This window comes from Rattus norvegicus, chromosome X (assembly GCF_036323735.1).
Source record: "Rattus norvegicus strain BN/NHsdMcwi chromosome X, GRCr8, whole genome shotgun sequence".
Lineage (NCBI taxonomy): Eukaryota > Metazoa > Chordata > Mammalia > Rodentia > Muridae > Rattus > Rattus norvegicus.
The window spans coordinates 115,055,448-115,127,536 of NC_086039.1; the positions used below are offsets into that span (position 1 = coordinate 115,055,448).

The 72,089-nt window shown below is 36.9% G+C and overlaps 2 pseudogenes; one reads left to right on the forward strand and one right to left on the reverse strand.

Moving 5' to 3' along the window:
* Window positions 1–42,646: 42,646 nt before the first annotated feature.
* Window positions 42,647–49,891, reverse strand: Ppih-ps1 (peptidylprolyl isomerase H, pseudogene 1; annotated as a pseudogene).
* Mrpl15-ps2 (mitochondrial ribosomal protein L15, pseudogene 2) lies at window positions 49,328–54,468 on the forward strand (annotated as a pseudogene).
* The last annotated feature ends 17,621 nt before the right edge of the window (window positions 54,469–72,089 follow it).

Here is a 72,089-nt window from a genome sequence, read left to right on the forward strand (position 1 = left end):
GGGGAGATCAGTTACTACTGTACTTTAATGTGTTCAACCAAATCACCATGTTGCAAAAATAGCAAGCTGCCATAATAAAAAATAAGGCTCCTCTATCCAGCACCAGATAGCATCATTTTACTTTCAAGCCTAGAAATTGCACACTTGTATATAAACCAATCGAAGATGAGGATTGAGAGTTCATCTTGGTGGATTTTTCCTTTGATGAATATGAAGTGTCCTTCCTTATCTTTTTTGATGACTTTTAATTGAAAATTGATTTTATTTGATATTAGAATGGCTACTCCAGCTTGCTTCTTCTGACCATTTGCTTGGAAAGTTGTTTTCCAGCCTTTCACTCTGAGGTAGTGTCTGTCTTTGTCTCTGAGGTGTGTTTCCTGTAGGCAGCAGAATGCAGGGTCCTCCTTGCGTATCCAGTTTGTTAATCTATGTCTTTTTATTGGGGAGTTTAGGCCATTGATGTTGAGAGATATTAAGGAATAGTGATTATTGCTTCCTGTTATATTCATATTTGGATGTGAGGTTATGTTTGTGTGCTTTCATTCTCTTTGTTTTGTTGCCAAGACGATTAGTTTCTTGCTTCTTCTAGGGTATAGCTTGCCTCCTTATGTTGGGCTTTACCCTTTATTATCCTTTGTAGTGCTGGATTTGTAGAAAGATATTGTGTAAATTTGGTTTTGTCATGGAATATCTTGGTTTCTCCATCTATGTTAATTGAGAGTTTTGCAGGATACAGTAACCTGGGCTGGCATTTGTGTTCTCTTAGGGTCTGTATGACATCTGTCCAGGATCTTCTGGCCTTCATAGTTTCTGGCGAGAAGTCTGGTGTGATTCTGATAGGTCTGCCTTTATATGTTACTTGACCTTTTTCCCTTACTGCTTTTAATATTCTTTCTTTATTTTGTGCATTTGGTGTTTTGACAATTATGTGACGGGAGGTGTTTCTTTTCTGGTCCAATCTATTTGGAGTTCTGTAGGCTTCTTGTATGTCTATGGGTATCTCTTTTTTTAGGTTAGGGAAGTTTTCTTCTATGATTTTGTTGAAGATATTTACTGGTCCTTTGAGCTGGGAGTCTTCACTCTCTTCTATACCTATTATCCTTAGGTTTGATCTTCTCATTGAGTCCTGGATTTCCTGTATGTAGCTTTTTCCGCTTTACATTATCTTTGACAGTTGAGTCAATGATTTCTATGGAATCTTCTGCTCCCGAGATTCTCTCTTCCATCTCTTGAATTTTGTTGGTGAAGCTTGTATCTACAGCTCCTTGTCTTTTCTTTTGATTTTCTATGTCCAGGGTTGTTTCCATGTGTTCTTTCTTGATTGCTTCTATTTCCATTTTTAATTCCTTCAACTGTTTGATTGTGTTTTCCTGGAATTCTTTCAGGGATTTTTGCGATTCCTCTCTGTAGGCTTCTACTTGTTCTCTAAGGGAGTTCTTTATGTCTTTCTTGAAGTCCTCCAGCATCATGATCAAATATGATTTTGAAACTAGGTCTTCCTTTTCTGGTGTGTTTGGATATTCCGTGTTTGCTTTGGTGGGAGAATTGGGCTCCGATGATGCCATGTAGTCTTGGTTTCTGTTGCTTGTGTTCCTGCGCTTGCCTCTTGCCATCAGATTATCTCTAGTGTTACTTTGTTCTGCTATTTCTGACCGTGGCTAGACTGTCCTATAAGCCTGTGTGTCAGGAGTGCTGTAGACCTGTTTTCCTGTTTTCTTTCAGCCAGTTATGGGGACAGAGTGTTCTGCTTTCGGGCGTGTAGTTTTTCCTCTCTACAGGTCTTCAGCTGTTCCTGTGGGCCTGTGTCTTGAGTTCACCAGGCAGGTTTCTTGCAGGGGAAAAGTTGGTCCTACCTGCGGTTCCAAGGCTCAAGTTTGCTCGTGGGGTACTGCCTAAGTCCTCTCTGCGGCGGCAGCAACTGGGAAGATCTGTGCCGCTCTTTCCAGGAGCCTCGGTGCACCAGGGTTCCAGATGGCGTTTGGTGTTTTCCTCTGGCGTCTGGATGTGCACAGAGTGCAGTCTCTTCTGGTTTCCCAGGCGTGTCTGCCTCTCTGAAGGTTTAGCTCTCCCTCCCACGGGATTTGGGTGCAGAGAACTGTTTATCCGGTCTGTTTCCTTCAGGTTCTGGCGGTGTCTCAGGCTCAGGGGTCCTGCCGCTCCTGGGCCCTCCCCTACGGGAACCCAGAGGCCTTATACAGTTGCCTCTTGGGCCAGGGATGTGGGCAGGGGTGGGCAGTGTTGGTGGTCTCCTCCGCTCTGCAGCCTCAGGAGTGCCCACCTGATCAGGCGGTGAGGTCTCTCTCCCACGGGGTTTGGGAGCTCATAATTTCATTGTTATAATTAATTATCAGCACTTGCCCTTCAAAGGCTAATAGATGGAAAGTCCAACACAAGGAGGAAAACTACACTAGAAAAAGCAAGAATGTAATCTTTCAACAAACCCAAAAGAAGAGAGCCACACAAACATAATTGCACCTCTAACAACAAAAGCAACAAGAACCAACAATCATTTTTCCTTAAAATCTCTTAATATCAATGAACTCAACTTTCTAATAAAATGACATAGACTGACTAGATATGTAAACAGGACCCAGCATTTTTCTGCATACAGGAAACGCACCTCAGTGACAAAGAGAGACAGTATCTCAGAGTAAGAGGGTGGAAAAAATTTGCCAAGCAAATTGCCCCAAGAAACAAGCTGGAGTAGCCATTTTAATATCGAATAGAATCAACTTTCAACCAAAAGTTATCAAAAGAGATAAGGAAAGACACTTCATACTCATCAAAGGAAAAATCTACTAAGATGAGCTCTCAGTTCTCAACATCCTATGCTTCGAATGAAAGGGCACCCACATTAATAAGGAAACTTTACTAAAGTTCAAAGCACACATTGTACCACACACAATAATAGTGGGAGATTTCAACACCCCACTCTCATCAATGGACAGATCATGGAAACAGAAACTAAACAGACACATAGTGAAACTAACAGAAGTTATGAACCAAATGGACTTAACAGATATCTATAGAACATATCATCCTAAAATAAAAGAATATGCCTCCTCCTCAGCACCTCATGGTACCTTCTCCAAAATTGACCATAGTCACAAAACAGGCCTCATGAGATACAAGAAGATAGAAATAGTCCCATGCATCTCATCAGATCACCACAGACTAAGACTGGTCTTCAATAAGGAGAATATTCATATTTAACCAGAATTAAGAATATTAAATACAATGTCAGTGAGATATTTCATGGATGAAGACACTTGCTACCAAGCTTGTTGACCCAAGTTCAGTTCCTTAAATCCATATGGTAGAGAGAACACATTCCCACAAGTTGTATTCTGACTTCCACACAAGCTATGGCATACAAGTGCCAATATACATACATACATACATACATACATACATACATACATACATACATGCATACATACATACATACATACATACAAACATGCATATACTCAATAAAAATAAATTATTATATATTGAGATAGTTTACTAAAGATATTTGAGAATATCCAGTAAGTTGTCTATTCTCATTAAGACAAAGTCACCTCATGGGAAGTTTATTAACATTTGAAATACTTTAAATTGGAATCAACAAAAGTATTAATTACATTTCAGATATTATTATCAAAATCCATATAAAAGCATTTAGAATTAGAATCAGAAAAGTGGTGGCAACTAAGATTCATGGCTGGTGAGAACGATAATGCAGGACTCACTAATATGTCAAGAATCAGATTCATTGGAATAATATTGGAATCCTAGATTTCCATGGCTCTTTCTGCATAGCTCATATTCAAAACTCTATATTTCATGTCATTCTTCACAGAAGATTCTTCCTTAAGAACTAATTTGTAGTTCCTTCTGCAGTGATACCGTAAGTCCAGACAAAGAATTTTCTTTTTTGTAAGGGATTAATAGTATGGGGAAAAGGGGATTTACCTCAAATTACCACAATTAGGAAGGATTTTAGACTTATAGACATTTGTGTACATGATAAATTTTTGCAAAAGACATGTGGTGGTGTTTGGTTACAAATATATTTATATATTGACCTCATTAAACAAGTAATATTAGCTCTTTATTGTAACAAAAGATCTGTTAATTGCTGGATAGTGAACTTGCTGAAAAGGCACTGCTGATTGCTGCTTATTGTATGCCAGTTCCTCTGCTAAGTAGATTGTTTACTTTCTCTTAACTTCTTAGCAATTTCTTAACCTTACTGTATTCTCATTTTTCTAAGGTCGATTGGGTAACCTGGGTAAGACTTCCCAATGAGTAAAATTAAAAATGAGATCATTATTTGGAGCACTCTGCTTTAAAAGTCTGAGCTCTTTTTTTTTGTGAAAAATGTTAAGAGTAAGGATTGGCGGTGTACATGGATTTGTCTATGTGATATGCAATCAGAGCTTTTAAGATTAATGACTTCACATTTTTCTTCATATTTTTTTTTTACTTTTCTAATTTCCCAATTAAAAAATGACATATCCCAGGCATTCTCTTTTACCTCATTGTACTTTATTTTGTTCTATGAAGTGACTATATCTAAAATTATATTTGCTCTCATGGCTTCCCCCTATCTCGTTCCAGTAGGATGTTAATGTAACCAGGTACCTTGAGTATAGGGGTATGTTCATAGTAAGAGTCAAGGAAGTATTCATTATGTGGGTGAATTAATGAATGAATTATTTTGAAGAATAACATCGAGTTTTATAGAAGTGAAAGTTTAAAAGCCTTTCATTGCTTGATAATAGTTCCTTTTAATAAAGCAGAAGCAGGTTTAGAGTATAGAAGGGGAGGGGGAGGGGTTAGGGGGATGTTGGCCCAGAAACCGGGAAGGGGAATAACAATCAAATGTAAATAAGAAATACTCAAGTTAATAAAGATAAAAAAGAATATTTGACTGAACAGAAAAATAAAATTAGAAATTATATCCACTCTTTATTCCAAGCAACATGACTATTTTCTTTTAAAGTAACATAATGGAAAATATTATTAGTGTGTTAAAACAAAACGTGATATAACTTAAGAGTTATATCTGGGATATGACTTAAAGGACATTTTAATATATAGAAGGAATTGTGTTTAAACCTTAATAAGTAAATAGGTATTGGGAACATATGCAATAAAGCTAAATATCATAGGTTAAATATTCTGTAGTATAGAAGTAAATAAAATGTGTTTTAAAAGAGAGTTCTATGAGGTTCTGAGAAGTAGGTATATGTTTTTTGTGTTTCGGAGAAATATTCTATAGATGTCTGTTAGGTTCATTTGATTTATAATGTTTGTTAGTTTCTTTATGTCTCTGTTTAGTTTTTGTCTGGATGACCTGTCAAATGGTGAGAATGAGATGTTGAAGTCTCACTATTAATGTGTGAGTTTCAATGTATGATTTAAGCTTTAGCAATGTTTCTTTCACAAGTCTGAGTGCCCTTGTATTTGGGGCATAGACGTTCAGAATTGACCTATCATCTTGGTAGACTTTTTCTATTAATGAATATGAGTTGTCCTTCTCTGTTCCATTTGATTGGTTTTGATTGAAAGTCTATATTGTTAGATATTAAAATGGCTACAGCAGCTTGCTTCTTGGGCCTATTTGCTTGGAAAATTTTTTCTAGCCCTTTACTCTGAGGTCATGTCTATGTTTATTGCTGCTGTGTGTTTCTTGTATGTAGCAGAATGATGGACTCTGATTTATGTCCATTCTTTTATGCTGTGTCTTTTTATTAGGCAATGGATTGCATTGATGTTGAGAGATGTTAATAACCATTGATTGTTAGTTCCTGTTATTTTGATGTTTGTGGTTCTCTCTCTCTCTCTCTCTCTGTCTGTCTGTCTGTGTGTGTGTGTGTGTGTGTGTGTGTGTTTCCATTATTTTGGGTGGTACAGAATTACTTATTTCCTTTATTTTATTTATGTAGTTATCCTCCTTGGGCTGAGTTTTTCTAGTAGTATTTTTGACCCAAAATTTATCCTGACTACAAGAAATACAGAGATGGTGGATGGAGAAGAGATTGAGGGAATGACCAACCAATAACGCTCAACTTGAGACACATCTCATAGGCAAGCACCAAACCCTGACAGTATTAATGATACTCTGTTATCTACAGAGACAGGAGTCTAGCATAGCTATCCTCTGTGAGGTTCCAACCAGCAGCGACTCAGACAGATGCAGACATCCACAGCCAAACACTGGATGGAGCTTGGGGACTCTTATGGAAGAGGAAGAGGAACAATTGCAGGAAGAACAATAGAGTCAACTCACCTGGACACTTGGAGGTCTCAGAGACTGAACTCTAAGATCATGCATGGGCTACACCTAGGCCTTCCTGAATATAGGTAGCAAATGTACAGCTTGGTATTTATGTGGGTCCCAAACAACTGGAGCGAGGGCTATCACTAAAGCTGATGCCTGTGCATGAGATATGTTCTTCTAGATGAGCTCCCTTATCTTGCCTCGGTAGGAGAGAATGTGCCTACCCCTGCAGGGGAGGGAGGATACACAGGGGTTCCACCCTCTCAGAGGAGAAGGGGGTAGTGGAGGGAGGAGAGTATTGTGACAGTGGGTAATCAGGGTGGGAGACAGTGAGCTGGATATAAAGTGAATAAGTAAGAAACAAAATAAAGTTCCATACTTTAGTTGAATATTGAGGAAGGCACCAACAGTGGCATAATTCTTAGTCTCAATCCAAATAGGAAAATAACATAGAATACTACTTTCAAAATGACTAGTATAATGCAGAGAAATTTTCATAAATGTAGACTTCACTCTGAGCTTGAGATGACAAAAAGTTAGCTTAATAGAAATGGGACTTAGTTGCAGTCTAAAAATATTAGATATCAGTTATCAATTGGAAGCATGCAGTGAGAAAAATAATAGACAGTGTCTTCTAGAAGATTCTTACCTTATGTAGTATCCTCTTGTAATGAGAACAATTCTAATCTAAGGGGGATAGATTTAAATTTATTATTCCCTATAAGTCTACAGAAAAGTAAAAACCAAATCAGAAGAATGACTAAATGTATCAGAGAAGAGATTTCAAATCAAGAATGCATTACTATAGGTGAGGGGTTTTAAGTTGATTACTTATATAGTAAGATGAACTAAGAGAAAATAGCAAACTAAGTTGAATGCAAACAGAAAATGAAGCCATCACGGTTCACCAGTAGGCTACAAAAGAAACTGGCTTGATTTATACAGGCAGATACAGATGGAAGATTAATATTGGAAAATAGTGGGAAATAGCTTTAAGTGGATAATGAGAGGTCAGACCTGAGTCACATCTACATTTATTAAGACATCATTGAAATGAATTCAATGAAGTCATAAATGCAGTATTAGCTGTGAATAAAATTATTATGCGTATGAAAAAAATAATCAGTTTCAAATCATAAAACTTTTAGTAGTATTTTAAAAGAGGAAAATAAACTAGGCACATTGCTGCATGCCTTAATGCCTGCACTTGGGAGGAAATGACATGTATTTATCTTTGAGTTCAAGGCCAGGCAGGTATGGTCTATATACTGAGTTAAACAGATTCTATTCCCCAAATATTAGAAAGCAATAACACAATAAATAATGGCTTGAAGACTTTTAATAATACTTTCACTCATATAGCAATTGTCTCATATGTATTGTTTCTTAATGAGATACCCTTTTGTCATATAAATATGTATGGAAAATTACAGAGATGATACAAAAAGTTATTTTTTTGCTTCCTAATTTAAAAACAATTCTATATAATTGGTAAGCCATTATCAATAACATCATGTCACTTTTCAAGTTTTTATATCATCAAATTTGGTAAAACTTCAATCAAACATTTATGTATGAGCTGGAAGATTTCTTAGCCTTTTCCATTTTCTTCTGCAGTCACTAATTTTAAACCCTCTCTGAATTGATGGCATTCATTAACAAATTGTCATACATGTCCTGAAAGCAATAGTTAATTCTGAGTTTTATATTATATTCTGCAGCATCAGATGACTTTCAGGCTTCCTGTCAGATGGATTACAAACAAATCCTGGGACTGTAACTCATTGACTTGTTCCACAAGGCAAAGCAGAACCAATTGACACAATGGTCTCAAAGTATATAGTAAACGTATAGCACTGGTATTGATAAAAAACAAAACAAAACAAAACTATACAACCCTTTGAACACATTGCTAAGGTTTGGTCAGCACATACAAGACATTGAGATTTAACAGAGGAAAGAAAATTGGTAAATATTTGACAATTGCTGACCCTTAGTAGCATGAATTGGACTTGATGAATTACAAAAATAAAATTGAAAAGTAGCAAATATATAAACATTAAAATATATAATGTTAATGGAATTTTGTTTATACATTGTGATTCCTTTTTTCACTTTTATAGCTTTTATTGCTTGTGTGTGCCTCTTTCTATCTCTGTCTTTGTCTCTCTCTGTCTCTCTGTTTCCTGAAATTTCTCTTTGTTACTTTTAATTCTTTTTAAAATTCCAGTTTGTTTTCCAAAAAACAAACAAAACAAAACAAAACAAAACAAAAAAACAGAAAGTTGATTTGGTTGAGTGGGGGGTGGATATCTGGAAGGAGATGAGATGAATTATTGTGGCTGTTTCTTAGCAAATTGGAAACAGTGCTGAGGACACAGCTACACCACTCCTGGGCATATACCCAAAAGTTGCTCCAACATATAACAAGGACACATACTCCACTATGTTCATAGCAGCCTTATTTATAACATCTGGAAGCCACAAAGAATCCAGATGTCCTTTAGCCAGATGAATGGATACAGAAAATGTGGGACATTTACACTGTGGAGTACTACTGACTCAGCTATTAAAAGCAATGACTTCATGAAATTCATAGGCAAATGTATGGAACTAGAAAATATCATCCTGAGTGAGGTAACCCAATCAGAAAAGGATATACATGCTATGCACTGATAAGTGGATATTAGCCAAAACAAAAACAACAACAACAAAAAAACTTGGAATACCTACAGTACAGGACCATATGAAACCCAAGAAGAAGGAAGACTAAAGTGTAGATGATTCAGTTATACTCAGAAAGGAGAAGAAAATAATCACACGAGGAAGAGAGGAGGCAGGGGAAAGGGGAAGGAAGGATCAAATCCAGAAAGAGACCAGGAAGAAGTACAGAGGGTCAGAAATTTGAACAGAGGTGTGTAGCAGTGGGGGATGGGGAACTGGGGGTAGCCACTAAAAAGTCCCAGATACCAGGAACACAAGAGGTTCCCAGGACCCAATAGGGATGACCTTAGCGGAAATACCCAACAAAAGGGGGATAAACCTGTAGAGACCATATCCAGTGGACAGGCATGGCTCCCATTTGAGGAATGGGACCACCCACCCATCTCAAAAATATTAATCCAGAATTGCTCCTGTCAAAGGGAAATGCAGGGACAAAGAGTGGAGCAGAGACTGAAGGAAAGACCATCTAGAGCCTGCCCCACCTAGGGATCCATCCCATATACAGCCACCAAACCCAGTCACTATTGCTGATTCCAAGAAGTGCTCGCTGACAGGAGCCTGATATCGATGTCTGCTGAGAAGCTCTGCCAGAGCCTTACTGATACAGATGAGGATGCTTGCAACTAACCATTGGGCGTAGCAGTGGGACCTCAATGGAGTTGTTAGAGAAAGGACTGAAGGACCTGAAGGTGTTTGTAACCCTGTAGGAAGAACAACATCAACCAACCAGACCCCCAAAGTTCCCAATGACTAAACCACCAACCAAAGAATACACATACAGGTACCTATGGCTCCAGCTGCACATGTAACAGAAGATGACTTTATCTCACATCAAAGGAAGGTGAGCCCCTTGGTCCTGTGGAGGCTAGATACCCTAGAGTTGGGGAATGCAGGAGAGAGTGCGTGGGTGGGGCAGCACTCTCATAGAAACATGGTGACGGGAGAGGTGATAGGTGGTTTATTTTTGAAGTTATAATCCAACATTTCTCCATTTTTATTTGTCTTAGGGTGTAGAGGGCTGCTTTACATTCGCCACCACAAGATGGCGCTGGCTTCCACTGCGCCCCACATGGAAGGCCAGGATAGCTTCCGCCATTACAAGCTGGCACTGGCTTCCGCTGCGCCAGCCGACTTCCTTTCAGGAAGTTAACTGTGTGCGCATGTGCAAGAGTGCCTTCGTGCCAGGTTTTTGCCCACTCCGGGGCGTGTCTAATGAGATCATGGGTAAGCGACCAATCAGGTGTGGATGCGCTGCGCTAGGGTGTATATAAGCCGCACCATGCGGGCGCGCGGGGCTTCTCCTTAAGATTAAATAAAAGTTTTGGCTGCAGCAAGGATTCGTATGTCCCCGCGTGTTTTCTTGCTGGCGAGACAGCACGGGACATTAGGGTTTTTATTGAAAAAGAAAAAAACACCATAACCAAAGAGCAGGTGGAGAGAAAAGGGTTTATTCAGCTTGCATTTCTACATTGTTCTTCACTGAAGAAAGTCAGGACAGGAACTAAAACAGAGAAAACCCTGGGAACAGAACCTACAGAGGAGTGTTTCATACTGGCTTGCTCCTTATGACTTTCTCAGGCTTGCTCAGCCTGCTTTTTTGTATAGAAGCCAGGACCACCATCTCAGAGATAAAACCATCCACAGTGGGCTGGGTCTATTGTCATTGATCACTAAATGAGAAAATGCCTAACAGCTGGATCTCATGGAGGCAGTTTCTCAACTGAGGTTTCTTGTCTGATGAATCTAGATTTTGTCTAATTGACAGGCAAATACAGCCCATAAGTTATTCTTCCTCCAAACCCTCAAATATGTCCATTCTCCTTTAAAGTTATGCTCTCCTTTTCCACTAATTTTAATGCATGCATATATGTATATAAATATGTGTTGCTAAATGTAACCCTAAGCAAAGCAACATGAGTCAGATGATTCCATGGCCTCCTTAATAAAATCTGTGTTTCAGATTTCAATTCCTTCATATAAGTGTACATATCAGGGGGAAATACGGTGTGAAAATATATTGCTTATCTTCATGGCCATAACCAGAAAATGAGCTGGCATATCTCACATGTTACCTCATTTCACACGAAATTTGTAAAGCCATTGTAACTGCTGATGTTTTTTCTATATTATAAAAAACAAACAAACAAACAAATAAAAACAAAAAACAGGGTGTCATTCTTTTCATTTTGGCCAGATCATATACCTGATACTTTAGATCATTCTACCCAAGATTGTCTCTGAAAATGTATCTTCTTAAAAGAAAAGAACACTACCTAGACATTAACAGAGGAATGATGTCTGCTAATCATAGCAATATATGTGAAACATTGACTACTCCTGTATAGGCTGCAGAAATGAATATCGGAAATGACACTTATAATAAATAGAGCTTAGAATCATTTATTTATTTATTCGATCTTCAGTTCTCTTTTTTGTATTTTTTTAATCTTTATTAACTTGAGTATTTCTTATTTACATTTAGATTGTTATTCCCCTTCCCGGTTTCCAGGCCAACTTCCCCCAACCCCTCCCCCTCCTCTTCTATGCTTCCCCTCCCCATCCTCCCCCCATTATCACCCTCCCCCCAACAATCACGTTCACTGGGGGTTCAGTCTTAGCAGGACCAAGGGCTTCCCCTTCCACTGGTGCTCTTACTAGGCTATTCATTTGATCTTCAGTTCTAAGATAGTCTTGAGTGAAGTAACATTTTAAGTCTCATGACTCATAACAACTTATTTGACACCATGAACAGAGTGAAAAGTGTTAAGGGGGAAAAGCAACTATTTGTTTCCAGTTATTTCAGTATTATAACAAGCATTAAGAGAATGTATTTTTTCTTCTTATTGCATTAAATGGATTAGTATTTGTTTCCCTCTAAAATAGTGTTTTTGACAACCAGGAAACCATCAATGTTTCTTTGAGAAGGAACATGGAGGACAGTAACAAAAGTACAGGGTGTTAGCTTGTTTCTAAATACAAAACATGATTCAACCTGACTTATTGTTTAAATGGGAACACAGACATATGTCACTTAAAGTTGGAACTTTATTCTGGGAAATATATGCAAGCATTTTATATGAATATTATAAAATCTATTTATATACATCTATATAGCAAGCCCAACTATATATAAAGGCTATCTTATGTAGCTTTTCACTCTTAGCTGCAAACCTATAGTATCTAACTATAGGTAATTATAACACAAAGTGAGTTTTGTATCAAAATATAAATAAACAGATATAACACAGTAACAGTACCATGAGAATGGAATTTTCTTTTTTAATTATGCAATTATATGGTACATTATCGACTTAAACCCCATGGAACGTGCAACTGTAGTCCTCCATGTTCCATTACACTGTAGGAAAAACTCAGTTTATAGCCAGACACCTAGTTATAAGGTCTTCTCTCTGTTTCTGCCTCTCTTTTGCCCCAACTATGGAATATCTTTATCTACTCTCCCCTTTTTGCAGACACAGGCATTATAAGAGGCTTGACTTTATATCTTGTTTATTTCCCTGAAAATCATCTGACAGTTCATTTTCTAGTTTTTGTTCTGTTTGCGATAAGACCTAGTTTCTTCAAAATGATTCACTTAGAACAGAACTTTTTTTCTATTTGCCTCTAATGGTCACTCACCTGAAGTTAATGAAAACTTTTATGATCATTCAGAGGCAGTTAGAGAGATATCACCTTGAACAGTATTTGTATCTCCTTAACAGTGATCACCAGAATGACACAACTCTCTACTTAATCAGTACATCCTGCAAAAATAAAAATTAATCATACCAAGACCATTTATTCCCTTGGTATGTATACCAAATATTAAAATTCTAGTGCTCTTAAAATATGGGCAATGTTGACTTATGGTACAGTTATGCAAATGTGCTGGTTAAAAAGTAGCACTTGGAAAGCAAGAAGAACTCACTAATAAGATTAGGAGAGATGCCAGGGATACAGTCCCTTTAGAAAGACGCTAGCCAAAACCAATTCTAAAGCATGAAGGGAGCATTTTGTCCTCCACAACTCAAGAAGTTCACTGTAAGTATCTTGAAATATGTTCGTGGCATTATTGAAGCATAGATAGAATTCAATTACCAAAATACATTTCTGTCCAGATTAATAAGTGGAGACAACGCATCTGCCAGCAACCTCTGTTTAGCTAACTTCCTCCAGACTTCTTGAAATAACAAAAAAGATACAGATGTCCTTGTTGTTGTCATTTTATAGTCATAAGCTGTGAGAGATGGGGGGTGTTAAAATCCTTTCTATTTTTCTTAATAACTATTAGTCCTTTTAATTAATGGGGCATATTTTTTAATCTAGCATATTGCTTTGAAACAGCCTCAAGTCGCTTTGTGTTGCCTTGGAAATGAGCTTGGCTCTCGAACTGGAATAACATTTTGATAAAAATCAGCTCCCTATTACCCTCAAAACTAATTACATGATGAGTATTTTGTCTCTTAAAATAATGAAAAGAAAGAAAACAGAGATTATTTGTCATTATATAAGAAAATGGCCTGCCCTATTGATTCCTACACTCTAGACAGTAGGTATACATGCATAAGTATTTGGTTACATATTGTCCCTTGTCCCTTTTACTCTGCATGATAATTAACATGCTCTCAATTTAAAGCCAGCATTACTACTACTAATGAAGGACGCAGTTTTTAAAAATAAGGAAGATCTTCCAAGTCTATAGCACAAACTATGCCAAGAAACATAAGGGCGTTTAGCAATGGAGGGAAAAAAATGAGAACTGCAATTTCTAAAATGGCCTCCTACATTGGAGAAAAGGGAAAGTTTTTGGTACCTGTTGAGAAGATAGCACAACTACTCAGAATAGATTTTCTTTACTGGCAGAGAATCTTAAGTGCAGGAAAAATGTTTTCGACACTGTTTCTCCTGTGAGTGTCAGCTGAGTGAAGCTCAATCTCCAGCTGCTGATGAGTCTCTATTACTGTCAGCGAAAGCCATTTATCACTGCCAAGTGCGGTACGGTTTCCTGAGCCTTCAGGAGAATTTTTTAACAGCCTCCATTGATGGAGAGTTCATACCTAAAGCACAGAGAGCTGATAATTCATCATTTTGACTTACAATATAGAAGGGTGGGAAAGGCCATATTTAACGGGTGCATATTTATGGGACTTTGATTACACACATTTGACTTTCTAGGACGCTGAGGAAAAACACAACATGCCACTTGTTTATTTTCAGTAGACTTTGCTCTTTTTTTAATTTTTTGAGTACCTGGAAAATTTGAACATAAAGCAAGACATACCTTCCCCTCCTTCCTGTCTCCCATAAAATATAGCACTAATTAAGAAAGATTAGGTGTGTGAACACGTGTGTATATTGTGGATGAAATGGAATCCAAAGATTTGTGCGTGAAAGATATGAATAGTATCAATGACTTTTTAAACTTTAGTTCTTCCCCACTTTATTTGTATATATTTATAGAGAAATTGATTTTAAGGTAGCTTTCTAATGATGTTGGAACAAATACCACTGATTTACATACTTCACCAGTTAAGGAAGGTTTTTAAGTTGTCACAAAGATCTATTTTCATTATATTGAACATTATATATGGAAGCAATAGATTTTGCAAACCAATATGAATATTGTTGACACTGAATTTGATATTCTCCCTCTTTCTCCATTTCTATTCCCACCTCCTCTCTCTCTGCATTTGGTGGCATGCAGTGATGCAGTGTTTTCTCCTTTTCCTTTATATTTCACTATAGGTTTTACAAAATTTTTCAAATATTTATAGTTTTAGTGGGTTTGAATGTACATTTTGCAAGTACTTTCTACCAATCTAAAGATCGATTTTTCATTGCTAGCAGGATTGATAAAATTATGATCACTTTAAATGTGGTAAAATCTAACTTTCAAATTCATTTGTATTTCATGCCTTTGACACCTTGCCTATGAGCCCTTCCTAATCTTGAATTATGAAGTCTCTCTTAATAGTTTCTAAGAGCTTTTTGTATTTTTCAATTTTTCATTTAAAACTATTATCCATTTGGGGTTAAATTTTACATGCGGTATGAAGCAATGCGCGGTCAGGCTATTATCGCATTAAAAGAAATGGAATCTACTTTAGTTCCCATGATAAGCATTGTATATGTCCTGCTATACATACAGATCCAAGTTCTGATAAAATTTATTATATATCAAATAAATGAACATCTAAAAATGATAAAATTTGCATTGAAAGGGTTATGAAAACTATGAAGACTATGCAAGGCTGGGTACAATTAGGGAATGCAAAAATGTACACAATATATAAGTTTCCCATCCAGGAAATGATATTTAATCTGAAATTCAAAGCTAAGGGGACCTATTACTCAGAAAAAGATGGAACGACTTTTTTTTTTTTTTTGCAAACAAAAACCAAATAAATAAAAACAAACAAAAGAAAACATACTGTAGCTTTAAGGTACAAAAAGCAGAGCCTAGAAAATGTGTGGAAGTAAAACATGTCTGAAAGGATGTAAACACTACAAGTAGTAAGCAGAATTTGCTAAGTTAGAAATTAGGGAGTTAACTCAGATCTCACAGAACAGGAAAGAAATGTAGTTCTTATTCTTAATACAATTTTGAAGTCAGCTAACTATTTCCTACAGAGAAATGACATGATGGAAATGTTCATATTTTTAAGAGATTGCACAGACAGCTAAACTTAAAGTGTAGAGTTAGAAAATATTGATATTTTAAAAGTATTTGACTATATATATATATATATATATATATATATATATATATATAGGCTTTATTGTTTTACACTAATGTTTTGACAAAAGCATTAGGTTCATCTAGGATCATTAATGCCTCAAATTACTCCCTGATGAATTTCATAGCTTCAGATAAATACATAAATAGAAAGAGGTCACATTTATATAGTATCCATATCTTTGTTTGCAAAATTTGTGTGTATGTATTTTATTTTGCCTCACAACACCAGTAGGTGTATAGAACATGTTTTCTACATTGAGAAAGAACTTTATGTAAGTATCAGTTTGAACGTCAAGAAATGAGTTAAGGTATGCTGAGGAGCCAACATTTCACTTGTTTCTTCACATCTGTACAAGTGTTTATACATAGTGCTTTTCAAATTGTATGTTCTAGTTGCTTGTGCAGTATTTCTTCTACTTCCTCTCTCTTCCATAGTATGTCTCTCTCCATTAGTGTAATGAGTTTTTGTTGTCTGATTCAAATTCTATTAAGGACAAGCAAAAATATGAAGTACAATGTAAATGTAGTTTATTGTAATGCTAAAGAGCCCTACTTGTACAAATACTGGTAAGAATTAGGTGGGAGGTAAATATTTTCATTCATAAATAATATGAAGAATAAAACAAACTTGAGGGAATACTACTTTGGATAGGCTATCAGGGAAGAAAAGGTACTTTTTTCTTCACGAAAGCGAAAATATGGGACAATGTATGGGTTAATCAATGAATAAATGATGAAGAAAATGAGAGTGAAATAGAAATAATTTAGCTGTGAAAATAATGAAATCATTATCCTGTCATGTGCAGTCACATGGATGGAACCAGAAGTCATTAGCATATGGAAATCAGCTGGGCACAGAAAGGCACATACTGTATGGTCTCACATATTTGTGGAATTTAAACAATAAAGCTTGTAGAAACAGATAGAATGATAGCTAACACAGAGAGAACAATGGTCTTTGAACATAGAATGTGTCGTTTTAGTGAGATGCAAGGAAGAACTTTGAGAGATTTATTAAATAATGTGGTGATTATAATTAATAGCATTCTATTCCTCAGAAATAAAGTTTGGTAGGCTGCTCATACAAATGTTATTTGTAAATCAGATTTTAATAACAAAAATTTAAAGCCTTGATAATTATGCTTATTTTTTTAATTTGACAATTTCATACCGGGATGCAATTCAGTGTAGTTATAACCACTCCCATTACTCATTTTTATCCCCCTACCTCTACTATAGAATCTCTTCTTCCAAATTCTTCCATCTCCATTATATCATATTTTTGGATATTTTTGTGACTCATTGAGTTTAATTAGGTTTGCTTATTTGAACATGGTTAGGGAGTTATTTTATGGGAGCATGGACAACTTACCAGTGGCTATACCACTGAAGAAAATAATATTTCCTTCCCCTGCTATCATTAAGTGCCAATGGCTCTCCATGGAGATGTGGGGCTTCATGATCATTTCTCCTACTCTATCTGTGATGAAAAGTTGATTATTTTAATTTGAAATAATTCTACCTATAAAGAAAACATCTCAATGGGGCTAGAGAGATGTTTCAACAGTTAAGAACACTGGATACTTTTCTACAGGACCCATATAAAATTCTCAACACCACACGGTTACTCAGAACTGTCCATACCTTCAGTTGCAGGTGATCAGAAGCCATCTGCTTTCTGCAGCAGCTACTAGCCATGACCATATTACATAGACATACATGTAGGAAAGCATAGAAATCATTTACACACATAAAAATTAAAAGCATACATAACCATAAAAAATCAAAATAAATCTTAGAGAAAACCAAGCCCTTTAAGATTTGGATTTCATAATTTTTCTGCACTTTAAACCATTTTCCCTTATAGTAATTATCAATTACTCATATGTTTTAAAATATAGCATAGAAAACTCCCATGTATATTGTTATGTAATCATCACAACTGATATCACTGATACTAATTACCTCCTCTTCTCTTGCACCGGGACTTAGGACTAAGAACATTCTTTGTTAGAGTTACTAATATTTTAAGGTTTTTTTTTTTTTTTTTGCAGAAAGAGTAGACAATAAGAGACACTACCAGCCTTTCTTATCTAAACCGTGACCAATGGGCAACATTTCACAGTTGTGAGAAAATAATGAACACTGCAACAAGTGAGCTGAAACGCAAAGCCATCATTACTAGGGTGTTTAACTATATATTGTACTGAAAACAATCTGCCTTACAACTGAGAAGGAACTCATGCGTAGTATTGCTTACAGAAAACAGGAGACAACTAGAGAATGACTATTGATGCTCTTAATCACTATGAGTTCTGAGTCAGAATAAATCTTTGTCCTAGAGAGGGAAGAATGTGTAAGTGTCTATGTGTGTCTGTATATTTCTGTATCATACAAATTCTGTTTCGCTGTCTACTTTTAAAAAAGTTAAGTGCACACTTGAACTAAAATATTTTTAGAACATTATAGAATACTACTAGCAATAATAAAAACCTCAAATAACACAAATGTTGAATACTCTGTTTAAAATAATTACTATAAATTCATTTGTAAAAGCAAGTGAAAAGAATAAATTATGACCTAGAACAATATGAATGAGTCTTATTTATGTTACTGGTGATTAGAAGACTATATAGTATAGATATTTTATCAACACGAAGTAAAGTTTAAAAAATAACAGTACACTAAAATATAAGTCTACATGCAGCTAATTTGTTTCTTTCATTTTTTTCATTTTTATTGGATATTTAATTAATTAATTTATTTATTTATTTGCATTTTAAATGTTGTTCCTCTTCCTAGTTTCCCCTCTACAAGACCTCTGTCCCCTTCCATCTTCCTCTATAAAGGAATTCTCCGGCCTACCTGCCTACTCCTGCTTTAGTGCCTTGGCATTGCCTACCCTGGTTCATCCAGCCTCTGCATGAGGGTCCATTCATACCAAGGGGCTCCACTCCCAGTGATACCTGATAAGGCAATCCTCTACTACATATCCAGCTAGAGTCATGGGTACTCCCCTGTGTAGTCTTTGGTTAGTGGTTTAGTCCCTTGGAACATTGGTGGGTCTGGTTGGTTGATGTTGTTCTCCCCATGGGGTTGCAATCCCCTTTAGTTCCTCCAGTCCTCCCCCTAACTTCTCCATTGCAGTCCTTTTGCTCACTCAATCCAAAGCTTCTCCATTGCAGTCCTTGTGCTCACTCAGTCCAAAGCTTGGCTGTGTGCATCTGTATTGGTCAGGCTCTCGCAGAGCCTCTCAGGGGGTAGCTATAACAGGCTCCTGTCAGTAAGCACTTTCTGGCATCAGCAATAGTGTCTGAGTTTGGTGTCTGTAGATGGGATGGATCCCTACATGGAGCAGTCTCCAGATGGCCTTTCCTTCAGTCTCTGCTCTACTCTTTGTCCCTGCATTTTTTTTTTACAGGAGGAATTTGGGATTAATATTTTTGAGGTGTTTGGGTGGCCCCATCTCTCAACTGGGGGCCATGCCTGTAGCATCTTTACAGAAGGCAGAATTAGTATTTTGTATTTGTAATCAGATGGCTATCGCATACATAGTGTGTATAGATAGAAGTCAGAATTGTGTCTATACTGAAAATCTGTTCATTGGGCAGCTGATCAAGGGTTTCAAAGTTTTGAATATATGTATTCTTGGGTTTTTGTTGTTGTTGTTCTATGTGATAGTTACTGTGACATAGCCAATGTTCTACACTATCATGAACCAAAAGAAAATAACAACATATATGGAAGTTATAACTAAAGTATCTAAGAAGTAACAACCAATGAGTAATGGTCTATGGTTGGGCCAGAAACACTAAGGAATACTTTCAAAATAAACTACAAGGAAAGAAATTGGTCAGTGGAGGAAAGAAAATAAAGGTACCAATGTTCTAGGTACATATAAGGTGCTAATCATGATGCGCTGTTTTCATACTCCATTGAGCAATGAGCTGGGTACCACTTTCAATGAGTTTTATGTTGTAATACACTAATATGGTCTAGCATTTATGTTAGACTCCCTGCTAAGTGTAATAATTTAAATATTTCTTTGGTAGTCTGTCATTATGTGAGAACTCAAATAAAAATTACCAGGTAGATATAATTACTCAATTAATGTTGAAATTCCCTATGCTTTAAAATATATCATTGTGACTTTAATGAAAACTCAAAGAAGCTGAATAAAAAGGATGGCCCAAAGAGGAAGCTTGACTATCACTTAGAAGGAGGAATAAAATAGTCATAAGGGGCTGGTGGAGAGAGGGAACTGGGTGGGATAGGAGATGGAGAGCGGAGGGGGTTGGGATCAGGTGTGGGGATGTACAGGAGAGAAGGCCAGATGGCCATGAGAATGAGTGGAAATCTGCAACACACAAGGGTCGGAAGGTGGGAGGGGCATCGCCAGGATGATACAGAGACCAGAGATAAGAGAGGTACACAAGAATCAATGGCTGTGACCTTAGCTGACTCATGAACTGGGGATATGGATCTTAAGAGGCCACCTACTGTAGACAGGCAGAAACACCAGTGGAGTGATAGGAACACACACACACACACACACACACACACACACACACACACACACACACCCTCAAAACTTGCAAACCAAAATTTATCCTGTCTCTAAGAAATGCACGGAAAGAGATGGAACACAGAATGAGGAAATGGCCAAAGAATAACTGGCCCAGCATGAGACACATCCACTGGCAAGCACCAATCCCTGACATTCTTAAAGCCACTCTGCTATCCCTCTGAGAGGCTCTACCCATCAGCTGACTCAAATAGATGCAGACACCAACAGCCAAACAGTGGATGGAGCTTGGGGACTCATGGAAAAGTAAGAGGAAGGATTAGAGCTCCAGAGGAGATAAGCACTCCACAGGAAAACCAACGGGGTCAACTACCCTGAATCCTTGGGGCTCTCAGAGACTGAACCACCAACCAAAAAGCATACACAGGCTGGACCTAGGACTCCCTGCACACATGTGGCAGATGTGCAGCTTCGTCTTCATGTGGGTACCAAACAACTGAAGTGGGGGCTATCCCTAAAGGCGTTGCCGGTGTGTGGCATTTGTTCTACTTGTGCTTCCTTGTCTGGCTTGAGTGAGATAGGATCCAATTAGCCGTGTAGAGACTTGATATGCCAGGGTGAAGTGATAACCTTTAAGAGAATAAGGTGGGGGCGGGGTGGGAAGAACTGTATGAGGAGGACCATGAGCAGGATGTAAAGTGAATATATAAATAAAGATTTAAAAATGAATTGAATGCCAGATTATGTACTATTCTATGTAACCTGTTCATAATTTATTGGCTTTAAAAGACATGGAATCAATCCATAGGGTAGAATCTCACCATTGCTGTCAATCAGAAGGAAAGGGGATATAGAGATTCTATACTTCATACACTCCACAACATTTTATAAGTATAAATTTTAAGCAGCTAATAGCTAATCATACTTTCTAGAACTTGATTAGATAAATTTATTAATCTTTGCCTCAAGATTTTCTATTATTTTCTCCATAAAATGCAGTTACATTTTGATCCCTTTCAATAATTCAGGTAGGATTTTTAAGTTAATTAAGTAAGTTTCCTTTTATTGAGAATAGATTATTTTCTCAGATAATATATCTTACTTAGTTTCCCCTCCCTTTCTTTCTTACAATTTTTCCGTACCTCTCCTCCTGTCTGGATCCAACCCCTTCTGTCTCTCACAAATACAAATAGTCTTGGAAAGATCAGTAATAAAATAAAATATAATAACATAAAACTAAAACTAACACATGAGAGTAGGATAGGAATATATTTTTTCAGAAATGAAATGAATGACAGGTAGATCATTCATCAAGGCCCACAACACATGGCTGAGAATTCAAATGCAGAATTCTGGACTTCCTGAAAAGCATCCTTGCTCTCAGTCTCCTTCACAATTTTAGTTGTTATGAGTCTGATAAGTTAAGTTTGGAAATTATTTCAAATGCATCCTTGTTCTGTGCTGAGCTGGGATCATGTCAGAGTCCCTGGCTTTGTCACATGACATTTCATATAGAGCACATGTTAGAGCATTACACTACTCTAGGGAAAACCATTCTGAACAAAAGTGTATTCCAAACAAGTAATTCTGAACTGCTTTTATTTGAAGAATGGCTATATGCCAAACATGGTTCCTGTTACTTGAAAAGTATTACTGCAATTAATCTTTACAGCAGTTCTATGAAATAGTGTCCAATTTTATTATTCTTGTTTAACCAATCAGAATGATGAGGGCTCAATTACAAAATGTGTAAGCAGTCAAAATTAACTCTACCTTAGTTGTAGACACCCCCGCCCCCGGTTTTTCAATTTCAGCAGTCTGCCTTTTCACTGCCCAAGGCTCAAAAATTTACATACAACAATCTTTTTTAATTATCAAATTTGGGTTGCACTAAGAGGATAATAGTTTGCTGGGAACCTACTAACCACTAGCTCCTCAAGTATATTTGTTGGAAAACCAAGGGCATAAATATTAGTGAATGCTCAAGTAATTTAGATTCAGTATTACTCGGACTATAAATACAAGGACAGTGAGGTTCGTCAGCTTGAAATTGCTTTTTGAATGATGTCAATGAATTTTGAGTCATTTGAGAGGATAAGGAAATAATATGGATTCTTTTCCAAATATGTGAGATACCAAGTGAGGGCACTTCAAGGCTTACACATGTATTTAAGAGCTTTAAGTATGGTTATGAGGTTTTTTATTATTATTCTTTTAATTATTTGACTTCACTTTGGAAAGTAACTTTTAGCCTTTAGTGCTGACTACGTCTAGCACAAAAGCAGGGGTTATCTTTAAATAGGGCTTTTCAGTATTCATTCCTTTGCAATGTTCCCTAAGGTGACACAAAGAGAACACTGATAAAAACGTAGGAAATTAAAGGTTTTTCCATATTTGTCCCCATTTCAGACTGGGTAGCCATGTAGTAGCTATCTTTTAAGCTAATATTTTTCTTAATTTATTTACTCATGGTTTCCCCCTACCAGAGACCCTTCCTCTATACCCTATCCCCTTCTCCATTGAAAGGGTGGCCACCCACCTGCTGGTATCCCTCCACCCTGAAGGATCTAGGCTCTGCTGGGGTAGGCACAGCCTCTCTAGCTTACTCCAGACAAGGTAGTCCTTTTGGGGAACGGATAGTAGAGTCAGGCTACAGCTTTAGGGAGGGCTTTTGCTCCAGTTGTTGGGGGATGCACATGGAGACTGAGCAGTACTTTTAGTCTACTATATGTGTCAGGGTCCCTTTTTTTAAGTCTTTGTGTGCTCTTTGGTTGGTGGCTCAGTGTCTGAGAGCTATCAGAGGTCCAGGTCAGTTAATTCTGTTGGTCCTCCTGTGGAATTCCCATCCTCTTAAGGGCCTTCAATCTTTCCTGCAACTCTTCTATGATTCTTCAACCTCCATCCATTGGTTGACTGGGTTTCTGCATCTGTTTGCGTCAGATGCTAGGTAAGGCCTCTCATGGTACAGTTCTGCTAGGCTCCTGTCTGCAAGCATAAAAAAGTGCCAATAATGTCAGTGACTGGTGCTTCCCCACGAAGTCGGTCTCAAGTTAGGCTTGTTATTGGTTGGCCATTCCTTCAGTCTGTGCTCTATTTCTGACCCTGCACTTCTTTTGGACATATCAAATTATGGGTCAAAAGTTTTGTGGGTGGGTTTGTGTTCTTATTTCTCCACTCCACTCGGGGTCTTGCCATGCTACAGGAGGTTGCCTCTTCAGGTTTCATGTTCCGACTATTAAGTATCTTGGCTTAGGTCACCTGCATTGACTCCTGGGATCTTACCCCATCTCAGGTCTGTTAGAATCCCTAAAGCTTCCTCCCAATCCCAGGCCTCTGGCAGCTGCAGATTTCCATTCATTCTCCTGGCCCTCTAGGTCTCTCTCCTATTTCTTCCCATACTTGATCCTGTCCCCAATTCCCCTCACTCTCTCCTCTCCCACCTACTTCCTTCCCTCCCTCCCTCTAAAGTGTGATTCAAGCATCCTTGGTGGGGCCTTCTTTCTTGTTTAAATTCTTTGGCTCTGTCGGGAGCATCATAGTTATTCTGTATTTTATAGATTATATTCACTTATCAGTGATTATATATTATTCATGCTTTTTTGAGTCTGGGGTACCTCATTCAGGATGATATTTTTCTATCCGCATCTATTTGCCTGCATAGAATTTCATTGTGTAAATGAACCACATTTTCTCTATTTTTTCATTTGAGGGTCATCTGGGTTCCTTCCAGTTTCTGGCTATTATGACTAAAAATGCTATGAACATGGTGGAGCATGTGTCCTTGTCGTATAGTGTGATATCTTTTAGATATATGTCCAGTAGCTGTAAAGCTGGATTTTCAGGTAGAACTATTTCCAATTCTCTGAGAAACCACCAGATTGATTTCCAGAATGGGTGTACAAGTTTGCAATCCTACCAGAAATAGAAGAGTGTTCCCCTTTCCCCACAACCTCATCACCTTAAGACACTTGAGTTTTTTATCTTAGCCAATTGCTGGTTGTAAGGTAGACTCTCAGACTCATTTTGCTTTGCATTTCCATGATGACCAAGCACTTTAAGTGCTTCTTGACCATTCAATATTACTCAGTTGAGAAGTCTCTGTATAGCTCTGTACCTCATTTCTAATTGGGTTATTTGATTTGTTGGTGTCTAACTTCTTTAGGGATTTTTTTAATTTTTAAAATAAATTTTGAAGATTAGCTCTCCATTTTGTTATATAGACAGTGTCCTTTGCACTTCAGAAATTTTCAGGTTTAAGAGGTCTCACTTATTAATCGTTAATTGTATGCCTGAACTATTGATGTCCTCTTCAGGAAGTTTTGTCCTTTACAAATAACTTCAAGGGTATTTTGTTCTTTCTCTTCCATTACATTCAGTGTATCTGGTTATATGTTGAGGTCTTGATCCTGTTAGACTTGAGGTTTGTACAGAGTGATGAATCTGGGTCTCCTTGCCTTCTTCTACATGCAGACATCTAGTTAGATAAGCACCATTTGTTGAAGATCCTTTCTTTTTTTTTCATTGTATATTTGGCTTCATTATCAAAAGTCAAGTGTCCATAGGTGTGTGGGTTTATTTCTGGGTCTTTGTTTCAATTCCATTCATCAATTTGTCTGTTTCTGTACCAATACTATACATTTATCATCTTATATATTAATATATCTTGATGAAATAAATTCAGTGAAAATTTAAGCAGGAAATGGCTAGCATATTTTATAAGTTTGAAATCATGAAATTTATACTTCAATTTGTTATTTATATGGTAATTTGATATTAGATATATTTTGCACCCAGTATCCCCCTTTAAATATGCTGCCAAGGTTATTGAGAAGAATAAGAGTACATGAGGTTGTGGTGAAGAATGTTTGTATTTACTGTTTTAATATGGTATCTGGTGTTGTTTAATTTAAATATGGTTCAATTGAAAATAAGAGTATCATTCTTAGAAGGAATAGGTATAGGATAGTAGGTGGTGTGAAGTGCTTCAACTTCAGCATATATATGTGCAAAATTCTTGATCAATTTTTAAAAGGGAAAGAAAGGCAACATTGGAGAAATTAAACCTATGGAATAAAAATGAAAAGTTTGCTCAGACTACCAAGGGAAGCATTTGCGAGTGAAACACATTAAGAAGTAAAAGCTATTTTTAGAAAGTGGCCATTGGCTCTCTGCTCCCAAACCCCGTGGGAGAGAGACCTCACCGCCTGATCAGGTGGGCACTCCTGAGGCTGCAGAGCGGAGGAGACCACCAACACTGCCCACCCCTGCCCACATCCCTGGCCCAAGAGGCAACTGTATAAGGCCTCTGGGTTCCCGTAGGGGAGGGCCCGGGAGCGGCAGGACCCCTGCGCCTGAGACACTGCCGGAACCTGAAGGAAACAGACCGGATAAACAGTTCTCTGCACCCAAATCCCGTGGGAGGGAGAGCTGAACCTTCAGAGAGGCGGACACGCCTGGGAAACCAGAAGAGACTGCACTCTGTGCACATCCAGGCTCCAGAGGAAAACACCAAACGTCATCTGAAACCCTGGTGCACGGAGGCTCCCGGAAGGAGCGGCACAGATTTTCCCAGTTGCTGCCACAGCGGAGAGGACTTAGGCAGTACCCCACGAGCAAACTTGAGCCTTGGAACCACAGGTAGGACCAATTTTTCCCCTGCAAGAAACCTGCCTGGTGAACTCAAGACACAGGCCCACAGGAACAGCTGAAGACCTGTAGAGAGGAAAAACTACACGCCCGAAAGCAGAACACTCTGTCCCCATAACTGGCTGAAAGAAAACAGGAAAACAGGTCTACAGCACTCCTGACACACAGGTTATAGGACAGTCTAGCCACTGTCAGAAATAGCAGAACAAAGTAACACTAGAGATAATCTGATGGCGAGAGGCAAGCACAGGAACCCAAGCAACAGAAACCAAGACTACATGGCATCATCGGAGCCCAATTCTCCCACCAAAGCAAACACGGAATATCCAAACACACCAGAAAAGGAAGACCTAGTTTCAAAATCATATTTGATCATGATGCTGGAGGACTTCAAGAAAGACATAAAGAACTCCCTTAGAGAACAAGTAGAAGCCTACAGAGAGGAATCGCAAAAATCCCTGAAAGAATTCCAGGAAAACACAATCAAACAGTTGAAGGAATTAAAAATGGAAATAGAAGCAATCAAGAAAGAACACATGGAAACAACCCTGGACATAGAAAATCAAAAGAAAAGACAAGGAGCTGTAGATACAAGCTTCACCAACAGAATTCAAGAGATGGAAGAGAGAATCTCGGGAGCAGAAGATTCCATAGAAATCATTGACTCAACTGTCAAAGATAATGTAAAGCGGAAAAAGCTACATACAGGAAATCCAGGACTCAATGAGAAGATCAAACCTAAGGATAATAGGTATAGAAGAGAGTGAAGACTCCCAGCTCAAAGGACCAGTAAATATCTTCAACAAAATCATAGAAGAAAACTTCCCTAACCTAAAAAAAGAGATACCCATAGGCATACAAGAAGCCTACAGAACTCCAAATAGATTGGACCAGAAAAGAAACACCTCCCGTCACATAATTGTCAAAACACCAAACGCACAAAATAAAGAAAGAATATTAAAAGCAGTAAGGGAAAAAGGTCAAGTAACATATAAAGGCAGACCTATCAGAATCACACCAGACTTTTCGCCAGAAACTATGAAGGCCAGAAGATCCTGGACAGATGTCATACAGACCCTAAGAGAACACAAATGCCAGCCCAGGTTACTGTATCCTGCAAAACTCTCAATTAACATAGATGGAGAAACCAAGATATTCCATGACAAAACCAAATTTACACAATATCTTTCTACAAGTCCAGCACTACAAAGGATAATAAAGGGTAAAGCCCAACATAAGGAGGCAAGCTATACCCTAGAAGAAGCAAGAAACTAATCGTCTTGGCAACAAAACAAAGAGAATGAAAGCACACAAACATAACCTCACTTCCAAATATGAATATAACGGGAAGCAATAATCACTATTCCTTAATATCTCTCAATATCAATGGCCTCAACTCCCAAATAAAAAGACATAGATTAACAAACTGGATACGCAAAGAGGACCCTGCATTCTGCTGCCTACAGGAAACACACCTCAGAGACAAAGACAGACATTACCTCAGAGTGAAAGGCTGGAAAACAATTTTCCAAGCAAATGGTCAGAAGAAGCAAGCTGGAGTAGCCATTCTAATATCAAATAAAATCAATTTTCAACTAAAAGTCATCAAAAAAGATAAGGAAGGACACTTCATATTCATCAAAGGAAAAATCCACCAAGATGAACTCTCAATCCTAAATATCTATGCCCCAAATACAAGCGCACCTACATATGTAAAAGAAACCTTACTAAAGCTCAAAACACACATTGCACCTCACACAATAATAGTGGGAGATTTCAACACCCCACTCTCATCAATGGACAGATCATGGAAACAGAAATTAAACAGAGATGTAGACAGACTAAGAGAAGTCATGAGCCAAATGGACTTAACGGATATTTATAGAACATTCTATCCTAAAGCAAAAGGATATACCTTCTTCTCAGCTCCTCATGGTACTTTCTCCAAAATTGACCATATAATTGGTCAAAAAACGGGCCTCAACAGGTACAGAAAGATAGAAATAATCCCATGCGTGCTATCGGACCACCACGGCCTAAAACTGGTCTTCAATAACAATAAGGGAAGAATGCCCACATATACGTGGAAATTGAACAATGCTCTACTCAATGACAACCTGGTCAAGGAAGAAATAAAGAAAGAAATTAAAAACTTTTTAGAATTTAATGAAAATGAAGGTACAACATACCCAAACTTATGGGAGACAATGAAAGCTGTGCTAAGAGGAAAACTCATAGCGCTGAGTGCCTGCAGAAAGAAACAGGAAAGAGCATATGTCAGCAGCTTGACAGCACACCTAAAAGCTCTAGAACAAAAAGAAGCAAATACACCCAGGAGGAGTAGAAGGCAGGAAATAATCAAACTCAGAGCTGAAATCAACCAAGTAGAAACAAAAAGGACCATAGAAAGAATCAACAGTACCAAAAGTTGGTTCTTTGAGAAAATCAACAAGATAGATAAACCCTTAGCCAGATTAACGAGAGGACACAGAGAGTGCGTCCAAATTAACAAAATCAAAAATGAAAAGGGAGACATAACTAGAGATTCAGAGGAAATTCAAAAAATCATCAGATCTTACTATAAAAACCTATATTCAACAAAACTTGAAAATCTTCAGGAAATGGACAATTTCCTAGACAGATACCAGGTATCGAAGTTAAATCAGGAACAGATAAACCAGTTAAACAACCCCATAACTCCTAAGGAAATAGAAGCAGTCATTAAAGGTCTCCCAACCAAAAAGAGCCCAGGTCCAGACAGGTTTAGTGCAGAATTCTATCAAACCTTCATAGAAGACCTTATACCAATATTATCCAAACTATTCCACAAAATTGAAACAGATGGAGCCCTACCGAATTCCTTCTATGAAGCCACAATTACTCTTATACCTAAACCACACAAAGACCCAACAAAGAAAGAGAACTTCAGACCAATTTCCCTTATGAATATCGACGCAAAAATACTCAATAAAATTCTGGCAAACCGAATTCAAGAGCACATCAAAACAATCATCCAACATGATCAAGTAGGCTTCATCCCAGGCATGCAGGGATGGTTTAATATAAGGAAAACCATCAACGTGATCCATCATATAAACAAACTGAAAGAACAGAACCACATGATCATTTCATTAGATGCTGAGAAAGCATTTGACAAAATTCAACACCCCTTCATGATAAAAGTCCTGGAAAGAATAGGTATTCAAGGCCCATACCTAAACATAGTAAAAGCCATATACAGCAAACCAGTTGCTAACATTAAACTAAATGGAGAGAAACTTGAAGCAATCCCACTAAAATCAGGGACTAGACAAGGCTGCCCACTCTCTCCCTACTTATTCAATATAGTTCTTGAAGTTCTAGCCAGAGCAATCAGACAACAAAAGGAGATCAAGGGGATACAGATCGGAAAAGAAGAGGTCAAAATATCACTATTTGCAGACGACATGATAGTATATTTAAGTGATCCCAAAAGTTCCACCAGAGAACTACTAAAGCTGATAAACAACTTCAGCAAAGTGGCTGGGTATAAAATTAACTCAAATAAATCAGTTGCCTTCCTCTATACAAAAGAGAAACAAGCCGAGAAAGAAATTAGGGAAACGACACCCTTCATAATAGACCCAAATAATATAAAGTACCTCGGTGTGACTTTAACCAAGCAAGTAAAAGATCTGTACAATAAGAACTTCAAGACACTGAGGAAAGAAATTGAAGAAGACCTCAGAAGATGGAAAGATCTCCCATGCTCATGGATTGGCAGGATTAATATAGTAAAAATGGCCATTTTACCAAAAGCAATCTACAGATTCAATGCAATCCCCATCAAAATACCAATCCAATTCTTCAAAGAGTTAGACAGAACAATTTGCAAATTCATCTGGAATAACAAAAAACCCAGGATAGCTAAAGCTATCCTCAACAATAAGAGGACTTCAGGGGGAATCACTATCCCTGAACTCAAGCAGTATTACAGAGCAATAGTGATAAAAACTGCATGGTATTGGTACAGAGACAGACAGATAGACCAATGGAATAGAATTGAAGACCCAGAAATGAACCCACACACCTATGGTCACTTGATTTTTGACAAAGGAGCCAAAACCATCCAATGGAAAAAAGATAGCATTTTCAGCAAATGGTGCTGGTTCAACTGGAGGGCAACATGTAGAAGAATGCAGATCGATCCATGCTTATCACCCTGTACAAAGCTTAAGTCCAAGTGGATCAAGGACCTCCACATCAAACCAGACACACTCAAACTAATAGAAGAAAAACTAGGGAAGCATCTGGAACACATGGGCACTGGAAAAAATTTCCTGAACAAAACACCAATGGCTTATGCTCTAAGATCAAGAATCGATAAATGGGATCTCATAAAACTGCAAAGCTTCTGTAAGGCAAAGGACACTGTGGTTAGGACAAAACGGCAACCAACAGATTGGGAAAAGATCTTTACCAATCCTATAACAGATAGAGGCCTTATATCCAAAATATACAAAGAACTCAAGAAGTTAGACCGCAGGGAAACAAATAACCCTATTAAAAAATGGGGTTCAGAGCTAAACAAAGAATTCACAGCTGAGGAATGCCGAATGGCTGAGAAACACCTAAAGAAATGTTCAACATCTTTAGTCATAAGGGAAATGCAAATCAAAACAACCCTGAGATTTCACCTCACACCAGTGAGAATGGCTAAGATCAAAAACTCAGGTGACAGCAGATGCTGGCGAGGATGTGGAGAAAGAGGAACACTCCTCCATTGTTGGTGGGATTGCAGACTGGTAAAACCATTCTGGAAATCAGTCTGGAGGTTCCTCAGAAAATTGGACATTGAACTGCCTGAGGATCCAGCCATACCTCTTGGGCATATACCCAAAAGATGCCTCAACATATAAAAGAGACACGTGCTCCACTATGTTCATCGCAGCCTTATTTATAATAGCCAGAAACTGGAAAGAACCCAGATGCCCTTCAACAGAGGAATGGATACAGAAAATGTGGTACATCTACACAATGGAATATTACTCAGCTATCAAAAACAACGAGTTTATGAAATTCGTAGGCAAATGGTTGGAACTGGAAAATATCATCCTGAGTGAGCTAACCCACTCACAGAAAGACATACATGGTATGCACTCATTGATAAGTGGCTATTAGCCCAAATGCTTGAATTACCCTAGATCCCTAGAACAAACGAAACTCAAGACGGATGATCAAAATGTGAATGCTTCACTCCTTCTTTAAATGAGGAAAAAGAATACCCTTGGCAGGGAAGGGAGAGGCAAAGATTAAAACAGAGACTGAAGGAACACCCATTCAGAGCCTGCCCCACAGGTGGCCCATACATATACAGCCACCCAATTAGACAAGATGGATTAAGCAAAGAAGTGCAGACCGACAGGAGCCGGATGTAGATCGCTCCTGAGATACACAGCCAGAATACAGCAAATACAGAGGCGAATGCCAGCAGCAAACCACTGAACTGAGAATAGGTCCCCCGTTGAAGGAATCAGAGAAAGAACTGGAAGAGCTTGAAGGTGCTCGAGACCCCAAAAGTACAACAATGTCAAGCAACCAGAGCTTCCAGGGACTAAGCCACTACCTAAAGACTATACATGGACTGACCCTGGACTCTGACCCCATAGGTAGCAATGAATATCCTAGTAAGAGCACCAGTGGAAGGGGAAGCCCTGGGTCCTGCTAAGACTGAACCCCCAGTGAACTAGACTATGGGGGGAGGGTGGCAATGGGGGGACGTTTGGGAGGGGAACACCCATAAGGAAGGGGAGGGGGGAGGGTGATGTTTGTCCGGAAACCGGGAAAGGGAATAACACTTGAAATGTATATAAGAAATACTCAAGTTAATAAAAAAAAAAAGTGGCCATTGTGGATAAGAATTTTGTGTTTTTCCTTCGTAAACGAAATGATTATTAAACATTAAGGAAATTAACAGAAGGAGCCACTAAGGTTAAAATTAGAAAAACACTTAGACCAAGCTAAAATAATAAATCCTAATTACTTATTAGGAAGTTAACACTAAATTATTAGTAGGCCAAGTGGCTGACTTGAGAGTTCGAGTACACTAGTCCATTTGTACCAAGCAGCTAAGCAAGCTTGTAAACTTGCATTCAGCAGAAATGATTCCTGATAGGCTGACCCTGGCTTAATGTCTTTTGCCTAGCTTCAGCAAGTTAAATCATCTTACTTTGCATTGTTCAAACATCAAGAAATCTGAAATTATTCTCATGTGATATCTTGTTTAGTTGGGATCATGCCAAAAATATGTCTTAAAGGTATTGGTGCTATTGATCTGGTAGAGAAAACTTTCACATTTGAAAATTTACAAATTTAGAGGCATACCATGTAGCAGACTATTTCCAAACCTAAAAATAAAACCACACCTTTTTTAACATAATAAAATTCATTGATTCCTTGGAATTTCATATCATGCACCATGATCATTTCCTAGTACTCAGGTCTGACCTGATCTTTGTGACCTAAACCCCCAAAAAGTAAAATAAAAAAGTGTTCAATTTTTTTATCTGTATGCAAACTGGAGCATGATCAAACAATGTCTCAGCCTTTAAAAGCTAGGCTCAACTTCGCTCTTCTTTCACTCTGGGGACCCCGTTCTCAGTCCAATGGTTAGCTTCGAGCATGAGCTGAAGGGGTTTGCAATCCAATAGGAAGAACAACAATGTCAACCAACCAGATGCCCCAGAGCTCCCAGGGACTAAACCACCAACCAAAGAGGAGGGACCCATAGCTCCAGCTGTATATGTAGCAGAAGATGACCTTGTTGGGCACCAATAGGAGAAGTCCTGAGTCCTGTGAAGGCTAGATACCCCAGTGTAGGGGAATGCCAGGGCAGAGAGGCAGGAGAGAGTGAGTGGGTGGGTGGGTGGGAGAGTACCCTCATAAAAGCAGGGGCCGGGGGATGGGATAGGGGATTTCCAGAGGGGAAACAGGGAAAGGGGATGACATTTAAAATGTAAATAAAATTATATGCAATTAAAAAAAGAAAAAAACAATCTATTTGAAAAATAAAAAGCTAGGCTCACAACCCAAACCAAACCTTTTAAAGCCTTTTACAATTACCTTTTCTATGCTTAAATGAAACTCAGATTGCACACCACAAGACAGAACAATTTAGATTCAAGTTAAATTGCATTTCTGAGAAAAAAAAAAAAAGAAGAGTTGACATCTAAGAGCTGATTCTCCTTAATGACATGGTAATGAATTTGGAAGGAAGGATACTATATATAAAAGCCTTGTTCTACTTTATACAATTTCTTATCTGCTTCCCAAAGGGAATTCTAATTGAGGTGGAAAGGTCTGCTGGAATTCTTTCATTCCCATCCTCTGCATTAATGATAGTTTTTCAATCTAAAGAATAAATTATTAATCCTAAATTAAGGGTTTATGATTCCTTTCTATCGACTGTAGACTTTTCATACCATAGATTTTAGATAAAATTTGAAATTGGGTTTTATTTGTAATGAATTTCAATCATTTTTAAAGATTTCATTTTAGTCCTTAAAACTAAAATCCCATTTTACCTCCACATGAAGGAAAAGGTGATTCCACAAAATGGGACTAGGGAACATCGCGGCTTTGGGTATACTCTAAGATGGGAGATATCTAGCACTAATGTCTAAATCACTTGTTAACCTTCAGAGCTGTTGTTAAGAACTTCTGTTACTACTGCTTTCTTTTAAAATTAAATTATATTGTTTTTAACATAGATGACATAAACTTATAATTCAAAGTCCAAAAGAAATGAAAACATAAGAAATTAAAAAAAAACTTCTTTATTCCCAGTTTCCTAGCATCCACTTAGTTCTATTTCTTAGTTTGTTATGAGTCTCATTTGTTTCTTTTAGAAAATTGGTAAGTATATGAAAAGGTAAGCATGAATTCCCATAAAATTATTGGGGATTTGAAACACAAGTATATGTCACCTAGTCATAAATATCACTTTTCACTGTGAAATACATCTTAGAAATAAATTCATACAAAAGGTTTCCATGTCTTAGTCAGCTCCTTCCAGAGGGGATGTAAGCTGCTCAAACTTTGTTGTAAGCAACAATTTTATGTAAATCTCCTTGCAGACATTTCTTCTATGCAAATACATGTGAGAGGTAAATTTTAATAATTGGAAATTCTGTGAAATGGTTGAGCCTTCTCTTCTTGTTTTGAGACACATTTTCTATATCTAGTTTTGGAATACTATCATCTTTTCCTAAACTGTCAATTCAACTGAGCTATTCAAATTTGTTTCAACAGAATTCAGAGAATGTTCTTATTCTTTCTCTTAGCTTTGAGGTTAAGTTTGAAGTAAACTATTTATATTTTATTTTGCTTTGATTTTTGAGACAGGTTTTCTCTGTGTAACAGCCCTAGCTGCAGTATTTGTAACCCACTCTGCAGACCAGGCGGGCCTTGAACTCAGAGATTCTCCTGCATCTCCCTCCCAAGTGCTGGAATTGAAGGATAACGTTTTAGTTAAATTGTTAACTGAAAATTAAAACATACATTTTGCATACTAATTGGATAGCATATGATGTTTTATTACCTGTATACATTGAACAAGTTTCTTTCTTATAATTGAAAACAGATTCTTTTCTCATACAATAATATCCTGACTATAGTTTTCCCTGCCTTTATTACTTGCAGTTCCTCTATCCCCTACCCTCTGGATCTGCTCCTGTTCTATCTCTCATTAGTTAGGAAAAAATAGGATTCTAAGAGATAACTCAACATGATAAAATAAAATATAGTAAGAGGTAACAAAAACTTTCATATTGAACTTAGACATACAACCCAACAGGAAGAAGAATCCCAAGAACAGACAAAAGAGACAGAGACCCACTCTTACTCATATTCAGGAGTCCCACAAAATAACTATGTTAATAGCTATAATATATATCCAGGGAACTTGGTATAGACCCATCTAGACCCCGTGCCTGCTGCTTTAGTCTCTGTGAGCTCATATTTATGTACCTTGCTTAGTTGATAAAAAAAAAAAGCCTTTTTCTTTATAGTGCTCTCCATCTCATGTGACTATATTGTAAGCTTTCCTGCATCCTTTTCTTCAAGATTTCCTGGACTCTAAAGGCATAATTTGACGGAGCCCTCTAATTTAGATTCACCCTCTCTAAATATCTGGCTGTAGGTTTCTGCATCTATTCCCTGATGGAGGAAATCTCTCTGATGATGACTGGATGAGACACTGATCTATGAGTATAGCAGAATTCCCCCTAGGAAACATTCTAGTTAGTTAGTTAGTTAGTTAGTTAGTTAGTTAGTAGTTACCTAGTCAGTTTTATTTTTAACAGTCAGGTTTGGTTTGCCTTCAGTCTCTGGGCTATCTAGTCTCTGATTCTTGGTTATACAAGCAGTCTTAGGTATGTGTTCCTTCCTCTGGAATTAAGTCAAATCAGACATTGGTTGGATTCTCCACAAGTTCTGTGTTACCATTGTTCTGTCATATTTGCAGACAGAACAGATTGTAAGTTAGAAGTTTTAGGCATAGTTTGGTGTCCACACTTCTCTTTTAGTAACCTGCAGAGTAACTTTCCACCCAAAGAGACTAGAAACAGGGAGGAAGACTGCACATAGGCAGCAGTTCAACTTCCTCATTTTCAATGAGTTGTGTGGACAAGGTCTTCAGCAAGAAGGCCTCGGTGTTGTTATTTTTAACAGTTGAGTAATGCTCCTTGTGTAAAAGTACCACGCTTTTGTTATCCACTCATTGGTTGAAGAACACCTTAATTGTTTCAAGTTTCTGGTTAATGATTATAGCTGCTATGTACATAGTTGAAGAAATGTCCTTATGGTAGAATGGAGCATCCGTTCACAATATACCTGGAAGTGGTATAGTTGGGTCTTAAGGTAGATCTATTCCCAGTTTTCTAAGAAACTGCCAAATTGATTTCCAAAGTGGCTGTATCAGTTTGCAATCCCACTTGCTAGACATGTTCCCCTTACTGCACATCTGCACCAACATGGGCTGTGACTTGAGGGTTTGATCTTAGATGGTGTGTTTAAGATGAAATGTCTACGTAGTTTTGACTAGCATTTCCCTGAAGGCTAAGGATATTAACAGATATTTGCTTTTCAGCCATTTGAAATCTCCATTGAGAATTTTGTTTAGATCTGTACCCCACTTTTTTTTTTTTTGGATTTTTTTTTTTTTATTAACTTGAGTATTTCTTATATACATTTCGAGTGTTATTCCCTTTCCCGGTTTCCGGGCAAACATCCCCCTCCCCCCTCCCCTTCCTTATGGGTGTTCCACTCCCAACCCTCCCCCCATTGCCGCCCTCCCCCCATAGACTAGTTCACTGGGGGTTCAGTCTTAGCAGGACCCAGGGCTTCCCCTTCCACTGGTGCTCTTACTAGGATATTCATTGCTACCTATGGGGTCCAGGGTCAGTCCATGTATAGTCTTTAGGTAGTGGCTTAGTCCCTGGAAGATCTGGTTGCTTGGCATTATTGTACTTTTGGGGTCTCGAGCCCCTTCAAGCTCTTCCAGTTCTTTCTCTGATTCCTTCAACGGGGGTTCTATTCTCAGTTCAGTGGTTTGCTGCTGGTATTCGCCTCTGTATTTGCTGTATTCTGGCTGTGTCTCTCAGGAGCGATCTACATCCGGCTCCTGTCGGTCTGCACTTCTTTGCTTCATCCATCTTGTCTAATAGGGTGGCTGTATATGTATGTGTACCCCACTTTTTAAGTGGACTGTTTGATTTGCTGATGTCTAGCTTTATGAGTTCTTCACACATTTTTGATATTAGTTCTCTGTCAGATGTGGAGTTAGTAAAAATAAAAAACAAAATACAAAAAAAAATTTCCACTTCTGTAGGCTGCTGTTATGTCTTATTGACCAATGTCATTGCCTTAAAAGAAAATTTTCAGTTTAATGAGGTCTCATTTACTAATTGTTCATCTTCAGGCCTGTGCTGCCAGTGTTCTATTCAGGAAGATGTTTCCTGTGACAATATGTTCAAGGCAATTCCCCATTTTCTCTTCGGTGTATCAGGTTTTATGTTGAGGTCTTTGATCCACTTGAAATTGAGTTTTGTGCAGGGAGATAGAAAAGGATCTATTTGCTTTATTCTACATGCTAACACCCAGTTAAACCAGCATAATTTGTTGAAGACATCTTTTTTTTCCATTATGTAATTCTGGCTTCTTTATTTTAAAAAATCAGTTATCCATGGGTGTGTCGACTTACAACTTTGTCCTTGATTTGATTTCATGGTTCAGTCTGTTAGTTTTTATGCCAATACTATGCAGTTGTTATTATTAATCTTCTGTAGTCTAGTTTGAGATCAGGGTTAGTGATACCTGCAGAAGTGATATTGCACGGGATTGTTTTAATTATCCTGGGGTTTTTGTTTTACCATATTAAGTTGAATATTGTCCATTCAAGCGCTGCAAAGAATGGTGTTGGAACTTTGATGAGGATTGCGTTGAATCTGCTGATTGTTTTTGTTAAGATGGCCATTTTTACTATGTTAATAGACCAATCCATGAGCATGAGAGATCCTTCTATAGCACTTATTTTATTTCAACAACTAGCTTCTTAAAATCTTGTTTATTTCTATTTAATTTGTCTGAATAAATCTGACACATGTTATTTTGTGAGATTTTTAGTTCTTATTCTTTTATTATTACATTTAATTATATATAGTAACTACCATATTTTATTATGATATTTTCAGTCATGCATATCAATGTCTTTTAAACATATTCACTTTCCATTTTTCTCTCTCCAGACCCAACTGCTCTTTTATTTTTGAATTCCTAATTAATCCTCTTTCTATGTTCAGTCATATACATATATATATGTATGTATATATGTATATGTATATATTTATTTTTAGCTTTGTTCATTGTAGGCTTAAATTTTTTAAATATTATTTTTATTTTTATATTGTATAACCTCTCTTTTAGCCTATTACCCACTAGAGGTAGTGAAAAAGAAAGGTTACTAGGATACAAGGGAAGTTGTGCTGTTTAGATATAGCTTTTTTTTTTTTTTTTCGAGTAAATCTAGTCTGTATTGTCAGATATACGCCAGCAGTCTTGTTTAGTAGTGTCCGGATAACAAACAACCTTGGTGGCATGACCCAGCAGAAACAGCCAGGCCTCAGCCAAATTGTCAGGAGTAAGCAAGAGCAACCAAGACCAGGAGAAGCTCTCACTGAAGACCGAAATGAGAGACCAAGGAAGTGTTACAAGCTAGATATTTAAGCTGGCCTTCACTGTCAATTGAGTACTATTTATACTCTCTGTAAATATCACGTGTTCTCTATGGGTTTTTCCTCAGCAAAATATCACATGTATCTGTCTTAACAAAATTTCATGAGAATCTATGTCAGCTGACATCATTCTGCCAATAAGCCTGAGACAGTGGAAATAGGTGAGAAACTGCCGTAATACCACCAAAAGATATTTGGTGTGTTTCTATGAAGTCACAACAAGTGTTGACCAGTAAGGAATGGCAAGATATATTAATACCATCTAGCATCTTCTACCATCTGTTGGGTCCTTCTTAACATCATGTGTCCTTTCGTGTGTCTGCTTTAGCAAAACATCTTTTATCTGTGTCCATTTTAGGAAAACACACCTTCACATGTCTGCTTCAACAAAATACCAATCGATACAACTGAATTTCCAAGAGACCATAAGTATTCACTTCAAGCCTGGGTAAGGAATCATTTATGGGAACATGGGCAATTTATCAGTAGCTATACCAAATAAAAAAATTCTCTCTTCATAAGCAACCATCTGTTTATAGGTCCTCAGAGAAATCTGAGCCTTTGTGAGCTCATCTTTTTGGCAAACATTAACTGACAATACAACCTCAAGAAGTCTCATGAATCCTTCCAACCTACATGAGGGAATCCACATAGACTCAATCTCGACCATATCTTAGGTAGGTGATCACAGTTACTGAGAGGTCAACATCTTATATAGTCGCCATTATAAGTTCAGAATATATCATTCCACAATATTGTATTTCTTCTGTCACTATGAATGCTAGATAACAGAAAGAAAGCTTCTAGCTCAGTTTTAGCTAAAACAGCTAATTTATGCAAATGTGTATTTTGATAATGTTTATACTCCATCTTACTCTTTCTCCTCCCCGGGACTCTCCTCCCACGACCTTTCTATATTCCAACAGGGTCCTGTCTGTTTACATGCCACATGAAAACATTTTATATATTAATAAATATAAAAGATTCATAAATGAGATAAATTGGGGATATTTATTCTGAATGTGACTTGTGTGATTAACTTAAACATCTATACTTTCATGCATTTCCATGAAACAATGTAATTTCATTTTCTTTTATGGATGAGTAAAACTGTATTAAAGACATTCTCAGATAAAGTAAAATTAAAAGAATTTGTCTTCAGACTTTTATCTCCACAGAATGTTTAAAACGAACTACTAAAACAATATGGACAATTCTGAGACATTTGGGTAAAAAAGCACAGTCACCAAGATGGCTCAGTAAATAAAGACACTTTTGCCACCAAGCTTGATGTCTTAAATCTAATTCCTGGAGCCCACATTGTCAAAGGAGAAAACCAATGCACACAACGTATTCTCTGAACTCCACACACATGCCATGGAATATACACACGTGCACACACACACACACACACACACACACACGTGCACACACACACACACACACACACACACACACACACACACACGTACCAAAGAACAGCAAAATGTGCAGAAATAAGATAGTATAAATTGTGTGGGTTCACTTTACTTTTTTCCTTTTTCCGTTTCTTTTTTTCTTCACAGTTTTAGTTTTTCTTTTCTGTTTATTTACTTGTGAAAGGACCTCACTATGTAGAACAGTTTGCATTTATATTTGCTATATAGAGACAGCTGACCTCAAACTTAAGATCCTCTGCCTTAACTCTCTTGAATATTGGGGTTGCATGCATATAGTAACATGCCTGTTTTTATGAGTATCTTTAACAGATGTCACTAAAAAATAAGTTATCTCACCATCTGATGTGGCAGCCAACATATGTAGGGAAATGCTCAAGGAAATAATATCTTAAATGCAGGATAAGTTTATTAAAAAGATCACTGAACATAGAGAAGGAAGAATATCGATTTCAGCAGGGACTGCATGGTCCATTGCACTGCAGCCTGTCCTAGGTAAAGATGAAGGAGTCACACTTTAATGCAGATATCATAATTATTAATCCAGTTTACATTTTCTCTTAGAATAATCTTTTTGTCATATATAAATGATGAGATAAACAAATTACAGTATGATAAGGAATAAAGTAAACAAATGAAAAACTAGTTTTGATGCTTCCCAAAAGGTGGTAAAGTATCCAGTGAGAAGTTCAATATAGAATACTTAAGATGTCAAAGTAACCCATAGGAAGTCAGCAAGACAAAAACAAGAGGATAAAAATAGAGGGATCAATCCCAATATAATATAATGGCAAATTTTAACCCTAACATCGCAATATTATTCCAATTTCATGTTCTACTTTTCTCAATGAAAACACAAAATAAAATAGTACTCAATAATAAGGAACTAAGTTTACATATAATGACATGTGAAGGTTAAAAGTTGATGCCTAAAGCCAAGACTAGAAATACATGCCTATTATCCTAGGTACTTAAAATGCCAACACAGGTTGGTGGCAAGTTCAAGTCCTGACTTAGATAGATAGCAAGTTCAAAGTTAATGTGGGAAGTTTAGGAAGTCCCTGAAAAACAAAGGAAAATAGTGAAGATGAAGTAAGATATGCAATTCAGTGGTAGAGGCAGCTTTGGTTACATGCTATGCTCACAATATACTGTGACTATATGATACTCTATGGAAAACAATTTATAATAATTCAGCAAAGTAACAATATGCCAGATTTAGAGTTAAAACACTTAGTATTGGAATTCTCATGCATCTTTCTTCTTAGTTCCTTAAGTTAGTCCTCATTCTCTCTCATTTTCTCTATTATTTTAGAGTTTCATCACTTGAATATTCTGGCCAAATTATATACTGTAGATTGATATATAATAATTATTACCACATATTAGGTGACCTATTAAATTTCCATTGCCCCTAAATATTTATCTACCTTTTTTTCAGGTAAAGTCTCAGTTATTTATTTTGTATAGATGTATAAAATTTACAGGTTCCAATTTCAGGAAGTCATTAATTATTTTATCTTTCCTTAAATCCAGGAGTGGATAAAAATAAGGAAATAAATATTTATGCCAGGGAGACACAACTCATTAACCTGGTACAATTAAATAAAATGTAAGAAATAATGAAATGTTATTATTTATAAAGCATCCAATCAAAAGATATGTCATTTAGCAAAATTCAAAACATATAAAACAATGAATAAAACTTCAAAGTAAAATTAAGAAATCTCTATTGTACACTAAGATAATATAAATATTTAAAATAATAAAACTCCATGATTTAAAAGGTTGATTTTTCTTGGACATTATATATTTGGTCCTTACTTATTTATCTCATGAAAGTAATTCTGTCTATGATAAACAGATTATTATATACTTTAATTTTTACAAGATCCCACAGTCAATATCTTTGGTACATTGTTACTAAGTATTTAAAATCAATTACATTTTTTATGGAAACCATCTTACATTGAAAGCATATTAAACTTAGATAAGTACATATGAAATTTTACTTGCAAGAGTTACGTATGATGTAGGTTTATGGAACAGAAAGAGTCTACTTTTCTGTTTTAAACAGTGAGTGAAAATCTTAAGAATCAAGAGTACATTTGTAAGTCAGACAGCTGAGCCTCATGAGGACATTAATGAAAACAGTGTTTGGCATTTCACTCCTGTAAATAAAGCTGCTGAATAGCAGTGCGTCAGTGATCAATATTGTCTAATTCAAAGCCAGACGCCTTTGTAATTGCAAAGGATAAGGGAAAATAAATCAATCAAGAAAATGTTCTAAACTTCTTGTTCAGTATCTAACTTTAAAATGCCATTTGTTCTCCTATTTTCCAGTGGCACCTCTAAAGTAGAGAAAGAAACACATTTGCAGCACAGCAGTGAGCTCATCATTCAATAGAGATATTGAAACTGCCAAGAGGCTCTGTCAAGGCTGAAAATACTTTTATGCAAATGCTTGTCAAAAGTACTGTTGCCATGCTGACACGTAATATGCTACTTTTCATGGTGCTACAATGGTTTATTTCCTTTCGTAACTTAAAAAAGGTTGATAATAATCTCTTCAATGTAGGCCTTTTCATTAAAGGACATTCTGATATGCTTTGAGGGGAAATATGTTTTGAAATTTCACTGTATTCAGATTCATTCTCCAGCTTGAGTGAGTTACATATTTCCAATTGTAGGTAATTCAAATCTGTTAAGCCATTTCATATAACTATAAGATTTTCCTCATGCTCAAAAAATGCACAACTTCATAATTAAAAATATGAGTTTTTATTTTGAAATACATGTTGGAATATTTTGGGGTAACTTTTTGGTGAATTAAAAAATGTGCATTTCTGTCTTGTAAATTTTATGATTGCTTTCCTTTGCTTTTGCATAGTTTCATTGTAATATATGCATGTATTTATTTTCTGGGAGTGTCATTGATCTTCTTGAATATGAGGTTATATATATTGTATCTATATATATTTTCAATATTCATATATATGTATATATTCATATATACAGTCATATTGATATAGATAGAAAAACTCATAAGGAATCATACTACAATTTACCTAAAATTACATAATATACACATCAGTATGAATACAAACACACACACATAATTTAAGTGAAATTTTCTCATCTGGATCTAAATGGTTTCTCACAAAAAGAGCCATAGATTATCTTTCAAAAACCCTATCACGAGGCATGAGGAATTCCCAATTTTGCTGTTCATCAGAGGAGTCAATGAGACTCATAAAGCAATATGGACTACTGCTATTGTGCTTGTTTGCCTACTAGATGTTGAAGACAATTCTGTATTCCTGAAGGCACCATGTACTTTGTACACAGGACACTGAGAATCTGCTCTAGTTTTAACCTCAAAATATTCCTGAAGGCTAGCCTTCAATGGCACTAAATGGTAGCATGAAAGTTTCCTAGGTACACATGCAGTCAATAGCCTTACCCAGCTCTTATACCTTTGAAGTACAAAGAGCAATCACCATAGCTTGATATCCCTAAAGGTGCAGTAGTGGCATGTATAACTTGGCACTAACCAAAACCTCTGTAATTGAACTTACGGTTTTCACAACATGAAGGAAATCATGACTGATACTGGAAACCTAGCCAACTATCCAGGGATAGTAAAGTAGTGGATTTTGGAGCGATCCTTCAACCACCATATTACTAAACCATCGTAATCTCCAAATACATTCTAAGTATTTATTGTTATAGCCACATATACATATATCTTATTTATCGTCGAAGAAACTCCTCTTTCCAACAGATAAAGAACAATTTTCAAAAGCACAACCCTTCAAAATTCAAAGATCCAATCACTGTTACAGAAGAAAGAGCAGAAGCATTACAGGAGCCTAAAGGACAGGAAGTTTACAGCATATTCTAGGTATATCAGAGAAGCAATACCAAGGAAATCTTGTAAATATTGCTGAATAAAGATGAACCACACCAACAGACACACTGTTGTAGAAGAGGAATACTTTCCCTCAAATTGAGGATTTTCTTTTTTATTATTATTGCTACATACATACATACATACACACATACATAATGAATATAAATATAATATTGTACTTATTTAGTGTATTGATACAACTTAAGAGCTGACGCTTTTGTATTGGATAACCAGTTAGGAGGCTTATTACTGGTGAAGTCTCACTCTCATTCTCAGCTATCATTTATTGTGTGTAACACTGCATCTAGAGGTGGGGCCCATGAATTCCTCCATTTAAATTAGCCTATCTATTGATATTAACATTTTGTATATTCATTTATTGAACATAAATTTCTTAAATACTCATCAGGCACTGAAATCACAGTAGTAAATAATATATTTTCCCTACCTTAAGGAATTATTTGTCACTCTTTTTCCCCGTATTGTTTATAGTATCTGGGTTTCATATAATCAGAGAAATATTTTAAAAACTGGAATTTATTAGTTGAAGGTATAGCAATAGTATTTGAAGGTTCTTTAATAAGGCATAGAAAAACATCACCTAATGAGAATTGACAATTTTTACTTGGATGTGGTATGTTGGATTCGGGACATAAAATTTTACACAGGCAAAATGGGATATAATGACCTTGGAGTCAAAAACTGGGTTGGTTGCGTTATTGATGTAAGAACCATAAAGGAATAGATGGCCCTGTAAAACTCTGCATTCACTTTTGCTTTTGTCCTTCATGCCAAAAATAAGGGGTGAGAGGAGTGATTCCTAGGCCGTCAAGCTTAGGCTGAGGCAGCAGTATTCATTTGCTTAAATATAAGTCAAAGTGGCAGATCCAGTTTCTCAGCCTTCAAGTAGTCTTTATGTGATCGTTCAGTAGTAATCTATTTCTCACACTCTGTGGAGAAGCAATGTAACGTGAAATCCCCTTCACAATTCATTTTTAGGATGGCATTGACCACTGAGGTATCAGCTCAAAAATTTGTTTGTGGGCAAACCAGAAAAGTTCCCATTTTCTTCAATAGTTTTCACTACTGACGTTTAATGCAGTGATAACATTCTAGACTGACCCAATAACTTCCTGTAAGCCTTCTGCTAAGTGAAGGTGGAGAAATTTACTAAAGGATACTGATTTAAAATATAAATTCCTGTAAGTTCCTTTTGCAAATGGAAATGTATTACACCAGGGAAGAAAGATAATTGTCCTTTCATCAGGCTCACTATCTCAATATGAGACATTACAGTGTTGCTAATTTGGCACTTTAAGTGATAGAGCTAAGCTAATAGAAAGCTTAATGCAGTCCCCAAACATGTCAGTATCTGGAAGCATGTGTGAAAATTCTTTTGTCACCCACTATTAATTATTCAAAACAGTCTCAAAATCTAATAAGTGATATTCCTTGGATAATGTTGGCAGGATAGCTGAGATATGTTTGGATGGGTTTGACAGGCTTCTGATTTATATTGTACTATTTCCAATTACATATGCTTAATCACATATATACAAGGAAGGAAAAGCTGAAATTTTGTATTTAGTATTTGACTATTTTACCTATGCATATAATAAATTTTAGTTGCTTAACTCCATTATCTTCCCTTTGCCTCTCTCTTTTTTCCACTAAATCTCTTCTTCCTAAGAAATCAGTGTTTTCTGTCTTGTTTAACTGGAGTTACTTGAAAGAATATGAATGTGATGTTATTTACTGGAACATGGATAACTTTCGGTGACTACACAATAAGAGAAAATGGGAACCCACTCCCAGTAACTCAGGGTCAGTGATTCTTCATATGCCCTTTCCACATCCATGATTCTGTTAGAGATTTTTTTATGATAACAAACTATGACCACGAACAACTTTGGAGGAGAGGGTCTATTTCAGCTTACAAGTTCACAGTATAATTCATAATCCAGGGAAGTCAGGGCAGGAACTTAAACAGGTCAGAAACTGTTTGCTTTCACTACCTTATTTAGTCTGCTCTCTTGTACATTCTAGGATCACATGCCAAAGAGTGGCATCATCCACAGTGATCTAAGTTTTCTCATATCAGTCACTAATAAAGACTTGCCGATAGGCAAAGCTTATGGAGGTGTTTTCTCAGTTGAGAGTCCTTCTTTCCAAGTGACTCTAATTTATGTCAAGTTGACAAAAACATGATCCACGACTCAGAGAAAATGTTAACAAACTTATGCTGTATATGTCGCATGTACATAACCAGAGTTCTAAATGCAAATGCCATGTCATATTCAGAAGAGAATTTTTATGTTACTCCTTCCTTTTTTCATTTTTTATTGGATATTTTTAATTTACATTTCAAATGTTATCCCCTTTTTCAGCTTCCCTTCCATAAACCCTTTATCCTATCCCCCCTCACCCTTCTTCTATGAGCACATTCCTCCACCCATTCAACCACTCTTTCCTGCCTCCCTGCCCTGACATTCCCCTACACTGGTGAGTCCAGCCTTGGTAGGACCAAGAGCTTCTCTTCCTCTTGGTACCCAACAAGGCCATCCTCTGCTACATATGCAGCTGGAGCCATGGGTCTGTTCATGTGTAGTCTTTGGGTGGTGGCTTTGTCACTGGGAGCTCTGGTGGATTGGTATTGTCATTCTTATGGGGTTGCAAACCCTTTTAGCTCCTCCAATCCTGTCTCTAACTCCTCCAATGGGGACCCTGTTCTCAGTCCAATGGTTGGCTGCTACTAATGGTCTCTGTATGTCAGGCTGTGGCAGATACTCTCAGGAGACAGCTATATCAGGCTCCTGTCAGCATGTACTTCTTGGCATTAGCAATATTGTCTGGGTTTGGTGGCTGTATGTGTATGGGCTGGATCCCCAGGTTGTGTTGTCTCTAGATGGCCTTTTCTTAAGTCTCTGCTCCAAACTTTGTTTCCCTATTTCTTCCTATTAATATTTTTCTTCCCCCTTCTAAGAAGGACTGAAGCATCCTCACTTGGGTAGTCCTTCTTCTTGAGTTTCATGTGGCCTGTGGATTTTAATGTACACAATGGAGTACTGCTCAGCTATTAAAATCACTGGCTTCATAAAATTCATAGGCAAATGGATGGAACTAGAAAATATTATCCTGAGTGAGGTAATCCAAACACAAAAAACATACAGGGTATAAACTCACTGATAAGTGGATATTAGCCCAAAAGCTTTAATTTCCCAAGATACAATCATCAGACCACATATTACTTCTTTCTATTCCAGCCTCTTACATTCTTTGTGGTATATAACCTTATTCTCAGTCTCTGATATTCTTCATTGTTTTATATATCCTGGTGGGGTTGGTAGAGATTTTCTGTTTAGGGCCAAACACTTCATTTATTTTTGGAACTTAGAGAAGTTTAAAAAACAAACAAACAAACAACATTTTATTTGAAAGGAAATGTCATGCAATCACAATATTATTAAATTGCTCTTCTGTTGTAGTCTCTGCTTTCCAACGACAGAGTCATTTCATTTATTTATTTATTTATTTATTTATTTATTTATTTATTTATTTATTTATTGTGGTTGTTCATACATTCTTGTGGCTTGTTTTTTGTTCTATCAGACATTCTGGGGTGCCTTTTCTTTCTCCTGCTTTCATTTGCATAGTGCATTTAAAGTTTTTTTGGTTCTCTTTCACTATTTGCTAAGGATAATGGATCACATAATATGTTTTCATACATGTTATTACATTTTACTGTATTTCAAAAGTCCCAAAATTCAACTTTCAAAGTTCACAATAGAAAGGTATTTAGTTTGTTTTATAAATTCACTAAACATAATGATGCTACAATATTCTTTCAGGCATTTTCATTACTCTATAAAATCACATCATTTATATGAGAAGTCAACAATATTTTCCCCAATACAACATCTTGAGTATAATTAATTACATTGTGTTTCTATGTTATGATAGTCATTTACTATAAATAGACCATGAAATATGGTGTGTTGTGACAGCCTTAACTTGCCAGCCATATCATCAAATTCATTCATGTGATGATATTTACCAGTACTTTTTTTTCAAATGGCCAAACCCTTTGTTAGATGGGTTTACCTTTAATCATCTGAAGAAAAGAGTTCATACTTTTTACATTTATTTTTAACAATGTCATTATTTCTTGCATCAATTAATTGATCCTTTGTGTACAGTACAAAATTTAAACAGGATAATGGTTCTGATCTGTGATAATTCCATGTCCTGGATCACACAATGTGAAGGCAGGAAGGCAAACAGAGAGGTCAGTTTGGCTTGTCAGACTCAAGGGAGGATGTCATCCAAAACACCAGAAGAACTGGTTCAGCCTTCGTCTAGTTACATTTCTCCACACTGTGAGATTACCACTGGTGTTTGGGGCTTACTGTTGAGGCCTGTGTGAACATTCCCAATCTTTCACATCACTAGAAGCCCATCAATGACTATATGCTTCCTACTGAGCCAACCACACTTAGGACATGTGATGAAGAACTGGCACCTATTTGTCTTGGAACCACTGTTTACCATGGAAAGCATGTGTGGACCTGAGTGTCTACGTATAAGTTTTCAGCTGTAAACGGATCCTGATAAATACCATCAACCCCAGAACCTTCACCATTAAGAAAATCTTCACCCTGGATCACAAACTCCTTTATGATCCTGTGGAAGGAGCTTATTTTGTATCCTATCAGAAACCCATCCTTTCTGAACTCTCCAGTGAAGGATTACCTAAAGTTCTCGTAAATCTTAGGTACCACATCTGCAGTCAGCTTGATCTTCATGCCACCAACTCCCTAGCTGCCAATGCTGACATCAAAGACAAACACAGGGTTGACTGGACTAGAATTTGCCACCATTATTGCTTTGCTCTAAACAATGAAATTAATAACATATCCCAACAGGTTTTGTTGGGTCATTTAATGTTGTTTGTCTTCTATGTGTACCTTAAGAACTGCATCTCATTTTTCTTATTTAATTTTTCTTTGAATCAAAGTAAAATTCATCATTTCAATAATGTTAAAGCATTAAATCCAGCTCATTTATTATAAAGAAAAACAAAACAAATTTCCCAATGTTTTCATAACTGCAAAAAGAAATCTTGTACCCATTATGAGGTTGCTTTCTATTTTCTATCTATACTTCTTAGAAACAACTGGCCTGATTTTTGTTGCTGTGGACTGGCTTGTTTGGGGCACCTGTATATAAAAACCGTACAAAATATGCTTTATTTATTCTATTCTGCATGACATTCTCTATATTTGAATGATATAAACTGAAGCAATATTTGATCCCTCATTATTTAAACTAGATTAAACTATTGTATTTTATCTTTTTTTTTTCGGAGCTGGGGACTGAACCCAGGGCCTTGTGCTTGCTAGGCAAGCGCTCTACCACTGAGCTAAATCCCCAACCCCCTAAACTATTGTATTTTAATTAAAAATAATTATATCCTTTCCTCCCTTCCTCTCCCCTTTAACATTTTCCATGAACATTCTAGCACCTTCTCAAATACAAGGTTTCTTTAATTACTACTGTTCCATTTATACTTATAAAAGCATGAAGTGGCTCCTGAGTTACTTTCCTGTTGCCTGTATGTATATGAATTACAGGGTAGACCCTGTTGGTATGCAGTTGGATAACCAACTATGGAGCATCTCTCTAATGGGAGATTATTCCCCCTGACCTCAGCATCCTCTAGTTTCCTATGTCTTGTCTAGGTCTAGACCACTGCATGGAAGAATGCCTACTGGCATTGTCCTTGTTCAGGTTCTGTTTAGGCAGCAATGCTGAAGGTGAAGTTTCTCTGTCATTTCTAGGAAAAACTATCTCAGAGAAGATTTTATATTTCTCTAGGTATCACAATCTTTCGGTCCCTCTTCCTTAATCTTCTCTGAGACATAGGTACAGAAATATTTTGATCTGTTGGGGCTTTCTTTATGGTTTCCATCTGCTGCAAAGAAAAGCAGAATTGGTTGGAGCTACATTTCTTTGTGGGAATTAGGATAAGTTTTATAACAGAGTGAATTATTGTACTTTTCTAATAAAGGGGAAGCAGTGGGTTCTCTTCAAAGACCAATGCCATAGCTATTCCTGGCTAGTTTACTAGTTTTACAGTACCAAGCATGATGTGCCTTGTATTGAATGAGATATAAGTTCAATTTAATAGCTCTCAGTTCTTGCCAAGATACTTATGCCAGTACTATAACAGTAAAAATAATATTGCTGCGATGACAACTGTTTTTTGTTATTAGATATTTTTTATTTACATTTCAAATGTTATCCCATTTCCTGGTTTTCCGACCATAAACGCCTATCCTATTCCCCATCCCCCTTCTTCTATAATGGTGTTCCCTCACCCATCCAAACACATCTTCGTGCCTCTCCATCCTGATGTTCCCCTACACTGGGGCATCGAGCCTTGGAAGGACCAAGGGCTACTCCTACCATTGGTGCCCAACAAGGTCATCCTCTGTGACAACTGCCACTGAAGCTATAGATCTTGTCCATGTGTACGCTTTGGATAGTGATTTAGTCCCTGGGAGTTCTGGTTGGTTGTTATTGTTGTTCTTATGGGGTTGTAAAACCATTCAGCACCCTCAATCCTTTCTCTAACTCCTCCAATGGGGACCACATTCTCAGTTCAATGGTTGGCTGTGAGCATCTGCCTCTGTATTTGTCATGCTCTGGCAGAGCCTCTCAGAAGACAGCTGTATCAGGTTCCTGTCAGCATGCACTAATTGGCATCAGCAATAATGTCTGCATTTAGTGGCTGTACGTGTATGGGCTGGGTCCCCAGATAGGGCAGTCTCTAGATGGTCTTTCCTTCAGTCTCTGCTCTAAAATTTGTCTCCCTATTTCCTCCTATTAATATTTCTGTTACCCTTCTAATTATTGAGGCATCGGCACTTTGGTCATCCTTCTTCTTGAGCTTCATGTGGTCTGTGGATTGTATCTTGGGTAATCTCATTTGGGCTAATGTCCACTTATCAGTGAATGTAAACCATGTGCATTTTTCTGTGATTGGGTTACGTCACTCAGGATGAGATTTTCTTAGTTCCATCCATTTGCCTATGAATTTCACAAAGTCAATGCTTTTAGTAGCTGAGTAGTACTTCATTGTGTAGATGTACCATATTTTTACTCCATTCCTCTGTTGAAGTGCATCTAGATTCTTTCCAGCTTCTGGCTATTATAAATAAGGCTGCTATAAACATAGTGGAGCATGTGTCTTTGTTGTATGTTGGAGCATTTTTTTTTTTTGGTTATATGCCCAGGAGTGTGGATTGTATCTTGGGTAATCTCATTTGGGCTATACCAGGAGTGGTATAGCTGGGTTCTCAAGTAGTGCAATGTCCAATTTTCTGAGGAAACTTCAGGCTCATTTCCAGAGTAGTTGTACCAGCTTGCAATCCCACCAACAATGAAGGAGTGTTCCCCTTTCTCCACATCCTCGCCAGCATCTGCTGTTTCCTGAGGTTTTATTATTATTATTATTATTATTATTATTATTATTATTATTATAAACTTGAGTATTTCTTATTTACATTTCGATTGTTAGTCCGTTTCCCGGTTTCTGGGCCAACATCCCCCCTCCCCCCCTCCCCTTCTATATGGGTGTTCCCCTCCCCATCCTCCCCACAACAATCACGTTCACTGGGGGTTCAGTCTTAGCAGGACCCAGGGCTTCCCCTTCCACTGGTGCTCTTACTAGGATATTCATTGCTACCTATGAGGTCAGAGTCCAGGGTCAGTCCATGTATAGTCTTTGGGTAGTGGCTTAGTCCCTGGAAGCTCTGGTTGCTTGGCATTGTTGTACATATGGGGTTTCGAGCCCCTTCAAGCTCTTCCAGTTCTTTCTCTGATTCCTTCAACGGGGGTCCTGTTCTCAGTTCAGTGGTTTGCTGCTGGCATTCGCCTCTGTATTTGCTGTATTCTGGCTGTGTCTCTCAGGAGAGATCTACATCCGGTTCCTGTCGGTCTGCACTTCTTTGCTTCATCCATCTTGTCTAATTGGGTGGCTGTGGTATGAGATGGAATCTCAGGGTTGTTTTGATTTGCATTTCCCTGATGACTAAGGATGTTGAACATTCCTTTAGGTGCTTCTCAGCCACTTGATACCTCAATTGAGAATTCTTTGTTTAGCTCTGTATCCCATTTTTAAATAGGGTTATTTCATTCTCTGGAGTCTATCTTCTTGTGTTCCTTGAATATATTGAATATTAGCCCTCTATCAGATGTAGGATTGGTAAAGATCTTTTCCCAATGTGTTGGTTGCCGATTTGTCCTAATGACAGTTTCCTTTGCCTTACAGAAGCTTTGCAATTTTATGAAGTCCCGTTTGTCGATTTTTAATCTTAGAGCATTTGCCATTAGTGTTCTGTTTAGGAAAATTTCCCTAGTTACCCATGTGTTGGAGGTTCTTCTGCACTTTTTCTTCTGTTAGTTTGAGTGTATCTGGTTTTATGTGGAGATCCTTGATCCACTTGGATTTGATCTTTGTACAGGGCAATAAGAATGGATTGATTTGCATTCTTCTACATGCTGACCTCCAGTTGAACCAGCGCCACTCACTGATAATGCTATGTTGACAATTGTTATGGTTCAAAGTCATTATAGTTTGCTAGGACTATTGATTGCTTTCCACAATTTGAAGCTTACAGAACAATTTGTGATACAATAAAAGTTGTTCCTTGGGGCAGGAGGGTTTGTGGTCATATCCAGGTCAAATCCTTTAAGTCCTATGGTCAAAGCATATGCTGCCTTCAGCAGTGGGTTCTTGTCTTCATTTGCTAGGAAGTACTCAAGGACAGTAGCAATGGTCCACATTGTTTATTCAGATGCTTGGATTGCCATTACCAACAATGGAAGGTTCTCATACTTAATACTGGGGGTTTTGCTAACCTATGACATTTCTTTGGAACATTATCACTCCTGACTTGTGGTATAGCATCATGTTTTCATTTGCATATTATGTACTTATGCATGATCTTTGAAGAAGCAGTTATTTTAAACTGCTTACCCACTATTAACCAATTGTCTTGTTGTGGTTGTTTAGCTACAGGTGTTAATTTTATGTTCTTATTTGAAACTCTTATCATTTTTTTTCCTGGAGGTGAGGGCCAAACCCAGGGCCTTGCACTTTCTAGGCAAGCGCTCTACCATTGAGCTAAATTCCCAACCCCTATTTTACATTTTAATAAGGCTTGGAAATACTGATGTATAGAAAAATTTGAATTTTTACATATAACCCAGTTCATTTACCTATTGTTGCCTATACTTTTCGTATGACATAAAAAAAAAAAAACCTACTTCCTTTCTAATATTGGCATTTATGGTACATCATGGGGTTACTTTTACTATTTCCCATTAGCTTTGATATACGATTTTTAGAGCGCATGAGGGTTCCTCTGTGCAGCCTGTGCCAACTGTGCCCTCAGGCTCCTGCTTTAACAGCTTTCTAGATCTCTGGAATAATAGGCATGTACCATTCTATTCAATGTAATGATCTTCATTTTTAATCAACCTCAAAGTACTTTCTATTTTTCTTCATAATTTCTTCACTAACTCGTTTTTTTAAAAAGTTCATTTAAGCCACCTCTAGGGTACCCATACAAGACCAGGGCTCATAGCTGATTTGGTGAAAGGTTGCTGAACCAGTCTGGCCCTCTGCTATCCTTGCCGAGAGTGAGAATGGCCATTCTGAATCCCAGCCCTAACTCCAGAAAATAGGAAAGATGACCAAGGGATGGGAGATGAAGTAAGAAAGAGCTTGAAGGGGCTCGAGACCCCATATGAACAACAATCCCAACCAACCAGAGCTTCCAGGGACTAAGCCACTACCTAAAGACTATACATGGACTGACCCTGGGCTCTGACCTCATAGGTAGCAATGAATATCCTAGTAAGATCACCAGTGGAAGGGGAAGCCCTTGGTTCTGCCAAGACTGAACCACCAGTGAACGTGATTTTTGGGGGGAGGGCGGTAATGGGGGGAGAAGGGGAGGAGGAGGGGTTAGGGGAATGTTGGCCCGGAAACCGGGAAAGGGACTAACAATCGAAATGTAAATAAGAAATACCCAAGTTAATAAAGATGGGGAAAAAAAAGAAAGAAAGAAATGTGGCAGAAGCCATTAAGGAGAAAGAACTCTGTCCAACTATGCTTTGTGGGAGGGCAGACTCCATTTTACATCCTAATCCCAAAATATGGACTTGAAGAAGGACATAGTTTGAGGCACCAATACCAGCCTTCGAGTCTTGGAAACTACAGTATCTCATTCATTTATGTTGAGTTGATCCAACTGTATTTATTGACTTAACCTAGCTTGTGAATGGGAGAGGTGTGTCCATCAAACCACTTAAAAAGGATTACAGGATCCAGCTGTTTGAAGACAGTGCTGATACTTTTCAAGCAAAAGTTAATTAAAGGTGTAGTTGGCTTCAGAATTAGCCATTACTCCAATTGAAAAAAAAAGTCAGTAGGTTGTTATTACTGCCTTCTATGATCCAAGAAGACTAGAATTTCTGTGCAAGCTCATTCCATTCCTTCTGTGAGGACAATCCATTCCAAAATGAATGCTCCCACCTGAGGCACTAGTGCCCTATTTTACAGATGCAGAAAACAGAGGGTACCAGGTGACCCTGCCAAGTTTCCTGATGCAACATTTGATCTCGCCATTAAGTATGACTACTTTCTTCTTGATACCACAAAGGATAAACTCTACAGAATCCTCAGGATTCAAGGCATATTTCCTTTAATCTTGCTCCAGGCTGGGTGGTGAATTCGGCAAATAAGAAAATTCTAAAGCCTACACACCTACAGATGAGAATCATCTCAAATATTGCAGTTCCTAATCTCCTTTCCAATAAATCAAGACTTGTTGTGAGCCAGACAGGGGTTGAAACATGGATTCCTATGAGTCTTAAAACCTTGGCATTGATAACCAGCCTTCGCTCTGCTTAGATCTTTTGTCTTTTTTCCATCTGAAATCAAATCACAGGCAGCAAATGCTGCATGGATGAAAAACAAATATTTTACATTTTTCATTTGTGTGAATTTTATATATTTCCTGTTGCTACTATCTTCTGGTTTATTTCCACTGTTAGTCAATGGAAATATTTCACATAATTTCAAGATTTTTTTAATTTAAAGTTAATTTTTTCATGACAAGTCATATGGAATATCTGGGTAATTATCTCATGTACATATAAGAAGAATTTGTATTTTGTTGTCTAAGAGTAAAGTGTCATATGCATAGGACATTCACAAAACCTTTTAGATTCCAAATAATATATGATTTTTTTCTTGTTCCAATATTTATATAAAAATAATCATTGTTGTCTATGTGGTTTAGTTCATTAATCATTTACTGCTAAGTAAGATCTTTTCAAAACCCTATGGACATCTTATTACACAATATTAATATTTTTTTCATTTTGACACCCACTTGCTACCCCCTACCATGATAGGCACTATCAAAGTGTCTGTAAATTTATAAATTTCCCATAGTAAATGAATAATTGTAAACATTTCACAAGCCAGTTCTACTTGCAAAAATCCCCCCCACCTCCTCTTTTCTCTAGATTTCTTTTTTTTTTTTTTCTGGGTAGCTCTCTTCTCGCAGAGATCTGCCCTTCATGGTTCAGGTTGCTCAGTTTCTCTAATTTCTCTTTCTTTAATTCATAGAAACAATCTAGTTCTGCTTTGACTCTCCTCCACTACCTCAGAGGGTGAAATAAAGGTTACGATGAATTTATTTTCTCTGTGTTCTTTGCTGGCCATTGTGTAAAATTAATTACAGTCAGATACCGCTTAATGATGGAGATAAACTCTAAGTTATATATTTTTAGGCAAGGTTTGTTTTCTTATTGTTCAAGCATGATAGAATATATCTATAAAACTAGATGGCACATTGCTATTAGTTAATACAATCATGGGCAAATACCAGAATATCAGGTTGTATGGTCACCTGTAACATCATTATGCAGGAAGAGACTTATTTAATATGTTTGGCTCATTAGAGAGGGAGAGAGAGAATGAGACCAAAAACACACTAGATTCCAGTATATATCTCATTATTAACAGAAATATGAGACACGATATCTGCTTTTCGTTTGCCCATAGCATATATTTGTAGTTATAGTAAATGCTGTATCTCCATGCAAATATTGAGATGACCTTGGGGACCTAAGACTTTTAATTTCAATCTAATTGTGATCCAGCTCTAAACTCCGCTGTTAATGAATTATTAATTTTGACAATAGATAATTTTAATGAATTCCTTGGTTTCTCACTAAAACCCACATATCAAAGATATATGCATATGTCAAAGATGAAATGGCATCCAACAGTTTTCTTTGGAGACCCGTGAGTGGCCATGTCATGGATTCATACATTTCTGCTTATGTCTAGCAACTGTTAAACTTCTCATCCATAAGTATCTCCTCTCCTCAGATACAAATTTAATTTACCAAAACTTAACTAAGCTTATCCTTGACCCATGTCCCCTGATATTATTCCATTAGTTGATTTTTTTATTTGGAATTGACTAAGGACAGGAAACAAATTGCTGTCTATAGTCAGAAGAAATGGATGAGATAAAGAATGATGATACTTCATATAGAAAACAGTTCTTTCTTTTCCTAGTACTCCAGAGGGTAACAGAAAGGATTGATGATTCCCATGCATATTCTCAGTTCCATACAGAAAGCTCCATAGTTCAGTACTATCTTTCTAAACATTTGTCTGTCCATTGTCCAGTAAAATTATTTTGCCTTCCATATTATTTTTGAATTTCTTTGTATAAGATATCTTTATATATACTTTGTAAAGAAACTAAGAAGTGGGATAAACAGAGACTGACCCTATGGTACCCCTTGTTCTAAGAATGAGCAACCTCAATCAATTAGCCACTTGATAGATTTACTTATTCAACAAAGTCTTATTGACTCATTCAGTGCATATCTGTGTATGAATTCATCAGAATTTCAAAGAAAAATAAGATTCATTTCTAACTCTCTGAACATCTAAATATGTCTAACTGCAAGGTCTTCAATGACTTCTGAGATTCATCCACTTCTTTGTTCTATATTCCCTGATAATTATGTCCTCTTTTTTCTTATGTGACTCCAAAAGTCATTCAAAAGCCATTTCAGACAATATCTTAGATTTGTTCCCTAGGCAACACAGAATAAGTCTATCTTTATTTAAGAGGCTCAATGTTGCACCTGTTTTATATCAGGTACTCAGTAATGTTTCATCTAATGAGCTAATGAAACACTAATTAGGCTCTCATCCTCACGGTTCAATTCTCCTTTCTAAAGATGTTCCTTATTCTTCTTAACTAAACAACCCTGGTTGGATCAAACATCACTAATGTGACATAGTATTCAGTCTTCACAAACCATTCTAATTGCTTCACTTTTGCATTTTTAGCCTGTTAGTGTCATATTAAAGAAAAAAAAAAAACAGAACCATATGTTCCTATGATAACTTGAAGGTGGCCTGATATAGGTATTCATATAGTTCATTTCCATGGTCTTTATATCATAGTTTTCATTTAATCAATTCTTAATACTTAAATAAGACTTGGAGATTGTTAATGATAGTATTTTTAATTTTTTAAAATTTTGTATTTTATTTTTGAATTTATAATTTAATTACACATTTCTCCCTTCCGCTTTTACTCTACAAGTTCTTCCATATAGCCTTTCCCACTGTCCTTCAAATTTATGGATTTCATTAAATTATCATTTGTTATTACACACACACACACACACACACACACACACACACACAAATGATAAACTATTTGGGGCGTAGAATTGTTAATTGTGCCTGTGTGTATGTTTATAGTACTATTGGGCTTTTTTTTAAGACTGCAAACTGTGAATTGCCCTATTTTGTGCTGAACTTCACTGCATTAGTAAAAGCTATATCACATCAGTGTATTTAAACCTAGAGATCATTAATGACAGTAGTCAGTCTGAGATAGAAATGTCAAAATCAGTCTGTATCTAGTTTGGGCTTTCACACGAAAAACGAATATAGAAACTTCACTGAGAAGTACTACATGGTCAAATATGGATCCTAGACACAGAATTAGTCAAAATGATTACCTGTAGGTTGGGGATAATTGAATTCTAAGTCCTAATTCTGCAATGTACTCTCAGTGGAACATTGCAGGTTTTGTGCAGAAAAGGTTATATACTTCCTGACTCCTTAAAGTAGACTTGTTAGTAGAAGATATCTTAGAACAAGGTGATATAGTTATACCTAATACAAAGCAGGTATTTCTTTCAAAAGATTGCTTATTATTTCTTCTGATTATGTCATTATAAATAGAAAAACTGTTCAAATAGGTGATTATTCCCAGAAGAAGATGAAAAACATGTTAAAGAGATTTTTAAAAGGACTTTAGCCAGCTCCCAAACATGGTTTTGGCAGGCCTTGCCCATCTCCCTGATTCTTTTTTGCCTTACTAAAAACTGGTACATTACATTCCTAAAGCTAGACACCAAGATCTATCTATCCCCTTATTTGGCTCTTTATTCCTCTTGGTGATGCTGACTAACAGTGTCCAGCTATCAAAGTACTAAAGACCAGCAATGAAAAGTCCTTGTTGATTCACCTAATTAACATCCTGAATTAAAGTTAAACACCTCACCCTATGATGGGGTTGCCAATTTTACCTTTATGAACCACTTTTCTAAAGGCCACATCTGTCACTTCTCTATCTAGAGGTTGTCATGTATTCTCCAGGACAAATGTTCCTTCCCTTTATCCCTTCCTCATTTTCTCCCCTCCTCCTTGTTCCCTTCCCTTCTCACATGTCCTCTATCTCCCGACTTTGTCTCTTATCTCTAGCCACTTTCTCCTTTGTGATGAGTTAATTACTTTTGAGCGGAGAACTTGGACTTGGGGTCCTGAGCCCATACTGTTCCTTACAGTCTTTTCTGTTACTATCATGGAAACCAACCTGGATTAGCTGAAATGAAAATGTTTCCTATGTAGTGTATTTGGTTGTATTAAAAACTAAGTGGACTATTAAAAATTAGCAAAGCAACATGACTTACATGAACCACTTTCCTATATATGTTACATGACAGTAGACTCTTTAGAAGAGTTCAGGTTGTGTAGATGAAGAAAAACATCCAAATCAAATAGAAATGGAGGAATTACTGAGCATTTTTCCATATAGTATTTTGAAGTAGTCAAGACGTTATGAAAAGCCTTGTAAAGTTCATTTTTAAATCTTATTTATAGAACCTCAAGAAGAGTAGAAGTTATCTTAAAGTAAACTCAAGATATAAAATGTCACTAACAGAAAGGAAATAACTGAGTAACATTAATAGAAAAAAGGGAGTCAAAAATCAAAGACACGCTTTAATCCAGCAGGAAAGAAGATTGGAAGTTGCCTTTCATCCTGATAACAAGTCAAAAGTCAGTTACTTTTCTTAGCTCTGCAAGGGAAATGTAGTCATGGTAAATTTCCATTACCTTGTTACAAGAGATAAAGATCAATTCAGGGAACCACTAGTTATTGAAGCAGAAATTCACTAGCAGAAATTATTATAGGTATAGTAAAAAGTTATGAAACTGGGGCTGTTATTGAGAGATCGCTGGAAGGGCAATGCAGACAAACCCAAAAGTCATAGTTTCTAGGTCAGTGGTAAGCCCACTTCTTAATGCTGTGACTCTTTACTAAAGTTCCTTTTGTGCTGATCCATAACTGTAAAATTATTTCATTGTCACTCCATAACTGCAATTTTGATAGTGTTAAAAACTGTAATGTAAATATATGATCTGCACAATATCTGATAAGTGACTACCAAAGAGTTTGCAGAGCAGAGGTTGAGAACCACTGCTTCACAAACATCTAATCATGGAAGAGGGAGGTTCATGCTAAATTTTGCCTTCAAGATATCAACCATCGTGCTTTTATCAGGGACAGAGGAAGTATTCATTTTGAAATATTCATTTCAAATGAAATGTTCATTGAAATAAAACATTCTATTCTAACCAGTTTCTGCCCACAGGTAAAAGTTATTTAACAATAGTCTACATTATATTGGGATTTTTTTCCTTTATTTCAGACAAGTTTTCACTCAAAATGGCATTGAACCTTTGCTTCCCAAGTACTGGAATTTGAGTTGTGCCTTTCCATATCTACCCAGCAATTAGTGCCTGACTGATTTAGGGGATGGGACATATATTCTTACAATTTTATTTAGCCATTCTGTACCAGCTAAGAGGATGTAAACAAATTTTGAAATAGAAATTATTTTTGAAATATACAGTCCAGGAATACAGTCTTACTATGAATTTAGAGGCTAATCATTTACAAGAGAACAATAACCTTTCAATACTTTAATTTTACAATTTCACACTACTTTATAAAAAGCTAAAGGCATATTTATAGGAATTTATATACTGAATACACCAAGACCAATATCATCAAGAAAAAGCTACAAATCCTACTGACAAGCAAATAGAATATACAAAGCAATCATACTATCCCCAGCTAGGTATGTCTGGATATTAGAACTCTCAGGCTAGGAATTTAAATTGGATATAATTAATACCACATGTTTACCTATGGACAATGCAAATAGCTCATAGTGTCAGAAATTCTAACAAACAATAAAAAAACATGATTACAGATTAAAAATTCTGGTAAGTGGGTGACTGGGCGTGCCTGAGGGGGAAATATTCTAAGCTTGAAAATATCCCAATAGAATAATTTCAACACTAAATTTTTTAAATGATGGAAACAAAATCTATGATAAAATACCCAAAAGTTGTGAAATGATTATAAAATGTACCCACAAATAATGAGATAGAAAAAGGAGAAGAAAAACTAAAAGACACAGAACTGTGTGTCATGATACTGTTGTTCTCCAGGGGAGAAACAACCTACTTGTATAAGACAAAGGAAGAATTTTACTTCCTTTCAGAGAATCTTACTGAAGGAGATATGATATAAAAATTAAGTTATAGACAAAGATAAGCTCCAACCAAGAATTCTAAACCTCATGAAATTAGACTTCCAAAATAAGGTGGAACTAAACACATTCTCAGATGAACAAAACTAGGCAAAATTTGTTTTCTGTGGATGTGCCTTATTAAAAGATGTCCCACAGTGAAACGAAAATTTACATATTTACATAGTTAGAAAATAAGCTTTCCAGGGAGTTTAGGGAATAGGTAAAATAAAAATGAACCTATAAGTAATAAGTAACTACAGGCTACAGCAATTATTTGAAAAGCAACAAGGAAATAAATGAGTAACTGGGAAGGAGACCACTTCAGGTACTATGAGTTAGTCGGCTTTTTAGAGACAAAAGTATACAGATGACATTAGAACCATGGGAGGTTTAGTAACAAAAAATTATATCTGCATCAAAGAGAAATTTTCTTGCTGAGTGGTGAGGGGACTATATTATCTTTGGTTCTAAGTACAAATATTTAAAATGAAGTCAGGGATTACACTGATTTACTAAAGTGAGGCTTAAACTACTTAGAGAGCTATTGGTTATCACCAAGGTGTGCATGTTATAATTGTACCCTTAGGGTTATGGTGTCATGGTAGCCATCATTGTGGTTCATACGTGTCACAGCTGAATAGGACTGTTGGTTGCTTTGGAAACTTACATTGTGCTTTCTGGTACCATGAACATTTGGAACTTGGAGGTTCAGATGAAATAGAACATGCACAGAGACACACAATCCAGCAAATCAAAGAGTTTGGGAGTCAAGTCCAACTTGTATATCCACACTAAAACTCCTATTTACCTAAGGCTGACAGACCATTGCCATGGATATAGGCAAAAAGATTATAAGAATCAGAGGAACAAGGAGTTTCAGAAACTACATTTATAAATTCTCACAACCTTGAGCTAAACAAAGACAACAATAGAAATGCCAAAGTGGGTGGGAGAAACGCTCAAGAATTCTCAATCCCATACAAATAACTACAGTCAACCTAGGAATGCTGAGAGTGGAAGAAAAAGTCTTCCTAAGGGACAAGTATACAACTACTTGTTATCCAGTAACAAATGGTCATCCCTGAAAACATATACACATGTAAAATTACAGAGTTTAAGAGGGTTATATTGTGTATTTAGGAATATATACACATATACATATACATGTGTTTGTGCAGATCTACATATGTGTATGTAATACTAATTAATGTAAAAGGAGGATATAAGTTTTAAACACAACAAAGTGGGGTCTATGCAAAAGTCTAAAAAAAGGAGATGGAAGAGGAGAATGACATAATCATATATTATAATTTCAAAAATAAAATAAATAGCTTAAAATAAGAAGTGTGTTGTGGGTCTGGTTAAAATCCAACACCTAGGACATACCAAGTTTTCTTAAGTGCAAGTTTATAGTTTTGAACAGCAAAGTGATTATCTAGTGACCCAGGACAGACAGACTTGAGAGTTGATACTATGACCGTGACTCTTCTAGTTGAGCACAGCTCAAAAAACATAGTGTGTGGAAGATAGTGTCACAAGATTAAAACCCACAAGCAAATGGGCATCTAAAACTACATAAGAGGGAGTATCAGATTAATAATAGGTTTCTGAGTCTTGGGTTTTGAAGTTCGATCCTAGAAGAATGAGAGAGAGGGGAAAGTGGAGGGAGGAAGGGAGGGAGGGAGGGAGGGAGGGAGATATGGAGAAGAGAGAGAGAGAGAGAGAGAGAGAGAGAGAGAGAGAGAGAGAGAATACTTGCATCCTTGACTTGACTTTAAATGATGCACAATCGCCAGCAAATGAAGGACTAGCTTAAGATGGCAGTACTCAGTGCTCATGCGAAGCTTCATCTTTTCAAATGAAAATAGGATCATAATCTAGAAAAATGCCTGCAGTATAAAAAGAGTCAGTGGAGGCTACGAAAGTCATCACGCTGCTGCTGCTGCAGCTCTAGGTTCTATCAAAAGAGAAGTCATAGAAATAAGTTCTAAAATGTCAGGTATGTGGGTAATTCTCAAGCTAGGATTATCTATCAAAGGTTTGTGGGTAATTATCAAGCTAGGATTCTCTATCAGAGGGACCCTGTACTACCCAAGAAACCTGGGTTAGGATTCTTTGTTAGTTGCTTCTTTCTTTCTTTTTCCTGGTCTCTCCTTTGCAAATCCCCTATCCCAACCCTCTCCCCTTTGCCTCTATAAGCATTCTCCACTACTCACTCACCCATTCCCACTTTACTGTTCTAGCATCCCCCTACACTGGGGCATCAGGTCTCCACGGGACCAAGGGGCTCCCCTCCCACTTGATGCAATGATGCCAGATAAGGCAATCCTCTGCTACATATGTAGCTGGAGCCATGGATCCCTCCATGTGTACTTGATGGTTGGTGGTTTAGTCTCTCTAAGATCTAAGGGGTCCACAGTTAGTTGATATTGTTGTTCTTCCTACGAGGTTGCAATCCCATTCAGCTCCTTCATTTCTCCTCTTAATTCTTCTACTGGGGACTCCAGGATCAGTATCATGGTTGGCTGTGAGTATTTGCATCTGTACTAGTCAAGTGCTTGGCAGAGCCTCTCAGGAGACAGCTATACAGGCTCCTGTCAATAAACACATCTTGGCATCAGCAATAGTTACTGGTTTTGGTGGGATGGATCCCTAGGTGGGGCAGTCTCTGGATGGCTTTTCCTTCAGTCTCTGCTCCATTTTTTATACCTGCATTTCTTTAGACAGGAACAATTCTGGGTTAAAATTTTTGAGATGGATGAGTGGCCCCATCCCTCAACTGGGGCTGTGCCTTTCTACATAAGTTGTTATCTACAGGTTCTCCCTCTCCTCTGTTGGGTATTTCAGCTAATGTCATCCCCATTGTGTCCTGGGAGCTTCTCGAATCCCTGGAGTCTGGGACTTTCTAGAGGCTTCCTTAATGCCTGTTCCCTACCTTGGACTACTACGTTGTAGGGTTAGGGTCCTATGTAAGCTCTGCCACAAAGTACGGTTGCTTAGGGAGGCAAGATGCTGGAAGTTTTATAAGCATTTACCATACACAGTCGCTGGGTGGGTGTTGGTCTATAGGGAAGCCCTGGGACACTGTTCTGGAGGTGGGGAAGTGCAGTCTGAAACATGGGACAGCCAGAGCTGGTTCAGGGTCTCCAGGCTTGCAAGGAGGTTGGGACTGTCTGGTTATCATGTTCTTAGACACCAAGGTGCCACTGGGACCACAGAAGAGCTGACAACGGAGTGGGGGCCCACAGGCTCTGACCAAACCCGGGGCCTGTAATAAATGTGGAACTCCATTTGCTAATGCTAGGTAAGTCCTTGGCTTGTAGGCTGTACGCTTGATCTTGGTTTGATGGTGGTGGCTGGGAGCACAGAGAAGCCTTCTATAGGAGATTAGATGTCAGCTCTATAGGTGAAGGCCTTCTCCATGGTTCCCCAAGAAGGATCCAGATGAGAAGAAACAGTCCATGGTTTTAAGGCATTTATTGTCCCAACAGAAAGTGGATCTGTAAAACCATACCCCCTTTCTCAGTGTTGGCTTGAGATTAAATACCTTTCCCAGGGAGAAGTGTCTGGGAAGGAGATCTTACTGGCTAACTCCTCAACTCATTTGGGTACCTCATTAAAATGGACATCTCTCTTGAGCCTATATGACTACAGGTCACATCCTCCACCTGTGAAAGGGCTTTGGGGCATTGCCCTTACATGACTGATGGCCACAAATTTGTGGAAGGCTGCAGCTAGTGACAGGGGCCTAGTGTTCGGGAATCAGGTAAGGCACCTAATGTCCCTTCAGTGTCACCAGGCTTCTAGCTTTAGCTTAACTGGGAACTAGGCTACACACTACATAGTTTTATTTATTTTCCTGACCTTCTGGACTTACCTCCTGTCTTTTCCCATACCCGATTCTATCCTCTGCTTTCCCTCCCCTTCCTCTTTTCCTCCTTCCCCCTGCCTCCCATGATTATTTTCTTCCTCATTCTAAGTGGGATTGAAGCAGTCACACATTGGCCTTACTTCCTGTTAAGCTTCACATGGCCTCTGAGTTATATCATGGATATTCTGAGCTTTGGGCTAATATCTACTTATCAGTGGGTACATACCATGTGTGTCCTTTTGGTTCTGGGTTACCTCACTGAGGATGATGTTTTCTATCTGCATCCACTTGCCTGCAATTTCATGAAGTCATAGTTTTTAATAGCTGAGTAGTACTCCGTTGTGTAGATGTACCACATTTTTTGTATCCATTCTTCCCTTGAGGAACATCTGGGTTGTTTCCAGCTTCTGGATATTATAAATAAGCCTGCTAAGAACATAGTGGGGCATGTATTCTTGTTATATGTTGGAACATCATTTGGGTATATGCCCAGGTATTGCTATGTCCAATTTTCTACAGAAACGCCAGACTGATTTCCAGAGAGGTTGTATCAGTTTGCAATTCCACCAGCAATGGAGGAGTGTTTCTCTTTCTCCACATCCTTGCCAGCATCTGTTGTCACCAGAGTTTTTTATCTTAGCCATTCTGACTGGGGTGAGGTAGAATCTCAGGGTTGTTTTGATCTGCATTTCCCTTATGACTAAGGATGTTGAACATTTCTTTAGGTGCTTCTTGGGCCATTTGATATTCCTCAGTTGAGAATTCTTGATTTAGCTCTTTACCCCATTTTTTTTTTGAGGATAAATTTTTTTTGTTTATTTCTATATTTTTTTATTAACTTGAGTATTTCTTATATACATTTCAAGTGTTATTCCCTTTCCCGGTATCCGGGCAAACATCCCCCTCCCCCCTCCCCTTCGTTATGGGTGTTCCCCTCCCAACCCTCCCCCCATTGCCGCCCTCCCCCCACCAGTCTTTACCCCATTTTTAATAGAGTTATTTGGTTCTTTGGAATTTAACTTTTGAGCTCTTTATATATATTTGATATTAGCCCTCTATTGAATGTAGGATTGGTAAAGACCTTTTCTCAATCTGTAGGTTCCCATTTAGTCCTAATGACAGTGTTCTTTGCCTTAAAGAAGCTTTTAAATTTTATGAGGTCCCATTTGTCAGTTATTGACCTTAGAATCTGAGCTGTTGGTGTTTTGTTTAGGAAATTTTGCCCTGTGCCAATGTGTTCAAGACTTTTTCTTACTTTCTCATCTATTAAATTCAGCATATCTGGTTTTATGTGGAGTTCCTTGATCCACTTGGTCTTTGGCTGTGTACAAGGATTTAAGAATGGATCAATTTACATTCCTCTACATGCCAATATCCAGTTGAAGCAGCATCATTTGTTGAAAATTCTTTCTATTTTCCACTGGATGGTTTTGGTTTCTTTGTCAAAGATCACATGATCATAGATGTGCGTGCTTATTTCTGGGTCTTTAATTCTAATCCATTTATATACCTGCCCGTTTCTGTATCAATACCATGTGGTTTTTATCACTATTGCTCTGTAGTAGAGCTTGATGTCAGGGAAGGTGATTCCCACAAAACTTCAAAAATTGTTGAGAATGGTTTTTGCTATCCTGGAATTTTGTTATTCTAGGTGAATTTGAGATTATTCTTTCTATTTCTGTGAAGAAATGAGTTGGAATTTTGATGGAAATTGCATTGAATTTGCAGATTGCTTTTGGTAAGATGGTTATTTTTACTATGTTAATCTTTCTGATCCATGAGCATGGGAGATCTTTCCATCTTCTGAGGTCTTTTTGATTTCTTTCTTCAGAGACTTGAAATTTTTCAGATTTTTTTACTTGCTTGGTTAGAGTCATACCAACATATTTTACATTACTTCTGACTTTTTTTAAGGGTGTTACTTCACTAGTTTCATTCTCAGCCTATTTATCCTTTATGTAGAGTAAGGCTGCTGATTTGTTGGAGGTAATGTTATATCCAGCCATTTTGCTGAAGTTGTTAATCAGCTCTAGGAGTTCTCAGGTAGAATTTTATACATATGTATATCATCATATCATTTGCATATAGTGATATCTTGACTCCTTCCAGGATTCTTGTTCCATCTGGATATTGGTCCATGAGAAGTATGGTGTTGCCATCAATAAGATGGTGATTTTATAGGGTGTGTTAATACTAACAAAAGGATACTTAGATTTGAGTAAAGCATATTCAGTCCTGATGATGTGGGGTGTAAGAAACTTTGAAGAGGTTAAAATGGATCCAAGAATTTAATCATAACTGGCCAATCATGTAATGTATCAATGAGGGTGTATCCTAGACAAAGTACATGGCAAACACAATGGCTGTGCATTAGAAAAGAGGTCCTTTGAACCAGTATTAGAAAGGGAACTCCGCACTACCAGGAAATGTGGCATAATAAGACATTTTAGTGGGAGTCAAAAATTAAACCATCCAGTTTTTAAAGTAATGGTAAGAGACTCCTCCTCTGTTTGTTTGTGTTTTTTTTCTTTTCCTTCCTCTTCATCCAAAGGTCAGAGTGAATCCATTAAATAGTTTTAAGTAGAGCTATTACTATAATTTTCAAGCATTTCTTAAACTGCTGTATAGATAATGTATTGCAGGTCAACAAGAGGAAAGCAGAGAAAATAGTTAGGAAACTGCAATGGTACATTTACTTGATTTATGCCCCTTTCTGTTGGTAGACATTTAGACAAACCCATGTTATCCTTTATAAAGCACTATTCTAGTGATTATAGGCAAATTTCCTCGTTGTAAAGATGCACAAATAGCATTTCCGTGAAAATATAACACTAATAATTATGTGAAAATGTACACAGATATTCTCTACTAATTGTTATGCTTGTGAAGATGATATAGGGGTGGACATGTGCCTAATATTTTACTAACATGGAAAACATTTTTGGTATTTTTAATTCACAAAAGGTATTATATTTAGATGGGTCATGCTGAGGAAATGAAAATGCTTAAAAAAAACAAGTTTGATGGTACTTTCCATGTCAGTTCCCAGATTAGATGACCCAAATGTTATTTCACTAGGTTTCTAAGGCGGTTGTAACACATTTTCACAAATTTATTGCCTCAAAGCAATGAAAATATATCAACCCACATTTTTTGTAGGTAAGTAATCAGAAAAGATTATGTGATGGTGTCATCTCCCAACATAGGTCTAGCAAGAATGTGTTCTATATCTCCTCTAGCATATAGGGATTGTTATCATCTGATTTCTTTGTGTCTGTAGCCATAACATTCCAGTATATAAGATTTTCTTTTTTTCCCATTGCCTTTTCTCTATGCCAATGTGAAAACTCCCTTCCATTTCTCATTCGTAGGAATTCACATGGTTTCATTTAATTTTGCTCAGATAATATGAAATAAATTCTTTTCAATATCTTTAAATGAATCCAATTGACCAAGTGAGTATAGTATGTCTTATACCAAACAAGTCTTGATAATTAGAACATGGTTATATATTTATGAAAAAAACCAGATACATCATTTATTCCATATCAAATAAGAAAACATAGGAGGGTAACTATAATGTTTATAGAGCTAATTGAGTAGTTTAATCATGTCAGGTTCTTTGTTTATATACTTAGAAGATAATTTACAATATGAGGGGAGCATATGCAATACTTTTGAAAAGTAAATACTTGACTCCATGACTTGGTTATGGGATACCCAATCATGGAGTCAGGATACTTTTTCTATTAATCAACTTTCAAGCTTATAGGACCAGGAAGAAGACATATAGAGGTCTTAGTTATTTATCTGAACACAAAATCACAACTAGATCACATACAAAAAAAGAAGGAGGTAGTGGATATTGAGTGAGCAGACATTAATGTGTGAACTAAGACATCATAACTGTTCTGCTCTGTTCTTATACCCTCATTCATTACGTCAAATACGCTATTACCCAAAAAAATTACCTGAGATGAATATGAGAAAGTCAATACGGCCTGATTTTCTTATATGCTTCCTAAAATTGTTCACAAAAATAATCTTGCTTGTATTCTCTCACTTTTATCTACTATCACATTACCAGAGTGTTTTTCACATCTCGTTTCCTGTTAATATGGCACTGTATTTGATTCTTGCACGAGATCCATTAGTTAGAAAACCCAGGGAAGGCAACCGATTCTCCAAAATCATCGAATACCTCCATGACCAAAAATCACTTCACATAATTATCAGTTAATGAATTCATCAATATTAAATACATTCACACTCTTAGTTATTTTATTTGAGAAACACTGTACAACTTGATAATAGGCTGTAGTTTAGACCAATTTTTGAAGAAAACTGGAAAAGGATATGAATTAACTTGAAAGAAAATATAGCTAAGTCATTTTTGAATCCTGATGCTCTCAGACAGTTGGAATCTGAGCCCACAGTCCAGTTAAGCTGGATATTTGCATAAACCTCAGCAGGAAACTCCAGAATGGCTCTGCACCTGCTCTAAAGTATTGGCAAATGGAGTTCTTTCAAAATAGTCAAAACAGGGTGCAGAGGAATTAGGTTTCAGAGGACCGCTCATGCCTAGGTAGTTTGCAGGATAATGGCAGTCAGCCCAGATGGTGTGCATACTGTGCTGCCTAGATTATACTGGATGGCTGTGGCCACTGACATTCAAATATCCATTGCAACATTCATTTTCATTATACACATTCCTCCCACTTAAAAGCAAAAAAAAAAAAGCAAACTCTAACTAAAATCAGAGAGTAAGCATAACAGCATATTTATAGAGTCAGATCAGAGGAGTCATTATCCTCAAACAGAACACTGAAAAAAATAATTTGTCTTTGTTCATGTATGTGCTTAACTGTTTAGATCTAAATATTCTGCAAGATTTTGTATTTTACATTTTCATTAAAAGTTATTTGAGCTGCTTAATTCTTTCCTTCAAATAAGAGCGTGACTAATACTTTTATGTGTAGAGCTGAATTATTATGATACATAATCAGAACAGTATAATTAATACCATTGAGTTTTGTTTCTACTTTGTCAATGTGCTGTTTTATGTTGCACCCTCAATATATACCCCAATTCTGACTCTTACACCTGTAGATTATGTTATACTTGAGTCTGAAGATAGCTTACTGTTTCCATTTACCACTGAAACAAAAAGTTTTGAAGTTATTATTTTGTTTCCTTTCTGGAAATTGGTTTCTTTCTAAAACTCTGTTATTTAAAAATCTGTATTCTAAGGAATAGAATGTAAGGATTTAAAATTAAAACACTTAACAAACCACACTTCCCTGTAATTGGATTCATGATTAGGTTAAACCACTTACTGTTTGATCTAGGACAAGCTATTAAATGGTCCTAATGTCCAGCTTACCATCCCCGAATTGAAGATTCTATTATTTCCCAAAGAATGTTCAGTGACTGAATACTTACGAACCATTTCGCATTTTGCTGGTTACACGGTGAGTCAGACCATTATTTAAACAGCTCATCAAAAGCAAACACAAAGCTCAGAAGTCATTTTAAAAGGCAAAATGTATGAATGTGCAAGGGAAATACTAAACAGGACATTTTATTCATTATTCTATTTATTTTTAAATTCTGGCAAAAAAGCTAAATGTATCTGTATTCCCAGACATATAAACTCTTCATGGCAAAGTGACCTAGCCCACTCCTCAGTCACCAACAGATATATCATGGTTTGTATGAATAGTGTATATCATATACTGAATATTACCCTGAGTAATGCTGGAATGTTTTCAAACTTACTGATAGGTAATGATAAAAAGCAACATATCTTCAGAATAAGAAGAAAAGATTATGCAATGCAAATAAAAAAAATGAAATAGATCTGTACATTGAAGCAAATGCAAATTTTTAAATAATTTTGAGTCCCAGGTTAACAATATCACTACCTTATTGGTATTTATTTTGAAATGTCAATTGTTATTGTCATTTACTTCCTTATTTATTTATTTCAGTGAAAGAAAAGATTATTTAGTATACTGCAAGGACCAGCATACTGAGCACTAGCAATATTACTGAGCTTCTAGTTCTAGTTTTTAAAAACTTTCAAGAAATAAATCTCTATTATTAAAAATAATCACAGCTTGGAGTATTTGTATGGTCACAACAGCTTTTGATTTTGTTTTAAATTGCTTTCCACTGCTGTAATGGGTTACAGACAATGAATAATTGATAAAAATACAGCTTTATTTGGGTGATGCATATAGAGGCTGGAAAAGCCAAGAGTGCATTACCAACTCCATGCTAAGGATCTATTAAGGGCCTTCTTGCTTCATTACAGAAAAGCACAGGAAGATAAACTCTTGTTATTTTTATTCTTATTAAGTCAACTGTGCCATCATGGGAGACTCATGCTAATAATATTGTCTCTCAAATAATCCATCTCAAAATTCAATTATCATTTGACTTTTTAGATTCAGTATCCAAACCATGTATTTCTTGGGAACACATTAAAACTTTATCATGCATGTAGTATGTCTTCACTAGGTAAGTTTCATCATAATGTTAAATACAATTTTTATATTAAATCAATGGTATGCTCAACTAGTGTCCTCCTTCCACCTTGGCAAAAAATCAATCACAACCATTTTGACATTTTCAAAGCATCCAGCCATTAAAAAGGCTCCCACTTAATAGTGATGTGCAGTGGAGTATGAGAGCTATTGTATGAGCTTATTTTAACAACTCCAGTTTAAACAAAACCTGATCTTCAATTACGTTCTGAAATGTATTGTTCTGTCTTTAATGGTGTAGGTATATTACATAGCAATTCACGGATAGTGTGTGGGGGGATTGATGAAAATCTTTTACTAAAACTAAAACTTCTTGTACATCCAAGTCATTCTGCTTAAAGCTGACTTGACCTATAGGATATATAAAGATCAGAGAATTGCTTAAGGCACTTTGTCACTACTTGCCACCCTCCATCCCTTTTTACTTGGCCTTCATATGTGACAAATTTTCTGTAAACCTTCATAAATGTTACCATTTCCATTAAATGTGACAGTGTGTTGTGTAGCTTATTCAATGTTCTAGCTTTCTCTTTTTGTTGTATTACTTAGGTAATAATTTTGGAATTTTTTTTTAATTCTCTTATCCCTCTGACTGTATGTTTCTACCTTTGTCTCTTTCAGTGTCTGCATCTCTCTCTTCCCCCTCAAAATTTTCAAATCACACTCAAAAGACCCATTGGAAGCACAGCAAAATATAAGAAGGTAGTTTCATTTGTTTGTTTGTGGGTATTCACATATGCAGGCACATGATAGCCTATATATGACAGTCAGAGAACAATTGTTTGGCTATGTTCCCTTCTTTTGTCTTGTGGAACCATGGGGTTGAACTCATTTCATCAGGTTACAAGCCCGCTTACCCACTGAGGCTTCTCCCTAACCCAAAAAGAACATTTCAAAATGACAAAGTAAATCAGAAGGGAAGTTTCATCACAAATGTCATCATTGTGTCCAAACGAAATAAGGGAAATAAATGAAACCCTATGCTAAATTTAGAGTTACAAAACAGTTCTAAAGAATTCTTCTAGACTGGTTCTTAGTCAAGTTTCACAGTTAATGTCCTTCTTTCTAGATGTAAATTACAGGACTCTGTTTCCTCTATTAACCAGGTTTCAATACAACTTAATGTAAATCACAATGTAGGAT